The sequence below is a fragment of the Talpa europaea genome (assembly GCF_964194135.1).
Source record: "Talpa europaea genome assembly, chromosome: 12".
NCBI lineage: Eukaryota > Metazoa > Chordata > Mammalia > Eulipotyphla > Talpidae > Talpa > Talpa europaea.
This window is the reverse complement of record NC_140079.1, coordinates 8,571,826-8,641,343: the sequence shown is the minus strand read 5'-3', so window position 1 is coordinate 8,641,343 and position 69,518 is coordinate 8,571,826. Positions and strand designations below refer to the sequence as shown.

The following is a 69,518-nucleotide window of genomic DNA, read 5'->3' as shown; positions in this document are numbered from 1 at the left end:
AGTTGACTCCTGCGGAGGGTGAGGCTTGAAGGAGGCGTGGAGGCTTATGGGGGTGAAAGGTTTGCCGCGGTAAAGAAAAGGAGAGCCAGGCTACATTTCTCAAAGGTAGGGAAAGTTTATTGCGCCCCGGGCGGACCTCACAGACCCAAGGCGGGGGTCAGTGAAGCCGCGCACATTGTTAGGGGGAAGCAGGGTTTTATAGGGCGAGGAGAGGTCAGGTGGGAAGTTGGGCTCCTACGGTGGGAAAAGTTTGTAGGGCAGGTAGAGGTTCTTTGTCTGAGACGAGACTGGTAGGGGGAGGGGGGAGGCTTATTGTTTGAGTCCTCCAGGCAGGTATCCGCATTCCTGCCCCCCAGGTGGGCTTCCTGGTTGGCTCCTGCATTCGGGCCCCCTGCATGGACCTTTCAGGGGGCTGCACAGCACGCACTTAGTAGGTACTCAGGAAGTGAGTTCCTCACCTCTCCTGGGCCAATTTTTCTTCTCGGGATTTGGGGGCTCCTCCTGCCATGGCCTCGGCTGTGGGAAATGAGGTGGTCAAGGTGGGTCTCATGGAGACAGGGCACTGGGGTGCTTGGGGCCTCATAGTCCTCCCCAGGGTACGGGATACCCAGGATGGGAAGGGGGCCCCATTCCTCAGTGCCTGGGGCACCCACCTCTCCCTGCTCTGGGGGAGGGGGGAGGGGGGAGGGACAGGCAGTGGGAAGAGAACCCCAACCTCCACCATGTCCCCCCCCTTTCTACCCCCCACCCCCTGTGCCCAGAGGAAGGGGTGTTGGGGTGGCAGCTGGAGGCTGCGCTGGCCTTCCTCTTCCTCATCGTCATCCTCACTGTGGTCTGTGCCTGGTGCAGCAAATCCTGAGACAGGTGCCCCCCACTCAGCGGAGCCTCTCCCCGCAGGACCACCACCACCCTTGGAGCCCTGCCTTGCCCTCTCCTCTCCGAGCAGTCCTTCCCGACGGGCAGGACCCAGCGAGTGGGTAGTTCTTTGATTCAGAATCAACAGGGGCCTCCCATCACCGCACTGACTTCCCTGCGCGGACCCACTCGCAAAAGGAGAATGGCTTCCACGAGAGACACTCGTCCTTCTCACAGGGGATCTGTCAAGTCTGTCGCTCCACCTTGGGTGCCAACCTGTACCCGACCTCCCACCTCTCCCTCCCTTCATCTGCCATTCATCCATCCATCACCCATCACCCATCACCCATCACCCATGCATCCATCACCCATCACCCATCGCCCATGCATCCATCCATCATCCCTCCCTCCATCCATCCATCGTCCATCCACCATCCAGCCATCACCCATCCATCATCCCTTACATCCATCCTCCATCCACCCCTACCCCCCACCCACCTTTCCCCCATATATGCACGTGTCATCTGCTCATTTGCCCACTCGCCTTCTCAACCTGTCCACCACCAGTCAGTCCATCCCCTCATCTCCATCCAGTCACCTCGTGTGCATCCATTTGTCAATAGTTTTGAGACTCAGGAAGCCGGAGAGGCCAGAATGGGAAAGTGTAGTTTTGGCTCACGAGCTCAGCTTCCTTCCAGTTCAAACTGGGGCAACAGCCTAGCCTGGCTGAGCCCAGCCTTCCCATCCACACAACGGGGACAATAGCCATGCGTGACCCGGTTCCCAGAGGGTTGTGAGAGGCTTGGAACACTAAATCCTTATTAAATTGGGTTATCTGGGATCTTGTCTCCACAGCAATAGAGAAGAGGAGACTGTGAAAGAGAAGGGGAGGCAGCTGGGGGCTGGAGATAGAGGAGAAAGAACATGTAAAAGAACATAATGGGATATCCAGATCCTTCTCGTGAAGCCATCTTCTGCCTCCTCCAGGCAGCCTCCCAGAGAGGTCCCAGTACCTTCTCTGCACCCTACAAGTGAAGTCCTGGTCCTAGGGCCAGAGAAATGACTCCCTCTGGGGTTCAGAGCAAAGTGTCCCTGAATGAAGAGGGCCCAGGGCCTACCCGAAGCCTCGTGCAGAGGCTCTTTATACACTACTCGATTGTAAAACATCCCTCCCTAAGCTTGTTCTTCAAGCCTGGGGCTAATTCTTGAGCTTGGAAGCCCTCCAACCCCCAGGAGCACCTCACATCTCTAAAACAACCTCCCTCCCCATCTCAAATCTCTACCCAGTCTTTATCTCAGGCATCTTTTTTTTTTTTTAACCTGTTGCCTGATTTTCTACTTCGGATTTCGACTGCCCTCTGCATTTCATCAAAGAAACCAGCTCGCCCTGTGCCTCTCTGGATAGGAATCATTTGGTTTCCAGCCCCTTTCCTGGCCTTGGTTGCCTCCCTGCCGCGTGGGAGTGGAGAGAGGCGCCCGCACAGCCTGCGCAAGACCCCCTTCCACACGCAAGAGAGGCGTGGAGCAGCGCGCAGGAGGGCCTACCAGTCTTTCCAGATCCCAGGGCAGACCAGCCCTCACCCTGCTGTCTTGCTTTGCTGTTCCAGGGTGTGAACTTTGAGCGGGCTCACCTGCAGAGCCGTTTCCTGGGAGATGAGGGCTCCTCCCCCCACGCGCTGAGTTTCCACTGTCCTGGAAGCCCCAGTGGTCTGGGGGGAGGTGTATCATCATCGCCTCCCCTTTTCCTGTCCTGCGCTTCTGGTGGCTCCATGGAAATGGAGTTGGAGTCCTATTTTCTTGTGTGACCCTCAGGAAGTGACTTAACTTCTCCGGGCCTAAGCATCCCATCCTGTAGAAGCAGAGGGTGGAAACTAGATCTTCAGTTGTCATGAGGATCAGATGAAATAATGCCTGCAAAGATCCTGGGCACAGAACCCCGAACCCCAAAGGCAGCTGGCTGTTCTGTTGAAATGGTTCTGTTGAAATGGTCACCCTCAGACTAGGGGACCCTGGAGAGTGGAGGGGGTGTTTCTGGACTGTGGCACTGGGAATGCAGTTTTCTGCCTCCAGCTTCCTCAGCGCTGTCTGGGGGGGTCCCTGCGGTGCCTGCGTCCAGTGGGTGGTTGTGGGGATTACAGAAGAGGGGCTCATCTGACTCCTCCCCGTCTGCAGGGGTGGAACTTTTCCACTAGGGGGCGTCTGCAGATGCTGAGTGGGGGAGTTTTACTAGGTTGTCACAAGTCTGTCCCCCTTTCATGATATTCAGTGGGGTGGCACACAGCCTGCAGCTCTGGGTCAGCGCCGCAAAGCCAAAAATTGCTTCACTCCAGAGGCCAGTGGCTGGTAAACACTGAGCCTAGAGATCCCAAGCACCTTCCTGCCCATCTACTGCTCCAGCTGAGCTCCTGGCCCTGGACAGAGCCCCCCATTCCAGCTGAGTCCCCCAACCCCGTATGAGCCCCCACCTCCCACCGAAATCCCACTCTGGCTTAGCCTCACTCTCAGAGAACCTCTGCCCCCCACACTGATCCCCCCAACCTGGGGGAGCGGCGGTCCTGGCTGAGTCCTTCACCCCCACCCCTCCATAGAAGACCCGGTCCCAGGCCTGAAGCTCTCGCCTGACATTCTCCCCACCCCAGCTGAGGCCCCAATCCTGCATCCCCAACTTAGTCACACACCCCCCCCAAAGAAACTCCTGTTAGTGCGTCTTTCCCGCTGCAGGTAGGGGCCCGCCCGCTGAGCTGGGGGCTAGGTGGGGTGGGGGGCTGCCTGCTCTGCCGGGGACCTGGTTTTGGGGCCAGGACGTCGGTGGGCCCGCAGGAGGTGCCAGAATCTCCCCTGATGGCAGCAGCGCCCGTGCCTGTTGGGGGCGGGAAGGAGAAGAGAACGTGTCTGCAGCTGTCCCTGGGCTGCGGGAGGTCATGCGCATTCAGCAGCTGCACAGGGAGCTGGGTCCCTCTCTGTCTGGCCTCCTCTGTGCACCCCAACAGTTAAAAGGGTTACAACCGGGGCCTCCCCGGTGGCGCAGTGGTTGAGCGCTGGGTTGCGAAGCTGCCCGCAGCCTCTGCAGCGCCGGTTCGATCCCCGGCTGCTCCCCAGCCACCGGAAGAGGGTCCCACATGGCGTGCAGACCTCTCCTGCCGCCCGCTGCTCCCCTCAGCAGTGTACTTCGGTCCTTCTGCCTGCTCCGCTCCCCGCTCTGGCTCTGGTGGATTCTCTCACCCTCCCGCGCTTCTGACTGTACCCAGTGCTTATATAAATAAATAAATAAATAAATAAATAAATAAATAAATAAATCTTTAAAAAAAAAAAAAAAAAGGGTTACAACCCGTCCCTCTTCCACACGCTTGTTACAGGGTGGAAGGAGCCTGTGCAGCTGTGGGGTACCCATTTTGAGGGCTTCTGGGAGTCTCTGGGGAACTTGGAATTGGGGGCAAGATGGGAGGCAAGATCCCAGTCCCCCGAGAAAGGGACGTGACTGCCCAGCACACACAGGGTGCTCCCCTGCCCCACAGGCTCCATGCCCCTAGCCTTTGCTGTGCTCCCACGGCTGCCGGGGAAAGAGCGGGGCATGGGCACTGCCAGCTGAGTGGTCCAGACCAGCATGGGAGAGAGCGGGGCTGGGGGTGCGGACCTCGCCTGGAATCATTTGGCTCAGGGCGGGGCTGAGAGGGTGTTCTCACCAGGTCGTGTTCCAGCCCGCCTCTGCTCCCCACCCACCTCCAGGGCTGCCCCTGCAAGTGCTCCCCGCGGCCTGGCCCTGCACGGCCTGCCCCTTCCAGCCCTGTACTCTGCGAAGCCCTTTCTCCTGGGAGGCCGAGGTGCGAATGTCACAATGTGATGACACAAATGTAGGAGGCCTTTCTCGCCACTCACCTAGGCTGCGCGGTAAAGGCTGTTGGGAAACACCCCCCCCCCCCATATATGCAACCTGTTGTTGACCTAAATGTCCTTACGCAACACATGACGGTATTTTACTTATTTTTAATGTTCACCATTTGTCCCAACCTGGAGGCGGGTCATTGTGGGCATTTTGTTCTTCAGAAATCTTTGCCGGAGGAGTGGAGTTTGTGGTATGTTCTTTTGGCTTGTTGTGCACTTATGGAAGCACTGAGTGTGGCCGGCTCTGCCCCGGAGCCAGGAAGAGGTAAATCCCTGTGCCTGGCACAAATCAGGTGGCCTGTGGATCCCCCAGGGAATTAGCCGATCAAGGACCTGGGGAGTCCTGTGACTGGGCAGAGGAACCAGACTGGGGAAAGGCAGGAAGCCTTCCTGGAGGAAGATGATGTTGCTGCAGGATCTGATGGGGCTGCGCAGATGGAGGTGGCAGTGGTGGGCACGGGGGACAGGTGAGAAATGGCCCATCCTAGGCGGGAAGAGCAGGCTGGGGCACGAGGGGCATTGCCAGGAAGGGTCTGGACCCTGAGCTCACCCAAAACCGCCCTCTAAAGTGGGTCCCTCCCCCTGGGCACCGCAGACATTTGGGGCTGGATGATCCCCTGTGGTGGGGCTGATGCAAGAAGCACCCCTGGTGAGGATGACCACAGATGTCCCCAGACACTGCTCAGTGTCCTCTGGGGGACATTTGATCTACAGCTTCCAGATCGCCGGCCTGCTCCTCCAGCTTGGGGTCCCTGTCTCCTGCAGCCACTTGCTCCTCCATTCTCTTCCTTCTCTCTGACCCTGGACGTGGACCAGCTCAAGCGGAACACAGAAAGGAGGACCCAAAACAGCCGGAAAGAGTCAAAGCATAGCTTGTTTAATTTTTATACATTTTTTCTTTTTTTTGCCTTTTATTGAATTTTTATGGAACCCCCCCTTTTTCATTTTTTTTCTTTTTTTTTTTTTGCATAGGGAAAAAAACAAACAAAATAATAACAGCCAGAGTCACTTTCTGTAAATGGTACTTAGGTAGGCGCATCCGCGAAAACCAAAATGACTGCGTAATATACAAGGTTATGATCAGAGTATGGCGTGCGGGAGCGGCGGGCGCGCTGGGCGGGGGAGAGGCCGGGCCTGGGCGTGCCCACGAGTCCCCATGTCCCCCGTCCAGTCCCCCCCGTCGGGGGAAGGAGGAGGTGGGTGGCTGACCCAGCCAGACCTTCTCCTGACGTGGGTTTATGAGCATGTGTGTGTGTGTGTGCGTGTGTGCATGTGTGTGTGAGAGAGAGCGACCCGGTGTGCGCGGCAAGCAGAACGCGAGAAACAGAGTAAACTATCTTGGTAATATCAGTAAAATACAAAATGGAAAAAAAAAACTCAAAAAATATCTTGGAGGGAAGAAAATGAATAGCAACACCACCAAAAATTTTTGAGGGAAGAGGGAGGGAGGGAGGAGGGAAGGAGGGGGGGGTAGGAAGGAAATTCAGAAAAGAAAATGGGGCTCTCCCTCCTCCCTGCTGCCCCCCAGTGCCATGAGCCCTGTCCCTTGGACGCTCTGCTTGTCCTTTCCCCATGTGGGGCCCTGGGGTGTGGGAAGGCAGGAAGCTGGGGCGGATACCAGGACCCCTGGACTTGAAGGGGCTTTGGTTTTAGGGGACCTGGCTGGGACCCAAGATGGGCTGATGGGGTGTTGACATATTTGGGAGGGAGCTCTGGGGGTTCCCAACTGACGGGGGCGGGAGCAGCTCCTGCCCCTTTGCAGTGGGTTCCTTCTAGCCAGGAAGAGATGGAGGCTGTGGGGAGGGTGGCAGCGTGGGGGTGCATGACTCACCTCCCCCCGGAGCCCTTCATCCTGTTGGATCCAGCCTCCACTTTCTGGAGGCCGGGGGGGCCCCCACGGAGCCGGGGAGGAGAACCCCAAAGCCGCACCAGCAGACATGTGAGGCACTGCTTGGGAAAGTCTGTTTTGGTATCGCTGGCAACAAGTTCTGCTGGTATTTCTTTGGGTCTGTCTCCCCGCCTCGTCCTGGGTTGGGGGGCACCTCTGGGGCTAGTCTGGACCCCACACTCCTAAATGCTTAGGGCTAGATTGGGGGGATGGGCGGGAAATGTGTGTCAGCTTGGAAGTGGGACTCTCAGGACGCGCCCAACGGGGCGGGCACTGGGGAGGGGGTCAGGGTCCTGGGAAGCAGGTGGAGGATGCGTCTTGGACGTCTCCCCCAACCCCCTCCAAAAAGAAAGTAGAAATCAGGGTCCAAGAGAGAATTCAGTCCAAAGTAAAAAGTAGCCACTGTATTATGAGAAAAAAATGTCAAACTTAATATATTTATATGTATGAACAGTATAGGCCTGCGCGGGGGCGCAAGCACCCCAGGGCCGGCGCGGGGGAGGGGCCCGTGCTGCCCTGCCCTGCCCTCCTGGCCGCTGTCCAGCCAAGTCTGCCCGCCGCGGGAACTCTGCTTTCTCTGGGAACAGATAGAAGGTTCCAGAGCAGGGCGAGGATGCGTGGGGCTGAGGCTGGAATTGTCTGCTGCGTGGGGAGCTGCAGCGGCCCTCGGAGTCTCCTTTGGGGTTCTTTCGGGTCTGATTGTCTAGCTCAGGGCGGGGCTCTGGGCTCAGAACTCAGCCAGAACCTGGGCTCAGGGAGACGATCCCGCTCTCCCCAAAGAGGGCCGGGTCTCCCTGCCCACCACAACCCCCTTTGCACCTTGGCTGGTGTCAGGCGCCCTCATCCGAGAATGGGGCGCTCTGCATATATTTCGGGAGCCTCCCCCTTCTTTCCCCCAGCGTGGGCTGCCCCCGGGTCTGGCTGGGGAGCCCTGAACGGGCGCGGCTGGCAGGGCCCAGTCTCTCCAGGGCGTGGACTATGGGTGGGTGGGGGGCCGTGGGCTTGGGAGGGGATGGGGCTTGAGATGTCAGCTTCATCCATGTGAAAAAGAAAAAAAAACCAACACGCTGCTCCCCCTGGCCCCGCGGGGCGAGAGCGACCCCCTGCAGCGGCGGGCAAGGGTCCAGCTCTGGCACTTCCACTTTGCTCAGCCTGCTGGGAGGGGATTCTGCCCTATGGGGACCCTGTAGCTTTTCAAAGAAATGGGAACAAAAACCCAACCCCAGGGGAACACGCTGCTGGGGGGAACTGCCTGCTGTGTCCTGCGAAGGCGCTGGCGGAGTTGGGCGTGTGCGGCGGGGCGGGAAGGGTGACGCTGGGGTCCCCGGGCCCACGTGGGCCTTGGAGGGACCACAGGGTCCCAGCAGGGCCGCGAGACCCACCCCCTCTACCACCGGCTGCTCCTCACTCCGAGGGGCCAGGGGGAATGAAAACCAGAAATCAGTCACGTGGAAACACACGCCGGGCCCTCTCTGGCCAAGGGGCTGTTCTCAGGGCGGCCTCCTGGCGGCCGAGGCCTGCAGTCTAGGCTCCCTGCTGACGTCTTTTCGGTGTCTCCACTCTGCAAGGCCCCACCCTGCCCGAGGGGGGCACAGGCCAAAGAATAGGAACCTGCTTGCCCACAGGACTTGCCGGGGTGGGGGGTCCAGGTGGGTGGTAGGGGGCTGCGGAGGCCTGCCTAGTCCGGCACCCAGCTAATCACCTGCTATTGTCTCAGCTTTGGTAGAGTAAAAGGCAAAGTAAAAGAAAAAAAATGAAAAGAAAAGAAAAGAAGGAAGGAAGGAAGAGAGGGCGGGAGGGCCGGGGCAGGAGGGGACAGAAGGAAGAGAAATAAAATCCGGGAAAAGACAACAGCACGGCCAGCCATGGACGGAGGCTGTGACTCGGTGCCCCGGCTGCCCCGCAGGGCCTCCAGGGCTGAGTAAGACCCACAGGTACAGACAGACAGATAATTGCATATATCGGGTTTGGTTTCTGTTGTTTTGTTTCCTACCGAATACCCGCCACGGTCACCGCTGGAAGACGTGGAGCTGGGCGTGGGCATGGAGCGGGCGGGAGGGGACTGCCACCCAGGGCCGGTCTCCAGGGGCGGGGGGCGAGGGGGTCCTTTGGCAAGAAGGGGGGTGCACAGGGGAAGAGAGGGGGACAGCAAACTGATCCTGAGCCAGGGGACGCCAGCCTGCGTGAGCGGGTGGGACGGGCGGGTGTCTGGCTGTGAGCGGGGCGGCCGCCCGGGGCCAGCTGTGCGGGCGAGCATGGCGTCTGGGGCGCTGGCCTGTGCTCCAGGGACCAGAGAAGCCCTTGCCCGGGGCCAGGGCGTGCCCCTGAGGTCTGTCCTCTGCGGTGGGCAGGGGATTCAGAAATTCCTCTGGAGCCCCGGAAGGGGTGGGGCTGGGGTGGGCAGAGCACCAGGGAGCTCCCCCAATGCAGCGGGAGACTGAGGCAGGGCCGAGGGTGGGCGGGACTGGGGCAAACCATGGGGCGAATCTTTTGTGGCTTGCTCTTTTTTTAGCATGTGATTTTTTTCCTTCTTCTTTTTAATTTTAAATTATTATTTTTTTTACAAATAGAAATACATCCCTTTTTAATTTTTATTTTTTATTTCATGTCATTGTTTTGTCTTTTTTTTAACTACACGAGCAATGCATGCAGCTATCTGTGTGCGTTGATATTGTTTAAGGTAATACTTATTTTCTGAAGGCAAGGCACATCATGTGGTAGAAAATTTCGTGCAAATTAGGAAACATGGAATTTTTTTAAGTTTTTTTTGTATTTTTTTTTTTTTTTTTTTTAAAGAGGATGTAGTGGTGGGGGCGGGGGCTGGGCTATCGGGAAGGAGATAGAGCCAGGTATAATTTGCCATGCAGTATCAGCCGCCACGAGCTGACGTCAGCAGCCAGGTCACAGGAACCCTCGACTAAGCACCATGCAACGTTAGGTAGCTGGGGGCTGCCAGGTGCCCCTCCCCTCCCCCGCCTACCTGCACCCTAAGGTTCCCGGTTGAGAAGTTTCCGGGTGCCTCAAATGCACTACCCGCCCCTCCTGCCCTCCCAGAGAAAGGCCCAAGCTTTGGTTCCCGAAGGCCTGAGGGGCCCTGGGGACAGAAGAATGGACCCAGGGGGGGTTCTCCACCCTCTCCGGCAATGGGAGGGCTGGGAGGGGTTGGATCTTGGGTCTTTCTCTAAGATCGAGTGGGTTTACCAAGCCCCTGGGGCTGGTTTGGGAGGAGAGTCCGGTTTCTGGGGAAGTGGGAGGAGGCTAGTCGGGCCAAGGAACTGGGAGTGGGAGCGGGAGCGGAGGGCCAGGCTGGGAGCAGACAGGCTTGAGGCCCTGCCCAGGGCCATGGCTTTGGCCTGTGCCCCAGGGTGGGGGTCGTGGTTGGGGGAGATATTCCCTAGCGCCAGGCATGAAGGAGGCCGGTGGGGGCTCAGGTGGACGGGCCGGGAGGGGTTCGTGTGTTTCGGTTCATTGACCCTAGAACACTTAACACCCCCTCCCGGGCCGGGTCCACCCGGGATGACCACCTGGGGTGAGGGCAGGGATGGTGCCAGGGAGCCGGGGTGGTGGGGGCACCCGGCATCCCCAGCTTAGTGTTTTGGGAACGGCTCAACGGAAAACATTTAGCAGATGGGAGATCCCCTACATAGCCCCCCCAGATGCTGGCGCCAAACCCCCTCCCAGGACACCCCCCACCCCACTCCAGGCTCATGTGGACTGCACTTGGTCCGGCCGTCTCTCCTTCTGGGGGCCCAGCTTCGAGGCACCTCCCTGGCTGTGCCCCACTTCAGGGGGGAGATGAAAGTGCAAACCGTGGTCCCCCTTTGGGCTGGGGGGCACCAGGGAGGGGGGGTGTCGCTCCAGGATGTAAGGCACTGGCAGAGGAGGCGTGGGGGCCCACCAGCTTCCCCAGACCCCACCCCCGCGCCCCAGCATGGCAGGACGCTCGGAAGATGCCCAGCTCTGCCCCTCGGAACCCCTTGGGGGTCCCATCTCTCTAGCTCTGAGGGGGGCATAGCGATGAGGGGTTGGTGACTGGAGGTGGCCGGGTTGCTAGGGGAGGGGTGGAGGATGCCCTCGGCCACTCGAGTCCCAGCTGGACAGAGGGGTGGGGGTGGGCGGTGGGAATCAGGCACTTAAACCACTCGCTCTCACCTCCCACCTCCGTGGGCTGCGTGGGGGGTCCACTCCTCCCGACGTGGGTGGAGGCTGTGGACACTGCCCCTCTCTCCCGGAGCTCCGGGCCCCTCGTCCCCCCACCCCAGCCCCTTCCTCGGAAAGTGCATTTCTTACAGTGTGTGCAACATGGATCCCTCCCCTGGGGGTGTGGAGCCAGGCCAGGAAGGGGTGTGGTGGGGGGGGGTGGCCTCCTATGCTGAGGGGTGGGGCTGGGGGTCAATTGCATAGAGACATCTCCTCCCAAACTGGGCAGGGGAGGGGGCTGAAAGACCAAGTCCGAGTGAGTGAGCAGTCTCGCGGCGGGCGCGGGCAGGGTGGAGGTCCCGGGCCCAAGGCAGGACACTCCTGAGAAAGCCTCTGCCTCTGCGCCTCCCCTGGTGACGGCCTGGGTCTCCCCACAACCCCCTTCTACTCTTGTCACTTCCCTGCCCTCCGGTGGTGGCTGCTGCCCTTGCCGAGGGCGCCTGCCACCCGGTTTGGCAACGCCACGTGGGGTCCTGCCAAAGTCCCAACGGAGGCGGTGGGGGCGTGGGGAGAGGTGGCCTCGCTGGGCCCTGCCCCGCTGCCAGGCGCGGGCACCAGGCTGTGCTCACCTGGTCCTGGGCAGCGGCAGGGGCAGGCAGGTTCCTTCCAGAGCAGCAGCGGAGAGGAGATGAATAACTTAGGAGGGCGCACCCCGCGCCTTCTCGTCGCGGGAGGGGCGCCCCGCCCGGCCCTGGTCCGCAGAGGCGCCCGAGTCTTTACCTTTCGTCGACTTGGTTGGGTGGGTTTATTCTTTTTTCCCATTTGTCTTTTTTTCCTTTTTTCCTCCTGTGTTTATGTGTCTGTGTTTTGTCTTTCGGCCGGGCTGGGAGTCGGTGGGATTTTCTTGCTCGCTTTAACTTTCCACCAAAAACGTGGGCCGGGGGGCAGGCTGGGCAGTCCCCCGGGATTCCCGGGACGAAGGAGAGGGCGTGGGACAAAATCTTTCTTATCCTAGATACCAGGACTGGGGGGGGCCGATGGGGACACAGAGAGAGAGAAAGGGGGAGAGAGAGAGAGAGAGACATGGTGGTCAAGCTCTGCTGCCGACCTGACTCACCCCTGCCAACCCCCGGGCCCACCACCCGTGACCCTGGGCAGTGACTTGCCCGGCGCAAGGGCTGCCGGGTGGAAACCCAGGACGCGGCGCGAGTGGAACTCCTCTCAGCAGGAGTGTGTCCCGTGCAACTTTTGGGATATACTTAAATTAAACAGAATTTTAAGACATTTTTCATTTTCTAGAATTCCAATTTAGCTGAGCATCCTGAATTTTATTTGTTGACTCTACCAACCTGACTTCGGAACCTCGTTGTCCTGAGCGTAAACCGGGGGAGGGGGCGCGGGGCCCCCATGGCCCCCCGCCCCCCGGCACAGGGAGTCCCCACACTGTGGCCAGGGCTACTGGCTTCCTTTTTCTTTTAAAATAAACGTTTTCCTATTTAATGATCCCCCCAGAATCCCTTGTGAAGGATGGAGGGTGGCCCCCACCGCCTCTCCATTTCTCATGACAAAGACTGGGGCTCAGAAAAGTCAAGTAACTTGCCCAAGGCCACCAGCGTGGCCAGAAGTCAGTCCTCACTCTCTCCCCATCCCTGGGGTTGATGCTTTTAAAAGTCCACCTTCAGGGACTGCTCACCAGGGCCCCTGAGCGGGGGCTGTGACTCCCCTTACGGGAGGGCACAGCTCTGGGCTTGCTCGGTATCCACAGGGGAGACCCTGGACTGACCTTCGCTTCCCCTGGGAATATATGCAAGCTGGTCATTGTGGGGTGGGCCTGGGGACCCCCTTCCGGCCCCACTGAGGTCAAAGGCAGGGCTGTTCCCCCAACTCCTACCATAAATGGATTGTGCCCCCTCCAACCAGGCCATCCCATCAAACCGGCGCCACCGTGGTTCCCAGCCCCTCATCTCCAGTCAAGTTCAAGTTCATCTAGGCCATTACCTCATGTCTGGTTTCCGTTGGCAACCAGACAGCCTCCGGGCGTGACCTCCCCTGTAGTGACCTCCTCCCTCCCCTCCAAGGCCCTTTGCCCTTCAGGTCTGACCCTGTAATGGGGGCAGGGGCATCCTCAAAATCCAGTCCCTCCCTCAGCCCCACCCCACCCCGGGCTAGGGTGCAACTGAGGCAGCGCAGGACCAGGGGTGAAGTCCAGGCTCTGGCGTCCCTCTGGCCTGGCCAGAGCCACCATTGAGCAGCTTTGGGCATGCGGTTCAGGCTCTCTGGCCCTGACCCTCACTTCACTCATCTGCTGAGGGGGCGAGATGGACAGAAAGCTGGTGTCAACTGCGCGGCTGGGGGGTGGGGAGCGGTGTCCAGGGAGCCCCACGGGAGACAAAATGATGATGGCTGAGCACTGGGAGGGACTGACGGTGAAAGACTGGGGCGTGGGGGTGGAAAGGTGGGTAACTGACATGGGTGTGACCAGCTGGCATTAATGGGGGGCCCTGAGGAGGGGAGGGATATTGACGGGGAAGGGGCACTTACCGGGCAGGAGACAGAAAGGAGGGGAAGAGAAGCCTGCAGGCCGGCGGGCAGCCACGAGGCCGGCAGAGGAAAGCAAATCTGCAGAGTAATGACGCTGGAGGCAGAAGTGCTGACTTGGTCAGAAAGGACAGGCCTCTCGGCTCTGAGTGTGTGTGTGTCTGTGTGTGTGTGCGTGTGCATGTGCGCGCGTGTGTGTCCTACCAGAGAGGGAGGTAGGGTTTCAAAGCTTCCTGTAGGAGTGGGGCTGGCCCCACCTGGGGACTGGTGGCTCAGCCTGGGCAGCACTGACGGGTCCCTTCCACCTGACCGCCCCCCCTTCATCCCGATGAGGGCCCTTGCCTCTCCCATCACCCAGGCCCTCCTGGGAGTCTCTCTTCCTCCCTTGCTGCCCATCTGCCAACACCAGCCCAGCAAGTTCCTTCCAGCTCCCAGAGCTCGCCGAGCTCCTCCCACACTCTAACCCCTTCCATGGCTGCCAACGGCCCCAGGTCAAGCCCAGAACCTTTCAGTGTCTTTCACATTCAAGCTGTTTCTCCGTCACTTCCAGCCTTTGTCACTGAGCCCCCTGTCTGGCTGGCCTTCGCCACCTACCCTGGACGGCCCCCTTCTCCTGAGTTCTACCCGTCGAAGTCTCACTTCAGGGTCCCCATTGGGCCAGCTGGCCAAGGGAGCCAAAGAAATGTGTGGAACCCAGGCCTGCCTCAGTGTCCCTCCCCTCCCACCAGCACCTGGGCCCTAGGGAGCGGGTCAGGTCAGAAAGCACCCCACACCCACCCAACGCGGAGGCTGACAATGGGGTGGGACAGCAGAAGGGGAAGGGTTAAGTGGGTCGGGTCCTTCTTTTTTATTAGCCTTGGTTTCTGAAGCAACTAGTACCTTCCTGATCTGCAGGGACAGGAAAAGCGTGGCTCCCTGAGCACTGGGGGCAGGGAGAGAGCAGGGCTTGTCCAGGGTCTTAGAGGGGGTGGCCACAGAGACCCCAGAACCCAAAGCAGAGAATCCTGAGGCCACCCTGGCTCATTTGCTGGGTGAGCCTGACCATGTGACTCCTCTGTTGGGATACCCATTAGGCTCTGCTAGACGGGACACTTGATATTGGGGGTGTGAGCAGTTATGTGGGACAGTCCTGGCCTTTCAGAGTCCTGTCCGGGTGGAGCCACTACCCCAGTGCTCCAGGCCCTTCGAGGGCTCTCTAGGAGGTGACAGAAGAGACAGGTTCAGAGTGGGCAAGGCAGAGCCCTGGTCTCCTGACCCAGCACCCCCTGCAGAGGGCTGGGCAGGGAGTTGGGGCCCTGCAGGACCCTCCCCCCACACTCTGGTCCTCCTGAGTGCCAGTAGCAACTGGGGCAGCCTCAGACGCTTCCCCAGGGAGCCAGGCTGTGTTAGAAGGTTCCTTGGACCTGGTTCAGAAGCTGATTCTGGTCTCAGCCTGGGTTACCTCTCTACCTCCTCCTGGCCCCCTGCTCACGGACTCTGCTGCAGGCGCCCCCTGCCCCCCGCCACAGCAGCCAGATGGTCTGTACAGATCCCGGCTCTGGGGTTCTGGTGATCTGTAGAGCCCCGAGCTAGTCTCTCTGGGCATCCTGGCCTTGGCAGGCTCACAGAGGCCGCTGATGTCCTGGGCCGGGAACCTGCAACAAGCTCCACCCTGACACACCCAGGTGCAGCCCCCAGCGCAGACGCCACCCGCCAGCACACTCCTGGCCTGACACAGCAGACTTGGACCCCTGAGCCGAGGCTGGTGCTGGGGACACATGGATGGAGCGGTCCCTTGAGGAAGCCGGGAAGCCTGGAGTCTGTCTGGACCCTGGGGATCCGCCCGTCGCTTCTGTGCAGCCTCGGGCAACTGGACCCTCCTCTCTGAACCTCCTTGTCTGGTCCTCAGCCCTCCCTGCAGCCTTCAGCTTCAGTAATGCCAGTCCGGCCCCTGCCACCCTCCCACCTCACAGTTAGAGCCTGGGGTGCAGGCGCTATACCTGCAGGCCCCATGCCCTGCCACAGACTGCCTCAGTTTCCCCACCTGCCCCTGGCTAACATCCTGGAATCCTCTGCTACCTGTGCCCTCCTCCTCCACAGTTCCTCTGGCCAGCAGCACGGGAGGGGGTGAAGGCTGGGGGACTGAAAGTTCAGGTTGATGTGCTGTGTGATCCTGGGCAAGTCCCCTCATCTGTCTGGGCCTCAGTTTCCCCATCTGTACAGATGTGGAGGGGAAGCAATAACCTGAAGCAGCTCTAGGTGAGAAGTGGCCGGCAGGCTAGGGGCCATACCGTCATCCTGTCCTCTGCAGCTAGGGGACATGAGGCCATGACAAGCTCTTGCGCCTCAAGGGGAAGCAGGGCAGGGGCTCGAGGCCCTGAATGGGTGTTGGAGGGGGTCACTGTGCCGGGTTGCAGCTGGGGCTGCAGCAAGAAACCCAGCAGGCCGGCCTCTCCCTGCACACCCTCTGCAGGCCCCTCTGCCCTGCCCCTCCCACCCCCCCACCGGCTGGCCCGTGGGCCCCTACCTGTGCCTGATAAATGCCCGCTGGATCCCTTGGTCCTAATCCCACAAAGGAACGGTTTGCAGGGGACGTGCCGGGCGTAGAGTAGGCTGCGGGGAGGAGAGAGACCGAGAGCCCGTTAGCGAAGAGGGCCACGCGGGAGCACCCAGAGAGAGTGGCCGCTTGCCCAGGGTCACACAGCACCCGGTGCCTCCGAGCTCGCTGACCGCCCCTGGTCGTTGCGGGCACCCCCAAAAAAGCCCACGGTTGCGGGGGAGGGACCCGGGGTCATGCGGGTGGGCTGTCTGTTGGGGGGAAGGCAGAGGATGAAAGATTCATCATTCAGAAACCACCTGTGAATTATTCAGGGTGTTCCGCTGCCTGGTCCGCCTGCGCCTGCGCCGGCGCCCCTTGCGGGCGCGTGAATTATTGAGGGCATTTTACTTATTAATTTTCCTCCTGGAGAGGACATGGGGAAGACTGGCGTGTGTGTGTGTGTGTGTGTGTGTGTGTGTGTGTACACACACTTGTATATCTATATATACTCACACACTTGTATTTTAACTTCACGGATTACATTCGGCTGGTGAGTGAATATTTCACAACCTGGTGCTACGAGGCGGGCTTGGGGACCTCAGACAAGCTGGGACCAGGGAGGCAGGAGGGTCCCCTTGAGGTCTCAGCCTGGAGGCGAGGTGGGTAAGTTGGAGGCAGGGGTTTGGGGAGGGGGATGAGGGATCAGGCTGGACTTACAGCTGGTGCAGGAAAGGGAATCATGTTTACTCTGCATCTATTAAGCACCTATCATACGCCAGGCACTGGGCATGATCCTACTTAACCTTCAGCGGCCTCTCTGCAGCAAACACGATTGTCACCCCGTTTCTCGGACGAGCAAGTAAGTGGAGCAGATGGTGACCCACATACAGACGCTGCACTCCGTGTTCCCCCGACCTATGTTACCGACTGGCTCCCCACCACCCTGCCAGGGGACACTGCCCACCCCACTCTACGGCTGGGAGCGCTGAGGTTCAGAGAGGGAGGCCATTTGCCCAAGGTCGCACGGGGGGGGGGTGGGTGAGCCGCAGAGGCAGGATTTGAGTCCTGTATCCAACACCTGGCCCCTGTGCTGGAGGCACTGTCCTGGGTGTGCTGGGCATCGAGGGTGGGGAGAACAGGCGGGGGCCAGGTGAGGACTGCGTGTGGGGTACGGGGGCTGAGGGGGCCCTCTTGCACAGGTGAGGGGAAGGAGCAGTGGTGGCATGGGGTGAAGGGGAGACTGAGATAGTAGGGAGAGGTCTGGGGGCTCTGAGCTTTCTGTCCAGGGCCACCAACTCGGGCAGTTCGACTTTCAAGGGGCCGGGAGGCCCTGGGTGCCAGGCACCCAGTGAGAGGATGGTGGGGTTGGTGCCCAGAGGGAGGCAGCTTGGAGGCAGACAGATGGTCCACCGAGGCTGTACCGGGGCCCAGGGTGGCTGGGCACAGCACCACCGCTAATGGGATACATCCAAAATGGGGGTTCCTGGGAGCTACCTGGCTCGGATCAGCCCCGGACTGGGGGGTGCATGAGCAGGGGGGTGCAGTGAGCGGGAATCTAACTACATCCAGAGAGAAGGCCACCAACCCAGCGCCTTCTACCGGGCTGTGACCTGAAACCACATACAGAGAGCAGAAAGTTCTAGAAGGTGAAATAGCCAACAGAACGCCTTCTGGGTGTTAGGTACATCAGCAAGTAGGTGAGGACTGTCCCTTCTCCTGTGTAACCCAGCTGGGGTCACCGGTGGGAATAGGAGCCAGGTAGCTAGTTTTCCCAAGAACAAAGAACTCTGGAGTTTTCATGCGAAATGCTCTATTTGGAAACCACCACAGCTTCTCATTCACTACAAACGAAAGGCATCCGGGCGGGTGGAAGGGGCAGGTCTATCCCTCAGGCCACCAGCCCGACATCTTTGTCTAATGCCAGCTGCTCCCGGCACCAAGGCTTAGCGGCTCAGGGTGGGCACGCAGGGGAACCCAGACCAATGAGGGCGGACCCCAGACTTACCCCAGGCTTGCTGCTCTGGCCTGTCATCCCCTAAGGCTGCCTGGGCCCTGAGTGGACCTGATCTCATGGCCCCCCAGGCCAGTTCCCACAGGGCCAGGCCTGAGCCCTGGACCCCAGCACCGCTTCCGGAGTGCTTACAGGCTGAGCTCTGCGACGTGCTTCCTCCCTCGGAGGTGGGTTTGGTGGCAAAAGGGAGTGCCAGCCGCGGCAGCCCCGGGGGCGGGGGGGACAGCATCTGAGCGGAAAGGCAGTGACTGGCCATTTTGAGCTGACCACTTCCATTTAACTGGGGGGACAGAGAGACAGGTGGTTAAGGCGGCGGCTGCCCCTCTGCCTCGGGCTGCTGTTTGTGTGGCCGGGACGGGTCTGGCGGGCGCCGCTTGCTTGAGCCTGCGCGCCTCCAGCATCGCCTCCTCTTGAAGCCACTTGAAACCCACTGGCTTTCCTTCCAGATGATGTCGCCTCATCCTAAACCTCACTTGACCTGCACGCGTGTTTCCTCGTCCACAACCAGCACGTCCTCAGCTACCCCCGCGCCTGTGGTTCCGAAACCCTAAAATCCCTCAACACCAAAGGCTTCTTGCCGGCCAAAGCCGGCCTGAGCTGCAGCTATGGTGTCTGATTTCGGGAGCCTGGTAGAACTGGTGCCCAGTTCTAACAAGGGAAATAACTGTCCTCCCACCCGGTGCGGGTCCGAGCACTTGGGACGAGGGGCTCCGGCCCCGCCGCTCACAGAACCTTCCAAAGCAGAACTGCATCCTCCGACGGTGGCCGTGTGGGGTGCCAGGGCCCCAGGGAGGACGCCGGGGGCCACGGGTGTGCGCTGCAGGAGCCCTGAGGGGCGGGGGGAGACCCATGCCCTCCACTCACCGGTCCAGGCTGCTGGCTGGCGGGGTCGCAGGCCAGTGAGACGAGATCTTTGAGCGGGTCCTGGGGGTTGAGGTGAGGCGGGTAGCGGATGGCCGTGTGCGGGAAGTAGGTGGACGCGGTCTGAGGCAGGATGGAAGTCGTGGGGAAGTGTAGTGCCGAGGACGGGTGGGGACTCCGGGCAATCCCTGTGGAGGTGGACAAGGGGGTGGTCAGCGGGGGAGGCAGCCCTCCTGGGGCCCTTCCTCTGTGTCCGCCTGACGCTTGCGGGCGTGGGCCAGTCGGCATCTCGGCGTGAGAACAGTAATCATGACACGCCGGTACCCTCGTCAGCTCTACACTCTGCTCTGCTCACCCCACTGGGGTCTGGTGTCACCCTTTTGTTTTGTGAACCGAGGATGACACGGTGGCCCTCAGAAGCTGCGGGCTGCACAGCAAGCAGGTGGCAGACACAGGGTTTGTGCCCAGGTCACCTGGCCCCACGCCTTTCTTAACCCCTGGCTCCACCGGCTTTCTCTGTAGTGGGACTGGGCGGTCAGTATTTCCTTCCAGTTGATATATAATTTTCACACCATAGAATTCACCCTTTCAGTGGTTCTTTAGCGCACTCATGCAGTTGTGCCACCATCATCTTCACCTTTCAGAACGTTCCCATCACCCCCAAAAACCCCTTCCCATCAGCATCACCCCTACCCCCTGGGTCCATGAACCCCTCATGACCCTGGGGCTGAGCCTGTTATGGGCGCTTCTCATCAATGGACTCACACACCGCGTGGCCCCGCGTGTCTGGCGTCTTGCACTCAACACGGGCTGTGCGTCCCTCGAGTGTGACATAAAGGGACCAAGTTGAGGGGTGAGGTCCAGGCAGTGAAGCCAGAGAGCATAAAAGTGGAAACTGAGGCCACAGGAGACTGAGTCCTGCCTCTCACGGGGGCTGGGACCAGGCCTGGATGCTTTCCACCACCTCCAGACTTCCTGGCTGCAGCAGTGCAGCTGGTGGTCAGACTGCAGGTGGGACAGGTCGGGGCCCAACTGCCTCTACCACCCCAGCTCCGCACTCACCACTGTGCACGGCGATGACAGGCCGGTGGTGCTGGGTGAAGCCTGAGAGGCGTGGCGAGTCCTGGGGAGACGGGCTATTGAACGGCGACTTGTCCATCTCTGTTTTCTTCACTGGGGATGAGATGCCTGTGTGGGCAGCAGGGCCAGAGGGTCACAGGCCTGTGGGTGGGGAGGTACCACCCCAGGACTCCTGGACTTCTCCCCCGGCTCTGCCTTTCAACCTCCAGGGAACCTGTGGGCTGGGGGCTGAGCCCATTTCACAGAGGAGCAAACCAAGGCTCAGAGCAGAGAAGGGGGCTTCCCAGGGTCATGTGACCCCTGAGATGAGGAGCCAGTGCCAACAAGGGCCCGGGGTGTCACTGCCAGGCCCGCATCTTTTCCCCTCCCCTAGTCAGATCAGTTCAGGTTGCCCTGAGCAGCTGGAGGAGCCAGAGCTCCAGAGCGGGTGTCAGCGTGAACAGAGAGGAGTTCCCTGCCAAAGCCAGTCGGGCCAGAGGAGCTCCGCGCTCAGTCCCTTCATCGGTACCAGGGAAGAGAGCACCTTTCGTCCTGGAGGGTCAAGTGAGACACACTGGGCGGGGGTTGAGGGGAGGGGCCTAGTGCGGCCCACCGGCTGGGGTCACTGGCTCACTGTCATCCTCTGCTGGCTGCTCTGGGGGGCTGAGCCTCCCGCTCAGCCTCTCCCACCTGCCTCCGCGAGTGAATGAATGAATGAATGAATGAATGAACGGTATAAAACGGGTGAGCAGACTCCTCGGAGACCCCGGCAAGGAGTGAACACGGGTCAGGAGGCAGCCCTGTCATTGTGACGCTGACGGTGGACTGTCCCGCAGCAGGGGACAAGAAACATGAGTGCCCCCCTCTCCTGCCTGCACCCCCCTCTGCCATCCTCTGGAGCAGCTCTTCCTGGTGACGGCTAAGGTTGGTGGTGTGCCTGAGACACACAGGCCCCTGCGCCCCTGGAGCTAGAACTGTAGGGAGGTTAGAGCCCCTGGAACTAGAACTGTAGGGGGGTTAGCGTCCCTGGAGCTAGAACTGTAGGGGGGTTAGTGCCTCTGGAGCTAGCACTGCAGGGCTGGTGTGCAGATGGGCTTGTTTACAAATTACACTGGGAGGCGCTTCCTCCACCCTGCTCAGCACAAGGTCCCCTACTCCAGGGTCTGTGGCCCCTGCCCCAGCACTGCTGACCTCGGCAGGGACATCTCTGTGGAGGCCATCCTGGGCACTGAGGAGTGTGGCGCAGCGTCCCTGGCCCCACCCACTTGATTCCAGGAGCACCCCCAGTTGTGACAACACAGATGTCCTGGGAGTCATCCTGTGTTCCCCGGGGGCAGGATCACCCCGCTGCGCACTGTTGCACTCCTCTGGGGCACGCTGCACTGTGTCTGGGTTTCCGGTGCCGGTTCTGTAAGTGGGTATGCGTGTCCCCTCCAGCCCTGTGCACCCTCAGCGGCCGCCTTCCTGGGTTCTGTTTGCACTGGCAGGTCTCCGCCCTTTCTACCAGCACACCTGGGGGTGAACCAGATCTGGGAACCAGCCCCCTGCTGGCCACCAGGGCAGTCCGCTGCTTTTGCCCTTACAAGCCCTGCTGCCCTGGACTACCCTGAGCACGCAGCGTGCCGTGAGAGTGGGCGTGTGCCGCGGACGTGGTCAGGAGCTTCAGCAGCCTGCTGGGGCGTCATCGGGGCTCAGGAGCAGGGGCCTGGTCTCCCAGGGAACAGGAGCTGCTTGGTGGGAAGGAGGGCAGACGGGGAGGGGTGTCCCAGTGGCTATGCGTGTGCTCATGCCCACGCGGGAGGCGGGGGCTCCCCACTGGTGCCGTGACAGGAACAAGCAAGGGCTGTCAGCTGCTCACTTAGGAGCATTTCCTAGAACAGCCTGTCCTGGATGGAAACAGCCGGGAGTGGACTCCCCCACCCCCATCTCACAGGCTCTTCTAGAGCGTCCAGAGATGGGCCTGTGGCTGCAGACAGGGAGGGAGCGGGAGCCTGGCCTGGGCACTGCACAAAGGATAAACCTTGGTGCCCTTGGGCAGGCTCTGAGACCCCCGCCCAGGTGAAACCCAGGTGGCACATCTCAGTCTGCCCATGTCACCCTCACAACTGCCCAGGAGGCCACAGGCGCCACCTGCTTGTGCAATGTGGAGACTGAGGCCTGATGGGGGAGTCACTTGACAAGGTCACAGAGCCACAAAGTTCAAGGCCCAACCTATTCCCCACGCTGCACTCCACCACCTCCTCCTGCCCGGAGTTCAGAGAGGTGGGAGAGGGAAGCACTTGGGCAAGAGGAGAAAGGTGGGGTCGCCTACTTCACCCCATGCACTACCCGCCATGTGGGGGGCCCGGCCTGTGGGAAGGTCACAGAAGCAGCGGAGCACTGTGGCCTAAGGAGAGGTGCCTTCCCTGGCCCGCCTGGGTGGGTAGTCAGGGAAGGCCTTGCGAGGGGCAGGAGGAAAAGGGGCACTTCTGGCCAGGGCTGGGGCAGCCAGCAGCCGGAGGCTGGCCCCTGGGGCGGGGGAGCTGCCTTCTGTGGGGCTGGGATGCCCCAGGGAGGGTGGCTGATGGGGGCTGGGTTCAGGCAGCACTCCCTGCCCTGGCGGTGGCCACTGCGGAGGAAGGGGGCGGGCGGGCGCTCTAATCAGCTTAACACCCTTAATGAGCAGCTAATTGGGGGCTGTCTAGACAGGAAGCTGGAGGAAGCAAAGGAGAAGGAAAGGAAGGAGGAGGGCGAGGAAGACCGGGAGGAGGCAGAAGGGGGAGGTGGAGGTGGGGGGGGTGGGGGGGTGAGGGGGGCAGGAATGAGTAGCTGGGGGGGCCTCTGGAAGCTGGTCCCTGGGTTCTCCGCCCCTGTGTGACCACTTGCTAGTGCTCTGGAGTAAGCGATGTTGCTTCTCTGGACCTCACGGATCCCCTCTTTGCCCCCTGCAAGATGAGGCTGCTGCCAGTCCCTAGGGTCAGCATTATCTGGACTGGAAGAACTGGAAAGGGGGTACTGGTGGCAGGGGCTCCCCATTGCTGGGGCATGCTGAGCCCAGATCAGCCCTCACTTTGTTACTGGGGAGCCTCTGCCTGTGCCAGCGTTATCTGCAGTGAGTCTGCTTTCCAGGCACAGCAGGGAGCGTCCGGGACATCCGGTGGCTGTTACGCTGGGGGTGCTCCTGGCATCAAGGGGCTGGGGCCAGGGATGCTGCTCAACACATCCCCATAGTGCTCAGGATGGCATCCCTCCTTGCCCTCCCAGACAGGGACTCGGGCTGATGTCGGCCGTGGCAAGAGGAGAAATTGTGGCATATGCCTTTGCTGGTTATGCCCTTCCATCAAATTCCCTGTACCCAAATCCCCCCGGGAAGCCTTCTTCTCATGTCCTCCCCTTCCCTACTGCTCCTTAGCTGTGAATTAATAATAACCCTAGTTTTTATGACCAACTGCATACTTTGGGTCAAATCTTGGGCTAAGGGCATAAAATTCTATTTACCCCTGCTAATCTCTTCCTAGGAGGCAGGCGGTGCCACTGGTAACCTAATCCTCTAGGAGAGAAACTAAAAGCCCAGAGAGGTTAAGTGATCTGTTTAGGGTCATACAGCCAAAAAGGGGACAATAAACCAGTTAATATAAGACCCCAAAGTCCTCACTGCTCTGCCATCCGGACTCCCCTCCTGTAGGAAGCCCTCACTGTTCTCACCAGGATGCACTTGCGCCTGGTGGAGGGAGTTTGCCATTACTGGAGGTAACCAAGTGGCAGCTGAAGGGGGACACACCCGGGAACCCCCATCTATTCTGTGGTCCCCCGTTGCACAGCAGAAGCTGACACGGGTTCCTCCCTGTCCTCCCCCATCACGGCCACTCGCTCTCAGGCAGGAGGGCTGGAGCCCCCTGCGCCTCCGATGTTTCCATTCTTCTGAAATTTTCTTTTTCTTTTTTGAACTTTCTAAAGTGAAGCCAGCAGGTCCTAAAGGGTTTTTTATTTCCACTCGTTTTCTTGTCCTAACCAATAGACTTAAAGCTGTAATTTTTTCACGCAGGGCTGCTGTGGCTACACCATGGAGGCTCTTTCAGCACTTATATGCGGACAGCCTCTTCAATCACAGAGGTACAGAGAAGTGCTTCTGAGATCTCCAGCAGTTAATGACAGGGTAGAAGCTAACTGTCTCCCCTTGTTCTCTAGCAACAACTTCATTTCGAGTTGTGCACATAACTGCATCCCTTGTGCCAGAGTATGCTCACATGACTAACACCTGATATGAGACGCTGGAAAATGCAGTCTTATTTTTGGGCAATTAAATGCCCATCTCAAAATGCCCATCTGCTTATCTCTATAAGTAGAAAAGGTAGGTAGGGCAACTTCTGAGAATGAGTCTTGAAAGGAGAGCGTATGCTTAGATTTGATCCTTATTTCCAGCTGGCTGGAAAGTAGACATGATGGCTGGAGCTCTAGCAGTTATCTTGGAGCTTGAGGTGGGAATGAAAACCACAATTAGTGGGGCATAAGGCAGGAACCTAAATCCTTCACATCACACTTGCCAAGGGCTAAATATGGCTGGACATTTACTTGCAAGGGAAATGCTTTTGGGTAGTTTGTCTCACAATTAAACTGAAGCTTATTGGATAAAGGGTTTTTAAGGAGACAAACTTGATAGATGGGGGAAACCACAGATATACAACCATAGAGACACATGGATCCATAAATCAGAGCTTAGTAAATGGAGAGACAGGTTCTCCCAGTATTAGGTACCTGCTTTGGGAGACCACACTATGGAAAAGGGAGGACTCTTAGGATCTCAAATGTCACAACCAGATGCCTTAGACACTGATTCAAAGAGAAGAGAATGTTGTGAGAATATTGTGCATGTTGTTCCATAGCTCTGAAGGAAGAATTATTGTTCTCATCATTCCCACTTTGGAAAGGAGGTAACTGAGAAGCAGAGCAGTTAAGTCACTCGCCCAAGTTACAGTCATTGTCAGAGCTGGGGTTTTAACTCAGGTCTCTCTTATGCCTGAACCTGCCCTCTTAATTTTATTTATTTTTATTTTTTTTTAAAGATTTATTTATTTATTTATACAAGCATGGGGTACAGTCAGAAGCGCGGGAGGGTGAGAGAATTCACCAGAGCCAGAGCGGGGAGCAGAGCAGGCAGAAGGACCGAAGCACACTGCTGAGGGGAGCAGTGGGTGGCAGGAGAGGTCTGCGCACCATGTGGGACCCTCCTCCAGTGGCCGGGGAGCAGCCGGGGATCGAACCGGCGCCGCAGAGGCCGCGGGCAGCCTCACAACCCAGCGCTCAATCGCTGCGCCATCCGGGAGGCCCTGCCCTCTTAATTTTAATGTGATACTGCTTTTCAAGGATTCTGTAGGTATTATACTTTGTAAGGATCTTTATAAGAACGATTTTTATAACAAAGTGGACCCTAAGGAGCTAGATAGGAAGGGAGAAGAAAACAAGTCCTAAGTGTTGAGGGCTTATGTGCCAGGCCTGTTTTAGGGACATCACTTAATCCCCACAACAATTCTATAGGCTACCCCATGGGGTGAACCCTTCAGAAGGGCTGGACAGAGAGATGATTTTAAAATCTGTGGGCACAGACCTCACTGAGTATCCGAGGAATGCCAGGGCGCTCCCCCAGTGTAGCCTACAGGCCACTTTGCACACCACTTCCTGAGTATCACAGATGCCAACCAACTAGAGGGCTGAACTTAAGGTGAAAGGGACTCTAGATGAGAACTGTGGTGGCCATGAGGACCCCAAAGAAGAAAAATCTTAGGACAAAGCCCTTGAGGAGATGGTAGTAAACAAAGAACTTGGAGGAGCTGGTGTTTAATAGACAAAAGACCCTATGGAGCTGCTGACCCTACAGAATAGGAACCCCATGAGAAAGACACTGACCAGAACCCTACAAGGATGGAAGAGTAAAAGAACACAATCTCCCTGGGAAAGGATGCTATGAGAAAAGAGCAATCACACAGAGGAAGATCCCATGGACTCTAATAAAAAAGAAAAAAAAGGCCTCGCTGGTGGTGCAAGGGGTTAAGCACCGCACTATGAAGCTATCCTCAGCCACTGCAGCACGAGTTCGATCCCCGGCAGGGAGAAACCCACATGGCGTGGCAGACCTCTCCTGTCACACCCGCTGCTCCCCTCAGCAGTGTACGACAGTCAATCTGCCTGTTTCTGTTCCCTACTCTGTCTCTGAATCCTTTCACACACCCCCTCCCCCGCCCGCATCTCTGGCCTGTACCCTAGCTCTTGTATGCATAAATAAATCTTTAAAAAAAAAAAAAGGGAAGACCCCAGTAAGAAGTTTGCCTCATGGTCTATGGCAAACCAGGAAGAAGTACCCCCTCGATCAGTGCTGCTACTGAACCGATTCTGTAGATCTGGGACCCAAGGAAGGCTCTTAACCAGCAAAGGGTAGTTGCACAAGATGACTCTCTGCCCTCTCCAGCCTGAGCAGAACCAAAACGCTCTGGGGATAGAAATCAGACTTCCCCAGCCCGCGAGACTACAGTTCCCAGGAGGCCCCGCGGCTCAGGCCACTTCCCCGGCGCCCACGCAGTGCCTGCCGGGACACGTAGTTCCGGCCGCGATGACCCCGACCGGAAGACCGGCTGTGCCCCCGCCGACAGCCCCACCTCCTTCCATGTCCTCCGTCCAGTTGCGGCTGCTACTCGTGGGAGAGCTGGGCGAAGTGTAGTAATCGCCACCGGGGCTTGTGTCCACGTCTTCCTCCATCGAGCCCGATTTGTGCCGCTTGCTCCTACCGTGAGGTAAAGAGTAAGCAGGCCGGTTACCATGGAAACGGGGCGGGCGGGCTCGGCTGACTTCCGGCCTCGGGGGCGGGGCGAGGGAGGGCGCGGCCGCGAGGCCTCGCGGGAGCCGCGACGCCCCGTCAGCGTCAGGGTCAGCCGGCCCCGTGGCTCGGACGGGACTCCTGGGGTGCGGGGCCGGAGGCACTCGGCCTAGGCCCCACAGCAAGCCAGGGTGGAGGCTGAAGCCTCAAAGACCTGGTTAATCGTTTGGCCGACTGTACTCCTCTGGTCAGCCCGGAAGGGCCGTGATCCCATTTTACAGATGGGGAGACCGAGGCCGAGCTCAGGGTCACACAGTGTGTCAGCAAGAACCTGAGCCCGCATCCTCGCGGAATCTCAAGGGCTGGAGGCTCTGGAAGCCCAGAATGGGCTCAGGCCTGGGGAAAGAGGCGTTTAGGACTGGGTTTTAGAGGATGGGGATTCGTTGTCTAGGTGGGAGGGAAACAGGCATACCAGGGAGAGGACCGAACAAGCTGGGGTCAGCTGGAGTGGTTGGGGGTTGTGATCTGCCCAGAGGTGGGGACCCCAGCACGTACCCGCTGGAGGAAGTGCTGGGTAGCGTTCTTCTCATGCCGGTGCTAGCCGGATTCAGGTCGTAGGCCAGGTGCCCTTGCAGCTCCCCCAGGGAGAAGTTGGGTCCTGTTCCAGTCACCACGGGTGCTGCAGACGGTAACATAGAGGAGAGTAAGGGAAGAAGTAAGGTTCGGGGTCACAGTTGGACCTGGATGGGTGGAGAAAGCCTCTGGGGCAGGCAGTCAGAAGGAAAACAACTTCCCAAATTGGCCTGGTTCAATGGATCAGAAGACCAAGGCTGTCAAGAAAGACCAAGTCACACTGGGAGCCAGAGGCATAACCAGAACTGGAGGCCGAGCTTCCCAGTCCTCCCAGAGGCCAGGCTCTGCTGAAGTGGAAAGGGAGGATGAGTGATGGGCAAGCAAAGTGCCTACAAGTCCCTGGGAGTGTCTAGGAGAGAAGTGTGGGTCCCTAGTAAATCAAGGCAAAGCAGGTAGGAGGGGTAGGTCTCTTGGGGGTCCCCTCCTTGGACAGGGTAGGGGAGGCCTCAGGAAGAAGTGATGGATACTGGAGTGGGAGGTCATCATCCCTGTCCATAGCATTTGGAGTACATTTCCTGGGAGAAGCACGTCTCCTTGAGCTTGAACTCTGGCAAGGGCCAGATACTGCCCTGCCTGGGAACCTGGGACTGGTGGTGGGTTGGCTGGGGAGGATGAAGGGGAGCAGGGTAGAGCTGGGTCCTTCCTTCTCCCTGAGCCCCTTACCCCTCCAAGGTCCCAGGGCAGGGTGGGGGCACTTACTCCGTGACACTTGGATTAGCTCGGTGACACTGAACACACCGGAAGTGACGAAGCTCTCCTGGAAGTCGGTGGTGTCTGCAACGGGGAGAGCATGAGGTTCAGGGGGTGGCTGCATAAGCCAACTCTCCTTCCTTGATTACCCCCCTCCCCCATCCCCTGGGACTTCCCAGACTGTGGGGCTGGACACCTTTCCTGGGGGACACCCTGTGTGCCCCCTGCTGCACTACAGAGAAGGGGGTGGTGAGGCAAAGGTGGCCAGTTAAGCTCCTCCCAGTCGGACCAGGAGTCCCTCCACCCTAACAGCTGGACTGGACATTCTTTTCTGAGATTCCCTTTAATCGTTCAGGCTCAGCCACCCCCCACCCCATGGTGGGCACTTTATCCAGTCAGGGCCTTTGCGCACATCCCCAGCTGCATGGGGGCGGCCCTTTATGCTGTGTCAGGCTGTACACACCAGTGGAGGCCAGACCAAGTCTCCCACTCAGTGATCTTGAGTGTCAGGGCTGGGGAAAGAGGCACTTGGGACTGGGTTTTAAAGGACGAGTAGGAGTTTCCCAAGTGGAACTTAAAAATAGGCAAATACAACGTGACCAGCTCATGGTCACACAGCATATCTCAGCAGGAGCTGCTGTCAGCATTCTCGAGGCCTCTCAACAGCTGGAGGGTGTGGGAGCCCAGAGTGCGGTATCCAGGGAGAGGAACGAACCAGCTGGGGTTAAATGGAGATGGGTGTGTCCCCAGAGTGGGGACCACAACATGTACTCCCCGGGAGAAACTTGATGCTTCTAAATCTTCAAAACGGGGACTATATGCCTGGTCATCCAGGTCGTTGTGAGCTATGCGTCAGGCACCTAGCACAGCTGCCTGCTTTCTCTACGTCACTCATTGCCCTGTGCAGTCCTGCAGGTTTTTTCCTCTCTATAGACTAGGGGCTCCATGAGGATGAGGTGTCTGGCCAGTCCCTCCAGTGTCCTCAAAGCCTGGCAAAAAGCAGGGGCTCAGGACCATGGGGCGGGGTGGAGGGGCCATAGGCAGCAGTTAAAATTCCTGCAGTGTCCGCAGAAACACTCCTGAACCCTCTCCAGGCTGGGGTGGTTTGGATTCAATTCATGAATTTGGAAACTGAGGTTGGCTCCAAGAGAGCCTTAGATAACTTGGGGCAGGCCAAACCCGGAACCCCTGTGCGTCAGATCATTTTATTCAACAAGCATTTACTGGGCCGCTCCAGTGTCTGATGCCCAGCCAGGTGCTTGGGGACACGGGAGATGAAGACAGATTTCGGAAGTGGCTGCTCCCTGGGCCTCACAGTCACGTGTGGTTAAGGATGCCACATGAGCTCAGTATGTCAAGGAGCACGTGCCCAGATGTTCACACGGCGTGATTATGTAGCCTATGCTGGAGACACCCGAGACGTCCGTCAGTGGACACGTATAGAAACACATGTGCCCACCACACTAGAATATTATTCAGCCGTGAAAAGGAGGGAAGCTCTGATATGGGTTTCAAGGTCCAGGTGGGTGGGCCTTGGACACAAGATGCTTGGGGAGAGAAGCCAGAAACACGGAGCCACACAGAGCGAGTCCTGGTGTGAAATGTCCAGGACAGGCCCAGCCACGGAGTGGGTTTGTGGTGCCAGGGCCTGGGGGAGGGGGAGGAGGCAAACTGCTGGTGGGGATGGTTTCTTTCTCTTCCTTTCAAACCCCTGCCTTTTCTTTGCCTCCAGCGTTGCCCTTCCCCCCTGCTCGCCTCGCTCCCTCCCTCTCTCCCTTCAACATTCCCCCTTGTTTTCACTCTTGCACTTTCACGTATGCATGTTACTGTATTATAATAATACACCCAAGCTGTCCTTGGAAAGTCTGCCTCTGCCAAAAAAGTGTGAATTTCTCGAAATCAGGGATTCTGTATTCTCGGTGCCTGATGCGGCGACAGGCGCATAATACAGCTCAGACAGTGAAGTGTCGCTCCAGGCTGTTCCAATGTCTGCTCCTCTCTCCTTTCTCTTTCCCCCACCACCATCCCGCGTGTCCCCTTGTCCCCCCCACCCCAACCTTGACCTCAGGGATATTTACTGATGTCCACTGGTTTTGTAAGTGTTTGTTTTTACCATTCTGACAGACCTGGCTGCACATAATTCTCTCACATTCCCTCCCTGAAAATCCTTGCATTTCCTCCTTCCTTATAGCTGCACACAGCAGGGAGCCTGTGGGGGTTGTGCTGACGGTTCCACATCCTGCGGACAGATGCCCCCGGAGTGGGGTTGCTGGGTTGTACATTTCCCTTTTTATTTTTTTAAAGGGATATTCAGATTTCCTTAGTGGTTGCACCAATTCCCGTGGCCATCAGCTCTGTAATGGGGCTCCTTTTTCTGCGCGTCCCCTCCAGCACTTGTTGTTGGGGGTCTTTTTATGATGTGCTCTTCTCAGGGGTGTGAGGTGATATTTCTTCGTAGTTTTAAGCTGCCCCTTTCTTATTAGGAGTGACCATGAACATTTTTTCAAATATCTTTTGGCCTCCTGGATATCCTCTTTGGTGGACTGTCCTATTTATTGCCCATTTACTAATTAGCTTTTTTAAATTGTTGGATTGTGTGAGTTTTTATATACATCTTGTATATTCATCCCGTAGAAGATTTTTTTTTTAACTTGAGGGACTCCCAATTGTTTGTTTTTGTTTTTAATTCCTTTTCCATAGGGTTGAGTCCCTCAAAATATCTTTATTGTTGATAGCATAGAATATGTCACCAATTTTTTTCCCTATGTATTTTATTGTTGCAGTTCTGACATGTCTCTCTCTTTAATCCCCTTGAGTTTATTTTGGTGTATGGTGTTAGCAAGTAATCTACCTCTTTCTCTCCAGTCTTCCCAGCACCATTTATTAAAGAGACTGTCTTCCCCGCATTTTATGGTCATAGCTGTTTTATCATAGATTAGCTGCTGTATGTATGTGGATTTATTTCTGGGCTTTCGATTCTGTTCCATTGATCCGTGTATCTGTTTTTGTGCCAACACCATGCTGCTTTTATACTGTTGGAGGTGGGTTTCCTTGTCACCAGTGCTGGGAATGAAAAAGCTGGCAATGGTTGGGCAGCACCGTGACTACTAAATATCACTGAATTGTACATTTTAATATGGTTGAAACGATGCATTTTACGTTATGTGTATTTTGCTACAATTAAAAAAAAACTTTCAAAAGATGGTTAAGTCAAATGTGTGGTGTGTCAGAGGCAGCAAGGCAGGTGGGGTGGCGGGGAGCAGTTTTACACAAAGGGCTGAAAGTGGCGATTTGCCAAGTCCTCAGGGTAGGGACGGGTGAGTAGAACACATGCCTCAGAATCGGGGAAGTGCCAAGAGCAGCCCCTGGCACAGGGTAACTGACCTGTGAACGTTGGCTACTCTGATTAGGAGGTTCTTAAACATGTTGCTTTGCGACTTCCCTGAGGGCCACAGTGTTCCTGGCAGCAGGAACTGTCTCTTTATAAAGGCCCAGAGGCTTGGCAAGGTGGAGACTACCAAGGCAGGAACAGAAGGAGCCAGGGAGGTGGTCAGAGTGGTGGCGGGTCCAGCAGGTGGGGGGGGGGGGCTCTGCGCTTTGGGGGGTGGTGGTGGTGGTGGTGATGGGAACAGTTTTTCTCCAGGCCCCCAGGGGGCAGCATGAGCCACAGGGAGCTCACAGTGGTGCCCAGTTCCACGGCTGCCCAAGATTCAGGCCCTGGCCCGTTCAGGGCCCTGAGCCTCTTGTGGTATAGGGTCTGTACATACCATTCTTGGTGTGATTACTGTCTGCCCAGGCCCATGCTGGGAGACTCAGGCCGTATCATCCCAGGGAGGAGAGGACGCCCTCCCTCCCCACCCCCCCATGTCCAGGGGAAGTGGCTGTCACTGTTTCCTGCCGACCCAGCTGGACCCATGCCCCTCTGCCCTCCCCCACTGGGGTTTCCTGTTTGTGCAGCACTAACCCAGCTCCATCTCCAGGGGACTCCCTAGCAGGCGGGGAGGAAGTGATTTCCTCGGCCAGACTCAAACTCCCCAAGGGATCAGGCAAGGGCCGCTGCTGCCGCTGCCCCCGCCTGCCTTGAACATCTGGTTTGGAGGGAGGTGCCTGGGGATCATAGCAGGCCAAGGAGGACTCAGGGTCACAGACGGCCAGGGCCACTGCGGAGTGGCGGGGGAGGGTATGTGTGTGTGGGCGGGGCCGTGAGCCTTCTGGAACGGTTCAGTCTCCCTGTGCGTGCCTGTGCCATCCTTCCAAGCCGATGCCCTCACCCACTGGCTTTTCTTCTTCCCTCCTTTCTTCCTCTTTTTCGCTCCTCCTTCGTCCTGATGTACCACCCCTTTTAGTTTCTGTTTTTCTCTGCTTCTTCCCGCCCTCTCTCCTTTTTTTCTCTCTACAAACACTGGGCACCCACTATGTACAGGTCCTCTTCTAAGCACTGAGGACACAACAGTGATCAAAACGGATGAAAGCCCCTGTCCTTGAGGAAGTGATGTGCCAGCAGGAGAGAGAAGCATGCATAGGCTGTCGCTGAGCCACTAAACAAGTACATATGTAATTACTAACTTTTTCCGAAGGAAATAAAACAGAGGGCAGAGATTGAGAATGGCTGAAGCTGCTTGAACTGGGGGGCTCATGGGCTTTTGAGCCGAAAGAGCTGGAGAAAGAGAGAGCAACTAGCTGTCCAGGTGGAGGGCACAGCCTGGGAAAGGCCCTGGGGCAGGACCAGGACTGGCATGTTGGAGAAACAGTGAGGAGGTCCTTCTAGCTAGAGCAACGTGAGTGAAGAAGACAGAGTGAGGCAGAGAAGGCCAGAGGGGATGGGACAGGTGATCTGGCGGGGGACTTCAGCTTTGACCCTGAGGGAGGTGGGAACCCTGGACGGCTGCAGGCAGAGGAGGGTGAGACCTGACTCATGGTGCTCAGATGTGTGAGCTGTGGGAGAGGACAGACCATGCAGGGTGGGAGCCTGGACCACCCAGGAGCCTTCGCTGGTCCAGGTGGGCAACGAGAGGACCGGACCAGGGCAGGAGCAGGGACTTTGCAGCGTCCAAATCCTTCCACGGGGCTGCAGGACCCTCGGGAGCCCTCCTGTGGGGGGAGTACCATGGAGCCCAGAAGCTGGGAGTTCAGTCATGGGCTCCCATGCCAGCGGCTCTCCAAGCCGCAGTTTCCTCAGCTGCAAAAGGGGAGAGCAGCAACTCTCGCCCACAGCCAGGCTATGAGGAATGGATCCGTTAACATGTGTGATCCTAAATATGACTGCCAGCCTCAGACTTACCCAGTGTGATGGGCTTGCTGTCCTCCTGGTCAGAGCCCATCCCTGCCCGGGGACTGCCACTCTGCTCCGCATCTGCAAGAGAGGGAGAAGGATGGGTTGACACTGCAGGGACTCCCCCAACCAGGTGGCGATGAGGCATCGGTGCTGGTGAGGCAGGGCCACTGCCATGGAAATGGTGCTCCCCAAACGTGCCTGGCCTCTCTCTTGGCTGCTGCCCCTAAGAGTTGTGGATTTCTGGCCAGGCACCTGCAGATGCCAGCACAGGTGCCTGGACTGCCCCCGTAGCTCTGTGCCTCACTCACGGGGCTGACTCAGGGAGGGGTTAGAGTCTTTTGCTTTTGACCCTCAATTTTCTCATCTGTGAAATCAGGATCATTCATTTCATTCTGCCTCAACCTAATGAGGGAGGTGTCATCATGCCCATTTTATAGATGAGGAAACTGAGGACCAGAGAGATGTGTCCTTGAAGCCTCAGACCTCTGCCCCTTAGCCTTTGCCTTTGAAGTCCTGAGGCTCAGCTCTTGGTCTTGGGTTGCCACTCAGAGCCCCCAGAGAGGGGGCCAAAGGGTGTCCATCTGCAGCTGCAACGTCCTTACCAGCTGGCCTAGCTTGGGGCTCCCTCCCACTCAGGCGCCCGCCCCGCCATCTTATCTAAAAATAATCACACTCCTTGGCAGACAGGCGAAGCAGACAGACGCTGAGCTCAGCATTATCGGCTCTGGTGGCCTGAGCGGAGGGTGAGTCGCGCCAGCCCCTCTGCTGCCCCCACATCCTCCACCCTGGACTGAGGGCCAGGGAGTATGGCCAGGCCCTTCCAGACAGGACCCCCAGCCCTGTCCAGTGGCCTCTCAGGTCAACAACAAGTGGCAGGAATCCCCGTCAAATGACAAAGAAAGAAAATCAAGGCCATCCCATGTCCCACACCCCAAAGCTGGCAGGTAACTGCTGTGTGACCTCAGCAAGTAGCTCAACTGTTCTGAGCCTTCCTTTTCTCCTCTTTCAAATGGGCATGAACATCTGGGCCTGGACTGGATCGCCAGCCATCGCAAGGAGAGGATACACATGAGGCGCTCAGGGTACCTCGAGATCTCCACCCATGGCCATGTCCATCACGTTATCACTCCTGTTGCGTTTAAACCCCTAGATAACTGCAAATGGGGTGATTTTTCTCATTTAAGTGTTCCCTTAGATCCTTATGATAGCCACGAATCGGGCATTGCCAGTGTACCCATTTTACAGACCAGGAAAACAGCAGGTTGGAGCTAGGAACAAGTTCCCACCCCTCCCCACTTGGGGGCTGTTCTATTCTTGGTGTGCGCGACAGGGCTGAGAGTGTCCGTGAACCACGTGGCCTCTGGGGTCAGATTCCTGAGTTTGGATCCCAGCTCTGTGGGCCTCTGAAGCAGCGTGGTCCTGGGGAGGTCACTTCCTTCCTTTTAGCACCTGCTTTCCCCTCAGGGCTGCCGAGGGGGTGACAATGATGCTTCCTAAACAGCTCCTGAGCTTGGCACCGTGCTGGTGGCTGTGCATACATGGAAGGTTCAGCACTCATTGTCCCCCACAACAGGGATGCCCTCCACAGCCATGCCGTGCCTCAGTTTCCCAATCCATGACAGGAATGGGAGGGTGTGGCCCCTCCTTGATTCAGCTTTGCAGCCCCAGTCATGGCTGACTGGGCTGGGCAGCAGCTGAGGGGAGTGTGCCCGGCTCGGCCCCACGCCCTGTGGCCACTCCTGTGCTGGGCAGTCAGTGGCCCCTCAGAGCCCGCCAGACCCGCTTGGATGGCCATGAGCTGGGCCTGGGCAGCCACTCTTTTGGGAAGAGCCCAGCCTGGGCAGCCAGCCGCCTGGGCTCCAGGCCTTGGGCTCTTCTGGAATGGGCACCCACACGACTCAGCCGGCTGCAGTGCCTGGTTAGCACTCAAGAAGGGGAGGATGTTTTGAATACCTACTATGTGTTCATGCTTTGGAACCAGGTAGACAGGGCTGGGGGGGGGGGCTCAGACCCATTAACTCATCTCTCTGTGCACCCTACTGTCCTTATCTGTGAAATGGGCACAGTAATGAATGCAGTGAAGTGCCCCAAACAGCGGCGGGCACACAGTGAGTGCTTTACCAACTGGAGGGTGAGCTTTATTACTATGATTACTTTACGAACATTCCCTTTGTTGTTGCTGCCTTGAGTGCTGATACTTTCTAGCAAAGCAATGACCCTGATTTCCTGCTGCCTCTACCTTGGCACTCTTATCCTATTGCTCATTCGCCCTGTGACCTCAGGTAACCCACACCACCTCTCTTGAGCCTCAGTTTCCTCCTCTGTAAAATGGTGGAGAAAATACCCATCTCCCAGGGTGTGTTGGATCCACAAGTCAGTTAATATGATGTTTAAGAGCCTTCCTGGTGGCCTAGAGGTTAAGTCTCAGTGCTGTCACCACTATGGCCTGAGTTCAATCCACGTCCGCTGACCCACATGGCGCAGCAGACTTCTGTCTCCCCACTGCTCCCCTCACTGGCTCCACCTGTTCTGCTCCCAACTCTGTCTCTGATGAAACCTCTCACTCCTGACACCTCTGGCCTACACCCCAGTTCTTCGATGCATAAATAAATAAATAATTAAAAAAATATTTATAAAAGGATTGGCACCAAATTGACATCAATACATAATAGGTTTGGGGCATGATTCTAACTGATGTGTTTTTAATTTTGGTTTCTAATTGCTCCTCATAGCATTTAGAAATGCCATTTTGCCTGTTAAACTTGTACTCTACAACCTTGCTGAACTCACTTAGTTCTAAGAGATTTTTTTTTTTTTGGCATAAATTTCAAGGAATCTATTTTCTGTGCACACCATCATGTCAAATTTTACTTGTTCCTTTCTAATCTGTATGCCTCTGTTTTCCTTTCCTTGTGTTATTGCACTGGCCTGGAGTCTCAGTACAATACTGAACAAAAGTGGTGAAAATGGATACACTTGTCTTGCTGCTCATCTTTGGGGGAGTTTGTTCAGTCCCCCACTAAGTGGGACATTAGCTGTGGGGTTCTGCAGATCTAGTTACGGGGCTGAGAAAGTTATCTGTCCATAGTTCTGTGAGCTTTTAAAATTTAAGTCAGTGTAACTTCTAAGTACTATATACTATCTCCTTAAACTTTTCAAATTTCATTTAAAAATTGTTGTTAAAACACATAACATAAAATGTATCATCTTAGCCATTTTTGGGGCCTGGGGAAAACAGCTCAGTGGCATTCAACACATCCACGTTATTGTGCAACCATCTCCCCGCTATCTCCAGAACTTTCTCATCTTTCCAAATTGATGCGGTGTCCCCAGTAAAGGCTAACTCCCCTCCCCTCTCCCAATCCCTGGCGCCCACAGGGTGCCTGTGACCCCACAGACCTCCTGCGAGGGGATCACATGGGATTTGTGCTGTTGTGTTGGGCTTATTTCACTGAGCTTCATGTTCTCAAATCCATCCATGTTGTAGGTGTGTCAGGATTTCCTTTCTTTTCATTATTGCTATCTCATTTTTAATCATCTCTAAAGCTTGCAACTATTTCACCTCCACCTGCTCACCACTTCCTGTCCTTCGGCTTCTGAAAATGTCTCATCTTCCAGAGCTGTCAGAACAAGAGCCACTAGCACACGTGACTATATTTAAATTAGCTAAATTGAAATTTTTAATTTTTGAATTAAAATTTTAGAACTTCCCATCCCACCGGTCATATTTCAACTACTCAATAGCCACATGCGGCCTACGGCAACCGAACTGGATGGTGCTGGATGGTGCCATTATCAGACGGTTCTGTTGGGCTGAGCTGCTCTGGAAAAATCGAGGGGGTGGGGAGGGCACAGATAGTTCTTCTTCCCATCACTCCTTCGATTCAACAAATGTGCCCAGCGTGGCTAATGCCTAAAGAACAGCGAATGCCCAAGGATTGAGCAGCCCTGGCACCTGGTGGGTGGCTTTCGTTTATCAGTTTCTGTGTTAAGTGCCCCTAGGCACCACGCGATTAAATCTACCCAATGATAAGTTTGATAAACTGAGGTCCAGCTCAGAGAATCTCTTCCCTAAAATTGATGTCAAATTGAAAGATATTGTCGGCCTAGCTCAGAGGTTCTTAACTGCAGTGATTCTGTCCCCCAGGACTGTGTGGGGACATTGGTGGTTGTCACAACTAGGAGTGCTTCTGGCATCAAGTGCACGGTCCAGGAATGCGTCAGCACCCCCAGCGCCCAGGTCAGATCTCCACAGAGTGACTAGCCCACGTCAGCAGTGCCGGGGAAGGAACAGACGTGATCAAGATCATCTATTCTCAGGGGCAGTGATTGGTTCTTGGGGGATGAGGCAAAATAATTTTGCTTTTTAAAATGTATAAAACATACAGATAGATATTGATACAGCACAATGATATTGATATTAAAACTTGATGTGGGGGAGCTATTAGGAGGAAAGTGTCTAAAAAGACTCTCCGGGGGAAGGCAATGATAAAAAAAAACAAAAGATCATGTGTATTTTTAAAGGGCTGTGGAAAGAAAAAGAAGACTGTGTGACAGAAACCAAATGTGACCCACAGGTCTAAAATATTTGCTCTGTCCCTGTCCTGATGGTTTGCTGCCTCCAGGCTTGAGCAGCCTCAGACAAGTTCTTCAGCATCTCTTAGCCTCCATTTTCTCATCCATAAATTGGAGCTGAGTGGCACTACAGCTTACTTTTCTCCTTTGATCACCTAGCAAATGGGTGCCTGGGGACACAGCAGTGACCAAATGGGCAAAAACCCTTGTCCTCATGGCACTGATATCCTCAGGGGGATGGATGTGGGGACAGTGGGCAACGAACAGATAAGCAAATAAGCCAGCAGGATAATTTCAGGATGTGCCAAATGCAAGGGAGGGTCACAACCCAGAGATGGGAGTGGCAGGCTGATGTGGGGTTAAGACTAGAGCTCTTGGGACAACTGAACAAGGCCGCTCTGTGTGAGATGGTACATGCCAATGGTTAACACTTAGTGAGTCATTCCTTTGACTATGTTAAGCTGCAAGTTTCACCTCCATTGACTCATCATCTTCGAAAGTCCCCCAGGAAGGACATGCAATTACCCCCCCCCCCATTTTCCAGATAGGGAAACTGAGCACAAAACTGGGCAGCAACACATTTAAATCCACAGAGCACCAGCTGGGCGCCACAGGCTTGGAATTAGTGCCCGATACCCTGAGACCCCACATTTGGGTCTTTTTTTTTGTGAGATTTATTTATTTTTATATAAGAACCGGGGTACAGGCCAGATGCACAGGAGGGTGAGAAGATTCACCAGAGACAGAGCGGGGAACAGAACAGGCAAACTGATGAAATACACTGCTGAGGGGAGCAGCAGGCGAGACAGGTGAGGTCTGCTTCGCCATGTGGGATTCTTGCTGGCTGCCCGGGATAGAACCCACGCTGCAGAGGCTGCAGACAGCTTCACAGTGCGGCGCTCAACCGCCTGCGCCACCAGGGAGGCCCACATTTGGGCCTTTTCTGTGCTTTTGACTAGGTGGGGCTCAGGAACTTCCTTGGGGGGAGGGACTCAGTTCTTCTCCTCTCTAGGATTCTTTTCTTATCAGTAATTTGGGGTGATCCCTGGTGGTTGGACCCCATTTTTTTGACCCATCAAAGCCTGTTGCTGGGTGTCCCAAGCCTTCCCCATTGCCTGAGGTCCTTTCTGTCACACAAATGGTTCACTGTGGCACTGGGGATGGCTGGGGGCAGAATAAATCCTTCCCACCTCTCTGCTCTACCTGTTCCTACAAGTCCCCCAGGGGAACCGAGCCCCTACACCCTGTTACACACTCCAGAGCACCCCTACCTCAGCTCACTGAGGTGGAGGCAGTGTATGGAGACTATCCGGGCCAATAATAACAGCAGCCACTGCCACGCAGAAATGGCCTACCAGACTCACATGTCAGGTCATGCATTTGCCAGTCTTGTCTTGACGCACCCTGCAGCAGTCTTTGACGGAGGCTGGCAACTTCTGGGTTACCCAGAGAGGGTCAGTAAACTTGCCCAAAGTCACACAGCAGGCAAGGCTGATATGCCAACTGGTTTCATCAACTTCTTTCTTACAATCACAAAATGAGAATCTTATCGTATGTAATGCTCACCACAGGCTTTCAAACGTTTGCCTGTGTGTTCTCTCCTGCCATGCTCGCCCTCCTCCCACACCCACAGCCCCGCTTGCACTGGCCTTTCCCTGTGGTGCTTGTGTTGCTCACAACATATTCTCAGTCACTCGAGAAGCAGAAGTCACTGCGCTCCCCTGGGTAAGACCTGAGGCAGGTCGGAGAGAGTTTGTGAACCCAAGTCCACAGGCTCAACAGCCAGGCTGGGGATCTCCTAGGGGTGCTGTCAGGATACGCAGACTTAACCGGAGCATGGGATTCCGTGGCCCAAAAGCGTGGGCATTGCTGTGGGTGTCTCGGGGCACTTTACTGAGCCTTTAGGATACACGGGGGTCTTGAAGAAGTGGCAGGTCCCACACTTGTCTGACGGGGGGCATCTTAGAGCAGTGCCCTAAGAGCTGGGTTTCCAGCCCGGGCACAGCCCTGGGCTCGGTTGGGATAACCTTGGATTAGTCATGCCTTCCCTCTGGGCCGTGGTTTTCCCCATCTATGAAGTAGGCATTTTCAGCTGTTGCCTAACTTTTGGGTGTAAGCTGGAAACTGAAGGGGCTCAGGCAAGGACGGGCCAATCACAGATTAAGGGATAAATACTGTTTTGGTGACAGCGTTTTGCCAAACTCAGAGATTAATGAACTTTGCCCCCACGATTCCCAGCCTCCCTCAGGTCAAAGCTCAAGTCCTCCCTGTGCCCACAAGGTCCTGCATGACTGACCCCCTTCCCTCCCTGCCCTCACCTCCTCCTCCTCTCCCCTCATTCTCCCCGCTCTGGCACATGGGCCTCCTCGCTGTTCCTCCCACCTGCCAGGTGTGGTTCTGCCCCAGGGCCTTTACATCGCTGGGCCCTCTGCCTACAACCCTGTTCCCTTAGGTGTCTGTCTAAACGGCTCGCGTTTCCCCCTCCTTGGAAAGGTTTAAAGACCTTTGAACACCTCCTCTGAGAGACACACGAGGCTCTGTAGCACCATGCACAAAACATAACACACTCCTGCTAGCGTGCTGGCTCCCGGCAGTAGCTGTATTTTAAGTGACATGCCCCTCTGACCTGGGACCGGTTGTTTCGACTTCCTAAGTTCTCGAGGTGTTCATGTGCAGCCAGAATGTCACTCCCCACCCCCACCCCCAATAACCTTTTGCTCAAACAAACACATGACCATGGCGACAATAGAAATGTAAACTGGATCCCATTCACCAAGTGTACAAACTGTTCTTTCCTGTCCATGGCCGTGAGCCCAAATTTGGTCTGTCCCAGCCCATGACAAAGGCGCCGCCATGGCCTCCGGTCCCACCCTTCCCTCCCGGGAGCACCCAGTCCCTTTGCACCAGACAGCTCCCTTCATCCTGGTGGCCGAAACTTCCGCTATTCGTAAGTGGGGAGATCAGCGCCCCACCCGGCTTTCATCTAACAGATGTTAGACTGACCACCTACTCCTCCCCAGCGCTGGGGGGAGCTGGCAGAGAGCCAAGTGAGGAGACAGCCAGGAAATGAGCCAACGGAAGAAACTTGAGATAATCTCACATGGTTCTGAGTTCCACCGAGGCTGGAAAGTTGGGAGAGGGGTCAGAGGGTGACTTTGGGCAGAGAAGTTAGGCAGGACCGCACTGAGGACTAAAGTATGGGAAGCTGGCATGGGAAGAGCTGGGGCAGATGATGCAGCAAGTGCAAATGCCCTGGGGCAGGGAGAAACATGGACTGTTTGAGGAACAGAGAGAGACCTGGTAGAACCAGCCAGAACTTGGTAAGTAAAGTGGAGAGAAGCTGGACCACTCAGAGCCATGGGCGTCACCCTGAGACCCTTGAGTTTTATTCAAGTGCTATGAGAAGTGACTCTAGTTATTTTAAGATATCTCTGGCTCAGAGGATGTGGAGAAATTGGAAGCCTCACGCACTGTTGGTGGGAATGTGAAATGGCATAGCTACCACGGAAAACAGCTTGGTGGTTCCTCAGAAAGGTAAACATAGAATTACCGTATGACCCAGCAATTCCACTTCTGTGAGTCTACCCGAAAGAATTGAGCACGAGGACTCAGACAGATATCTGCACACCCATGTTCACCGCATGATTCACTGAGCCCCAGGGTGGAGGCCACCGGCCCAAGAGCCCGTGGGGCAATGAATGGACAAGCCCAATAGGGTCCATCTACACAGCGGGTATCACTGAGCCTTACAGAGAAGTTAATTCTGACACTCGCTGCGGCGTAGACGGCCCTGAGTGAAATCAGACACCAATACTGTGTGATCCACTCCCAGGAGGTCCTGGGAGTCACATCCACACACAGGAGGTAGAGGGTGGGTGGCAGGGCCTGGGGGAGGGGAGGGCAGTTAGTGTTTAATGGGGACAGGGCTCCAGTTTGGGAAGATGAGAAAGTTCTAGAGATGAGGGTGGGGACGGCTGCCCCACAGCGTGAACGTGCTGACGCCACTGAGCTGTGCGCTTAAATGTGGCTAAATTGGTGAATTTTAGGCTACATATATACGTTATCACTGCCACCACCCCCCACACACACACACACAGACACGCACACACAGACACACACACAGACACGCACAGCTTCCGGCTGTGAGTAATTCTGGACTCTCAGGCCTGGGAGACCAGGGAGGAGGTGTGGGCAGGCGGCCCGGCAGACACAACAGCCTGGCTCGCGGTGCCGGCCGGGGAACGGACAGAGGAGTCTTATTTATCTCTGGGATGAAGGAAGGACAGGACTTACTGAAACCAAAATTGCACTTTTTAGAAACCCCGCGGGATACGGGAGAGCCTGGGGTTCCCATCGGGCCCCTGCGGCACGTCTGCCGGGCCAGCATGGGCTGCTGCGGTGAGCTGGCCGGCTGCTTTCTCCACCTCAGCGGGCTTCCAAGTGTAGCTGGCTCTGCCGGCTGCCACGTCCGCCTCCCAACACCAGCCAGCGAGAGAGCGCCAAAGCCAGGCCCTGGAATTCCCAGCTCCTGGGCGTCACTGGCCATGTTTAAACACCAGCCGGATAAGAGTCAACTTTCTTTGTCGTGGAAGGCCACGCCGTACCTGCGACCCCGGCCTTTGTCTTCCACGATCCCGCCGTGTTCACCTTCCCTGTCCCTCTCCTTCTCAGGAAGACGCCAGCCATCTTTTACAATCAGCTCTAACAACTCCTCGGACACCCTCTCCTGGCCGTGTCTACCCTTTGTCCTAGCCCCATCACACTGCAGTGTGAGACTATAAATATATGAAAGTCCAGAGTCCTCTCTGCAGGCCCCCGGGCCTGTGCGCCCTGACCGCTCCCGCTCTCCCCTCACTCACTCTTCGCCAGCCACACAGAGGTCTCCCGGCTGTTCCTCCGACACGCTGGGCAGGGTTCTGCCCCAGGACCTTTGTATAGGCTGTTCCCTCTTTGCGAAACTCTCTTCCCTGCAAATGCCTACTGTTTGGCTCACTTTCTCAAGTTATTTAGGTTTCTGCTCAAATGAGGTTTATGTGTCCACAGCTACCAGCAGAGGATCTGGGCTTGAAGTTTGGAATCCGTGTCCCTCCCAAGAAGTGTGACAGTGGATCCCCGGGTATGTCTAGTTGTTACTACCTGCTGTGTGCTCCCTAGCCCTCCACCTGCATCCCACATCCCACACTGTGTCTGTGCAAACCTAAGCATAAGGGGGAACTGATTCTTTCATTCAACACATGTATCGAGTACCTACTGTGTGCCAGACCCTGTCCTAGGGCAGAGGACACAGCAATGAACCAAACAGACGTAGGGCCTGGACCCAGGAGGTTTGTACTCCTGGGTTTCCCCCCAGTGATCCTGAGGAGGGCTGGGCCGGGGTTTAGCCACAGCATGAATGCTTCAGGCTAAATTGAATGAACTTAGACTTCTCTGGTAATGTGGCAGGTAGGAGGGAACCAGAATTGCCCTGGGTGTCTAGGAATTCCAGGACAAACCCTGACTCTCCTTGAAGAAACCCCTCCTGCCTGAGTAGGATCGAGAGCACGGCCCCCAGGCTAGCACCCTGAGAACTGGCTATTGGTCTTGCCACTGCTGTGTGACCTCAGTGAAAGTACTTTCCTTCTCTGAGCCTCCACCACTTAGCACAGAGATTCTACAACCCTGCCCTCCCCACCTCCCCAGCCTGTCTCCAGGGGCTATTTTTGACAAACAAAAGGAAAAAAGCATGATGTTAGACATTCGTGGTGTTCATTGGGCCCTGGGGGAATGATCTGGGAAACTGACAAGGAGTGGGAGAGCAGAGAGGCAAAAGGGCCTCCCACGGGGTGACCTCCTGGTCACCAGTGTCTACCCGAGCCTCCCCTCCCTCCCCCTGCCTTGTCCTTCCTGACCAGCTCTGTTCCTCGAGTCTGGACCACACTTTCCATCTCCCTCTGCCCTGCCGCTGGCCGCCTGGGCCAGAGCCAACCTGCTTCGGAATCACTTTCAAAGAAAAGTTTCTTTTTTCTTCCCACCCGGTCCTGCTCTCGCCCCCGCCTACAACATGGCCTGGCTTTGGGCCTCGCCAGGCTCTCATGGACACCTTGGGCCAGTGGGTCAGGGTAGTGATCAACCACTGCCCCCCCACTGTCCCCAGCGCCAGGCCTGGGCTGTTCCAACTGGCAGCCTTGAGCTGGACTTGGGGCGTTGGGGGGGGGGTGCCCAAGGGGAGCTTTGGCATGGTTGTTTCAGGATGTCCGACCTGAGGAGTCGGTGGGGTGGCCCTCATAGGCCACAGGGCCTACTTTGAGGCCTACAGGCCCGGACGCGTCCCATCTCGGGATGCTTTTGGCGGCCACGCCACTTTATGACATCATTGTTCTGTCGGCCATTTTCTCATCTCCCTCCCCTGGGTTCCAGAGGCTTCTTCCAGCCTTGGCGGCCATTTTGTGTGCGCAGGAGGAGCGGGCTGGCACGGGCCTCGAGCGCCAGGCCCTCCCCCTCCTGGGTGGGGTGAATGGGGGGGACAGAGGCGGGAGGGAGGTGGGGGAGCACTGCTCAACCTTGTCCCGCCTCCCCTTTCCTCCGGCTTCCTCTGCAGCCTCTGAAGGGTTAAACATGAATGTGCCAACAGGGCGGTGGCCATGCCAGGCAGCCTAGCGGCGCATGCCCACTGCCAGCCGGGGACACCCTGCATGGGCTGCTACCACTGCACCCCCCAGGACTGCCACTCGGTGCAAACCAAACCCCAATGGGTGGCACAAAGGATGTGAACAACAAGGTTAAAAATACCCACACGCGCAACCTTGCCCCCCCTTCCTGGTCCCCTCCAATGTCAAATGTGTCAACGCCACCCAGGGAGGGGGGGGGGCAGACTTAAAATAACTTGCTGTTTACATTTGGAGCAAATTCTTGGCTTCTCCAGCAGCCAAGCCAAGGCCTCCTCCTGCCTGCCTGGCAGGCCTGTTTCAGCGGCAGCTGTGTGTGGGGGAGATGGGGCAAGCCAGGGGAGGAGCTCCAGGCGCCACATGTGCCCGCGGGCTGAACACACATGCGTGGGCCCACACGGAGGGGGACGGGCAAGCCCCGGAAGTCATTTGTGGCCACATGGTGGCAGGAGCCAGCGGAAGCACCATAAAACACCATGCCAACCATGGGCACAGGGTGAGGGCGGGGGGGCACCCCTCTTTGAGACTCCAGAGAAAGCTCCCTGGGCTTGGAGTGGGGTCAGCAGAATCGGTGCCATCTTAGTCTTGCTTGGGAAGGCAGGGAGCGGGGCACAGATATGTCTCTGTGCCTCAGTTTCCCTTTCTGTTGAAGTAGATGTTGCGCTGCAAACACCTCAGATTGTTGGGCTCTCTGTTTTACAGAGGAAAGCTGAGGGTCAGAGACAGGAAGGTCTTTCCCAGGTCTCATGGTTGGTAAGTGGGCAAGGGGTTTGGACCTAGTTATTCTGGTTCTATAAATGGCTGCCCTGAAGCAGAGGGAGGCTGGGAATTAGAGGACCTACGCCTCAAGGATGGGGAGTGGGCAGCCTTTCTCCAGCCTTCCTGTGGCCTCTCTTCCTGGAGTCTGGCATATAGTCGGTGCCCAATTAATGCTTGCACGTCGCTGGCACTTAGCAGATGCCTGCAGACAAGTGAGTGTGATTATTCCACACTGCAGGCACTGGACACAAGTTTGTTGCATGAATGATTTGAATTATCTCTGTAGTGCCTGGCATACAACAGGCGCAAAAGCAATGCTTGTCAGAGAAAGGAATCTGAGGGACCTTGGGAATATTGGGGATACAGATTCCAACCAATGTGACACAGGGCCAGGTAGGGAATGTCCCCCAACCATGGCCCATCTCAGTCCTCTTAACCCCCTTGAGGACTGGAAAAAAGCCTCCTTTGAGAAGTCCTCCCAGTTGTGCTAGGTCTTTCAGGGGGAGGAACTTGTGGCAGGAGGAGCCCAAGGAAGTTACAGGAACCTGGCTTGGGGGGCTGGGAGGGCTTCCCCAAGGAGGGGACATTAGAGCTGGGACTCTGATATGTGAGTGGGAGTTCACCAGGCATGGAGGGGCTTGTGGAGAGAGGACTGTGCATGAAAATCCTGTCACAACTTCCATCTATCGAGTGCCTGTGCACCAGGACTACACACAATGCCAGGAGTGACACAGATTTGCAGAGGGTCCTGGGGAGGTCAGGCCACTGGTCCCAGAGTGCACAGAGCCAGGACTGAAGCCATGAGGGAGACTTGGCCACGTGGCCCTGGAGCTGGCAGCGCCGAGGTGGGCTACAGCAGCTGTGCCCCGAGCATCCAGGGTGGGGCGGACAGCGCAGCTTGTTCGAGCTGCATCTACCGAGCAGATAAAGCGAGACCTGCTCCCTCCAGAGCTAGCCAGGACGTGTGATCCAGTGTTCCAGTGATTATGGGCAGTCAAGGAGGGAGGGAGCTCTCTGTGGTTCCCAGGCAGAGACCTTGGCTATGACTAGTTCTCCTTGACCAGAAGGGCCCCAGCTCACCTCCAGAAATCTGTTCTCTGCTCCTCTGCTAGCACCCAAGAGGAGATGGGGGGAATGGAATGCTTTAGTTTCCCCCCATGTCTCCCTAGAATCCTAGAAGAAGGTGTTTAGGTAGAACCTCAGGCTGCCAGATAAACCCCTGCAGCCTCTTTCTGGATGCCCACTGATCCCCTACCCAACAGCATGCCCAGGAATCTGGAGGTGGAGGCACAGTGAGTGACTTGGGGCCGGGCCATCTGGTCGCGGGGTGTCTTTTGTTCCTGAGGCATCGGAACCAGGTGGTGAGACCACTCCTGGCCTCCCTTTGTCCCCGATTGGCTGTATAACCCCTGGCCACTCCCTCGTCTCTCTGTGACTCAGTTTCCCCAGCTGTCACAGGACAGTATAAAGTCAACCTAGACATTTTGCTGTGCTGGAATCTGACCCATTGCCAGGGGTTCTGTGGCTGGGGTCCCATTTTATAGGAACAAAATGAGGCTCCGAGAGAGGAAGTCAATTAGTGGCCCAGTGGCCCATTTTGGTGAGTAATGGGGTTTCCAGTTGCGCATCTCCCGTGCAGGTAGGGGGCCTTCCTCCCTCCCTGACTGCCCATAATCACACAGCACTGGCTCATACCTCCTGTGCTCTACCTGCTCATCAGTGCCCAACAGTTACAAATTCTCACTTCTCTTTCACAGATGAGGAAACAGAGGCACAGGGTGGGGCAGGTGATGGCCTAAGCTCACCGGATGAGAATGGGAATAAGAATGGGGATAACGCTGTGTGCAGGTGGGAGAGCCAGCTTGGGGCTGGGCAGTTACCCGCCCCAGCCCGCCCAGAGCCCTGGGGGTCACCCGGGCACCGGAGCCATATCCCAGCTTGCCTGCTAACGTCCTGATCCCAGGAGTGTACCTGGGTGTGTCTGGGGTGCCCTGCCCTCGCCCCACCCCTCCCATCCTTGCATTGCCCGGGCTGGTGCTGCTGCAGGCAGGAGGCAAGGGGCAGGAGGGTAGATGCCAAATGCACACAGGGCTGTATGACCCAGGTGACCTGCACGCACCATCCCGTTCGGCTCAGGCTTACAATTGCCACTGAATTCTCACACCTCTGGAATCAACCTGGAATCTGTCTCTGCCTGACTGGTCCAAATTAGGCTTGCCTGCACGGGTGCCGTGGCCTAACCCCAGGGCTCTCGGTTCCCGCCCTCACCTCCCACAGTCTGATTTCCTGCAGCAGCCAGAGGGCGCCTGTGAGCACTGGAGTCAGGGCCCTCCCCTGCCCACAGCCCTCCGGAGCTCCCACCTCCCTTGAGTGAAATCCCCAATAGGTGCAGAGGTTCACAGGGCCCTGCACAACCTGTCCCCTGCCCTCACCTCCTCCCTCTCTCCCCCTTGCTTACTCTGCTGCAGTCACATGGACCTCCTCCAACATGCCAGGTGCAGTCCTGCCCCAGGGCCTTTGCACTAGCTGATCCTGCTGCCTGGAATGTCCTTCCCCCAGTTCCTCACACAACTGATTCCTCTTCACACCTCAGGTTTTAGCTCAAATGTCAAGTCTTTGGACAGACCTCCCGAAAAAAGATCACTTGAGTCCTTTGCCTGTCTACATTTTTCCTATAAACCTTATCACAGATTGACATTTATTTCTTGTTTTTTGTCTGTCTCCTCCATCAGCTTGAGCTTCATGAGGGTTGGGTTTTGGTCCGTCTTGTTCACTGTAGTAAATCTTTAATAAATACATACTGACTACAAAGCTGTCCTAGTGGCACGGAGGATGTGCGTGCTTGACACTGTCCTATACGCTTTATGTGTCTTAATGTGTTTCTCCCACAGCAAGCCCATGAGCCAGGCATATTTTGCAGGTGGGGAAACTGAGGGCCAGAGTAGGTGGCAGGGGCACCCTTAAGCCCCACTGCCTTCCTTGACCGACATTCCCTTTACCCAGGTGGGGAAACTGAGGCTTGAGGAGAGGCAGGACTGACTGTCAGAGCAGAGAGGCCCAGATGCAGCCCCTGCCACCGACCCACTGCCACTGGGGAAGGACAGACTGACGACGAACAACATCAACAACCGTAATAAGAAGATGAAGCGATAGCACTGGTGAACGCAGGATCTCAAGGGTTTGTGAGGATGCTCTGTGGGTTGGTGCCAGGGCCCTGGAGGGGAGACTGGGGGGACACTGTCCCCTTTAAGAGCCTCCCCCTCCCCAGCTGGGTACTGGCCCAGCCTCCCCTTATATAAGCAGGCCAGCTGCCCTTGCATAACCTGGTTACATAAGGAAGCAGGGAACAGGCTTGTCTGTCCGGCAGCAACCTGTCCCGGGCTGTCTGTGGGGCTGGCCCAGGGCACAGAGTGCCAAGGCTGCCCAGACTGGCCACTGGGTACAGTCTGGGTTGAGGGCCTTCTGGGTTGGCTCCTGCCTGGGGTACAGCCCAGAATTCCAGAGATAGCATCACCTGGGCAGGAAAGAGTGAAAGTCTTCCCATCTGCAAGTGGACAGGGGTGCCCATTTCTCAGAAGGTAAAACTGAGGCTCAGAGAGGGCAAGTGAGTGGCCTGAAGCTGCAGAGGCCCAAGTGAGCGGAGGGTGAAGGTGGCAGAGCTGAGGCCAGAAGCAGGATGTGTGGCCTCAGCGTGATCCTTAACCTCTCAACTCCTCTGTCAGTGGGATCTGCAAATGTCAATAGTGCCTTTCTCGGGAAGGCCTGGTACGCGTTTGGTGCTCACTAAATGCATCCTTAAACTTGGCACTGGGCCCTGCTCAAACGCCCTTTTAATTCTATGAACTGGTTTAATCCGAGCATAGCTCTCTTGTAAAGCAGGCCTCGCTATTGCCTTGTTCTGCATTTGAGGAAACTGAGGCATGCTGAAAGGTGAATTGTCCTGTCTACACAGCAGGCGAATGCCTCAAGGTGGCAGATGCTGTATGATTGCATAATGGGCACCAGAAGAATGCTGACTGTGTACCAAATCCTGGCCCAGGTAACATTACATCTGCCCAACAACGCCCAGGGGTGGGCAGATACAGGAGCTCCTGATAGAGATGAGGAAACTGAGTCACAGAGGGGGAAGGACTAAGTGCAAGGTCAAGCTCAAGTCTTACCGTGAATGTTCTAACTCCTCCAGAAGCAGGACTCCTCAAACCCCAGTCAAATCCTCTGACCACATGGGTTGGGGGTGTCTAGGTGTAGACCCCCCCATACACTCCACACCTATCAGTGTTCCCAGCTTTGGGAGGTATGTGGTTTGGGAATGGAGGAGACCCATCTCCCCCCCTCCTCTCTGGGCTCTGGCCCTTTAAAGCAGCAGGCTGCCAGGGCTTGTCCTGGGGTGACCCCAAGGGACGGGCGTGGTCGGGAACAAGAGGCCCTTTCAGCTGCTGCTGCCACCTCCGGGCAGTCCACTGGCTAGCCTGGGGTGTGGGGGGAGGAGACTGGCAAGAGCAGGGAGAGACTAGGGGTGGGCAGGGTGGAGACAAGGGCCTAGGAGAGAGACAGAGAAACCCAGAGACAGAGGCAGAAAAGAGACACCTGGCCTTGGCTCTACTTCCCACTTCTTTGATGCCCCCCAGGTACCCCCAGCTTGAGGATTTGTGGCAGCCCATCCCCCAGGTGGCTGCAACCTCCAAAACTGCTCCTTGATCGAGCTGAACCGGGTGTTTGCTCACCAGTGCCAACGTCCTCTAGGCCCAGAGGGGGATCCTAGGACATTCTGAGGAGGTCGCCGACACATCCCACTGCCCCTTCTCAGGGAACTGTTGTGGACCCTCAAATCTACCAGACCTGGATTTGAAGCCTCTGAGCTGAGACCTCGGGCCGGTGGCTTTTCCTCTCTGGGTCTCAGTTTCCCCATCTGTTAGGTGCAGTTCGGACAACTCCAACCTCGGTGGGATTAAGGTAAAATGAAATGGTGCCGATAGTTTCTTATATTGACTAAGGGTTTAAATTGGTTAGCCCTCATTTCATGGCAGTTGCCCTCCCACATGCACCCCAGCACCCCAAACACACACGCAGACCAGCGCCACCTTCCACCAGCGCTTACAATCACCAATTATAGTCACCAGTTATATTCAACTGAAGACCTACTAGGCGCTCTGCCAGCTGCGGACTTGGAGTGACCTTGGTGTCCCATGCTCCACAACAGTCTCTAGATGCACCGTGGGTTCCCTGTCACCATCTCCAGTAAACAACAGGCATTTGCTGGTTAGATTAAGTGAAGTCTCAACACTTAACTCCTGGGTCTACCTGGTTCCAAGTTCTCACAGCCACAACACCCCACCAACTGGTCCCAACAGCTCACCAGGCCCTGGGCCATCTGCCTCAGCCAAAGGGAACCTCAAAGAAAGGAAAATCTGCTTCCTTCCCTCTCTGCGGGCTTCTTTTCTAGAACATTCTCTTGCTCAGCTACCCAGTATCGGAGGACAGAATTATTTGACTCTGACAGCTCTTGCCCTTTACGACAGCTGCCTGCCTAAGATCTGTCTCGCCCGCTGCTGCCCTCAGCAGTGTATTTCAGTAGATCTGCCTGTTCTGCTCCCTACCCGGTCTCTGGTGAATCCTCTAACCCCCTCCCCACCTCTGGCCTGCACCCCAGTTCTTCTATGAAAAAAAAAAAAAGGACGTCAGACCCTGCCCCAGGATGTCCTAGAGCCCGACATGGAATTCTAGGGCTTGCCCCTTCCTAAGCAAAAACCCAACATAACAAATTCTGGGCCTTACTCCTGGACACCATCGCCAGCTCAGGAAACCACAGATGCTGCTCCTCAGCATCAGGGTGACGTGACGAGCAGGGGAGTAAGAGCCAGCAGGGGGGCAGCCAGAGCTCATCTCTTCAGGGTGAAATAACCTTACTTCAGAATCCTAGGCTTTTCCCTTTATACATTGGTTCTAAACCCGGGGTGCTCTGCTCCCCAAAGACACTGGGTGATATCTGAGGACTCTGTGGTTATCACAGTGGGATGTTCCTGGTGGCTGGTGTGTGAGGCCAGGGACATGGCTTCACCACTGCAGTGCCCAGGACGCCTCCCATCCTGCCCCCACCAGCCAAGAGGGACTCGGCCCTGATGTGCACGCGCCGAGGGGGAGACCTGCCGGTCTGTATCATTCTATATCCAAAAGCCCCCAAAGTGACCATCTAAATCCTCCCTTGGGGAGTTCTCTTGAACTCAGCTGCTCTAGAGCCTGACAGCAGCCAGCAACACTGTCCGAACACAGTGGCTGGAATGGAGATGTGGGTGTAAGACACTGAATTTCAAAGACTTATTATTAAAAAAAAGGAGTGTAAGACATCTCCGTAAGTTTTTCATACTGATTATGTGTCAAATGGCAGTATTTTGGATGTCCTGGGCTAAACAGAATAGGTTGCTAAAATTAATTTCCCTTGTACATTTATACTTTTAAGTGTAGATACCAGGAACATGTTAAAATTATCTGCGTGGCTCGTGTATTTCCCCTGGACATTCTGTTCTGGAGCCCACCTAGAATTCCAGAATCACCTGGATGGCCAAGACCCAGCTCAGGAAATTCTAGAACTTGGGTCTTGGGAATTCTAGTACTTGCCTTCTGGAGGGTCTAGAAGTTCCCTCGGCCCTAGCCTCAGAGTCCACTCCAAGCTCAAACTTTGAAGTCCCCTCTTGCAAGTCATTTACCCTGAGATATCAGGGTACTCTCGTCACCCAACCTAGCACCACTCACGTTGGTCTGAATCACTCAGGGCGAAAGCAGGGGTCCTCACTGGATAACTCCGGCAACATTCCACCTCTTTCTGGGCCTCAGTTTCCCTTTATGGACAAAACATCCAGTGTCCCCAGATGCCCCTACCCTCATCCTTCACCAACTCTGACCATCTGTGACTTCCTGCCCACACCCAGCTGGAGGGAGAGGGGCTGGCCGGGCAGCTGCTGGGTAGGGGGGGGTGCCTAGAGATGTCCCGAGCTGCCCTCTGCCTTTCCTTGGCTCCCCAGGCACAGGGCCAGGGCGGCAACTGCAGCCCCATGGCACGGGGTGGCCGCCACAGGCTGTCGTGCGAGCCTCGCACCCCTGCCTTGGCATGTGAAATGTGCTGCGCAGTCACACATCCAGGGGTGTCGGCGGGTGGGAGGACCTACTCACAAAGAGCTCCCCGTTTCTGAGCACAAACCATGTGCTCAGAGCGTCTTTCTACAGATGCTATCTTCACGTCGGTGCCGGACACTCCCTGTGCCGGCTTGGCAGAGGAGGAAACAGAGGCACAGAGAGGTGCGCTAACTTGCCCAAGGCGGCCCAGCTGGCCAGCGGCAGAGCTGTGACTAGGAGCACAAGAATGATGATGGTAATCACGGCAGCCACCAAAATAACTACCACCGCGATCACTACGTTTTTTCTATTATTTATTCCTCATTACATTCGAATCCAGAAGCAGCAGCAGTTGTGCTGTGCTACTGCTGTTACTAACAACACCTGAGTTTTCGCGTGCGGTAAACTCCCGGGAACGTAAGTTGCACCATCTTAACCGTGGTTGAGAGCTCAGCTCAGCGGCACGAAGCACGTTCCCACTGCGGTGCGGCTGTCCCCGCCCTTCCAATCCAGAACTTTCCATCTCCCCAAGCTGGAACTGCCCCCGTTAAACACTAGCCCCCGCTCCTCCCCCGGCCCTGGCACCACCACCCACGTCGTGGCTGCGGCTCCTCCGGGGCCTCTTGTGAGCGGATCACCCAGGATTTGTCCTTGTGCCTGGCTTATTCCCCTGAGCATCGTGTCCAGGCCCACGCACGTTGTGGCTGTGTCTGATGTCCTTCGTTTTTAAGGCCACAAGTCCCTCTGAGTGCTGACTGTGCACCCGGCTCTGTTCTGGCCCTCTTCATGCGTGAACTAACATAACCCTAACACAGCCCAGGAGTGCCTGTTGGACAGGGAAGGAAACTGAGGCTCAGAGCAGTGACTTCACTGGGAGGCGGTCACACAGCGCTGAGCTACGGAATCTGTGCCCAGGCATCTGCCCATGGACGGTGCCCCTGACTCTTCCGGACACCTTGGAGCTCTACTCATGGGTCCTGCTTGCTGCCTCACCTGTTAGTTCCCCGTGGCCACCCACCGTGAGCCTGGACCCTATAAATACACCCACGCAGGCATCTGGACCTCACGCTCATGCACGGACAGATGCTGGCACACCTGGCTGCCGACTGGGAGGTCCAGGCTGTCGGGAGCCCCTCCACTCGCCGCCACCCGGACACCTGGAGAAGCAACACACCTGGCTGCCAGTGGGGGCCCTTCCTGGGCCACAGTTGCCTCTGTTCCTTCTCTAGGGGGAAGGAAGAGATTCACAGGATCCCAGAGCAGTTGCCCCCATTTGCCTCCTGGGGCTGGGGAGAGGACTCTGGGAGGCGCCGAGCATTTACCGAGTACCGCCTGATGCTCTGCAGGAACCAGCAACTCATATCCTCAATGCTCTGGACACAGTTCTCATCCCCCCTTCACAGGTGGGAAAACTAAGGCTCAGAGAGAGCCACAGCCTGGAGCAAACACGGACACAAACTGTGCTGTTGCACAAAAATCCGGGAATCCTTACATGCCCTTAAGCCCACGCTGGCACTCCCAGCACAGCACCCAGGGCTGGGATGGAGATTAATGGGGGGTCCTCTCTGGGACCCAAAGACTCCCTGTCCCCCAGTCCCCAAGCCCAGAGCAGAGAGGACTTTGTGGTAAGTTGCACCGCACAGGCTGGGCTGTGGCTGTCCTGGCCTCCTCGGTCCAAACTGAGACCCTCTCCCCTGCCATCTGGTCCAGGCTGCACTTTATGAGGCCCTGACCCCAGCACAGTCGCCGTGGGTGCTTCAGTGCGCCGCCCCCTGCGTGGTAGTGTATTCCCGGCCTGCTCTCTTAATCGCTTGATACCCTCCAAGTGTGTTTTAGCTTTTTCTTGTAGGAGCTTCAAGGCCTCTGTGGGCTCTAATTCCACTCTGCCTCTTGGGAGCTGTGTGACCTCGGGCAAGCGCTTGACCCTACCTGGGCCTCCATAGTTTCCTTCTCTGAAACAAGATCGAAGGTACAAATCCCTTCTTTCAGGGTGGAGAGAATTAAACCAGTTAAGACGGAGGGTGGGTGCAGAGCCAGGCGCACAGCAGGCACTCAGTGTGTGTCCACTGTTACTCTCCCCACCACTGTGGCTGCTACTGCTTCCCAGTTCCATCCAGGAGGACTGGGGGCCTCTCTCCCCCACCTCACTCTCCCCAATTTCTCTGCACCCCCCTCCCTAGGGCACCAAGCGCCGTCCTCAGGCAGCTGTGAGTTTCTCAAGCCGGCCCCTGCTCCCAGCGCCATTCCCGGAGGTTGGCACTGTGCAAGGCGGGAACTCGAGACTGGCTCACGGCAGCGTCAGCAGACGGGCACCATCTGGGCTGGCAGCTTGGGGCGGGCTGGCAGCTGCTGGAGTGGGCAGGCCTGGCAGCCCCTCCCCCGCCTGCCCTGGCACAGTGCCTGCCCGCGCCTCAGGTTTCTCAGGCTGCCAGAGGGGGTGGGGAGGCCTGGCTGGGCTCAGGGCCGGGCAGGCAGCTTCCCCTTCTGGGCTCTGGTTCCTGCAGGCTCCTTCCCAAGTGCAAGGCGGGCTCCAGCCTCTCCGTCACCCTCGTCGTGCAGCCACACGGCGGGCCCCCACCTCCAACACTCCCTGCGGCCTCCACACTCTGCTTCCCATGCTCCAGCCACTGCAGCCTCAGGGCCTTTGCACTGACTGAGCTCCCTGCCTGGCACACACTCACCTCCCTCTGCAGCTGCCTCACCTCCTTCGGGCTACATCTCAAAATTCACCTCCTCAGAGAGGCCCTTCTCATACCCGGGCCCTCTTTACACCCCTCCCCTGCTTTGTTTCCCTGTCCTTGTATTTTTATTAGTTTAACTGAATTGTCAGTATCCTCAACCTCTACTTAGTTGTGCACATTCCCCCCCAAATCCATGCATTTATCAGGAAGCCCCCAGTGTCTCAAGATGGGGTTCATATCAGCCCTTTATCAAGGGACCCAGCTGTCCCCTAGGCCATGCAGGGGCACACACTGCATCCAGCTGCTGGAATCAGGTCCCCATGGTCACAATGGCACCAGGTGGGTGCCTGGGTGGCCAGATTCAGTCACTGGAGGTCCCCTGGGTTCTGACTTCCTAGAAGCCCTCACAGCTTGTCCCCATCTCTCTGTCCCCCCAAAATAATCCCAGGACGGAAGCCTTGGATTTTCCTTTGGGAAATGACCCCAGCCCCCCTACAGCCCCTGGGAGAGATGGGGGGCGGGGACTGAGGCTGGTGTCCAAGGCGGGGCAGGGCCGAGTGGAAGAGCACAGGCGTGTGCGTGGCCTCTGAGTCTCCGTCTGTGTCTGTATGTGTTTGTCTCTCGGCCAGCTCTGAGGCCCCACCTTTGTTGCATTAACTGTCTCACTTCTGGTGTTGAAGCTGTACCTCCTTTCAGCTGTTGGGGAATGCCCCCACTGCCAGCATCCACCCTGTACCTCCCAAGAGGCCGACTGAGGCCTGCTCCCCCGACCCTCTGCCTCAGTTTCACACCGTCCCAGCAGGGCTGATTAAAGCAGACACTGCTCTCTGGCCTCGGCTGAGTCCCCCTCCAGCCCCGGGAACCCCCAAAGTCAGTTCTCTCTGTTATCAGACCAACACCAGCTGGGCTGAACTCAGCTCCAGCCCAGAACAAGCATGGGGTGCTGGGGTAGGGTCCTGCTGTTAGGGCTCAAGAGGGGGCCCATGGCACCCTGGATGGGGCCTTGCTGGTGGGACCCTAGAACACAGACCCAACCGAAGGTGACGGTCACACTGGCTAGATGCTCACGTTGCCACAATATACCTCCCTCCTGTGTAGGCACCAAGGAGGGAGAGTTAAGGACAGTGTCCATGATAGAAGTTATCTGTGCCTAATTCCTACCTCTGCCCTCTCTTGACTGTGTGACCTTGCACAGGGCAGTTACTTTCTTTGGGTCTCTGTTTCCTCATCTGCAAAATGGGTACAATCACGATCTGTCAGGCTGCAGTGAGAATGGAAAGAATTGCTAAGCCTTAGGGAAAATGCCTTGCAGATAGAAGGTGGAGCTGGGAGTTAGAGTGTTGAAGCACAAGCAGAAGTTTCCATATGGGAAAGGCATTCCAGGCAGAGGGAACAGTATGGGCAAGACCAGGAGTGAAATCAAAAACCATAATGAAAGTGACAACGCTGGCAATGGTGACCACCCAGGGAGGCCTCGTCTTGTGCCTCATGCTGGTCTTCACGACCCCAAGAGGGTTGTTTGGTAGCACTTAACACGAGCACCTAATATTCCTTTCAGGTGGCTCTTTTGGCGTTTCCCATTTTACAAATGTAGAAATGAAGCTCAGAGAGGTTAAGCAACTCCCTCTGGATAGCCCAGCAGCAGCGGCCATGCTGGGGCTAGAATCCAGACCTGGCTCTGCAGGTCTGACTCACTCCTGGGGCTGGGTCAGCTGGGGCCAGTTTGAGCAGGGATTCCTCTGGGGGTGACCGAACCAGCAGGAAGCAGGGGAGGGTTCAGACTTGACACCCCCCATTTCTGCCCTCATGTGGGGAGGCTGACCAGGCAGGTGGGCAAAGGCTTGGCAGCCCACTTGACAGTGTCTGGGGAGGCCTGGAGGCCGGGTCTGCCTGCTGCACCAAGTGGGGGAGGGGGCTGGTTGGGGGAGGGGAGGTGCCTAGAGATTGTGCTGACACGGGCAGAAAACTCGCTTCAAAATTTTATCAGCTCAGCGCAGAGGAGGTGGAGGCGGGGCCGGGATGGATGTGCTGCATGGTAATGATCGCTGCAGTCCCCAAGGCCGCCCCTGCCCCTGCACCAGACAGTCACCTTGTCCAGTGCCTGCTTCCACGCCCCCAGCATCAATTCACTCTCGTCTCCAGTGGGTTTGTGGCCAATGGGTGGGGCAGGGGAGGGCAGATGCTAAGGTCAAGGTCAAGACCAGGAAACTAACCCAGCTCTGCCTCCCACATATACCCCTCCCAGCCCTGAATCCCCATAACCTCATCTAATCCTTAGATCACTTCTAGGAGTTGACTTGACTTGTCACCCCCAGTGTACAGAGGCGGAAATTAGGGCACAGAGCAGTGATGTGTCTAAAGTCACACAGTCTGCAAAGGGCAGGGCTGCTTCTGGAACCTGGGTGGTCTAACTCGTCACCCTGTTCTCAAGGCCTTCCTTCCATAGATCCTGTGTGCTTTGGGGGGACCCACCTGGGCTGGGGCTGGGTTTTTAACCCATGTGCACCCATCTAACAAGCTCAGGCAGCCCCCGGGCATGTGTGCACCAGACCCAGCCTGGAAGGGCCTGGGAGGGCCTGGGGCGTGCGCCCGTTAGGTTCCACGGATACTTCTGATTCTGCCCTCGTGAGGACAGTCATGACTGTCACACCTGCCATGTGGCAGGCGGGCATTCAACACTCTACAGGCTGATCTTTTTGAATCCCACCGCAGAATCAATCTAGGGACTCTGATAACCTCTACTTGACAGATGAGGAAACAGGTCAACTTGAACACACAGACAGGAAACAGAGGCAATGAATCTCACTGCCCTCCCAGTCAGGCCCTGCCCTTGGCCGCCAGGACCTGCTGATCTTAAGAGGCTGGACCCGCATTCTGCCCACGCAACTGACCCCTGGGATACTCCCACACCCATTACGGTCCAGGCTCAGCTCAGCTGCACCCCCTCTTCCAGGAAGCCGCCATGATTTCCTTACCCTGCACAAAGCCCACTGGTCTCAATGTTGGGCATCTGACCCTGGAGTCAGCAAACGCCCTGCTGGAAGGACTGAAAGGGGAACACTGAGAACCAGAGAAGGGGGTCACCTAACCAAAGTCATACAGTGGTCAATTGCCCACTCATGGCACAAACCCAACCAGGCCTCTGCTGGAGGCCAGCCAGTGTTCCCAGGAGCGCCCCAGCACCCTTTCCTTGCAGGGATACATTGTCTGTCCCTCTCTGTCACTCTCTGGTACGCCCTGTTCTTGACCTGGCCACACGTTGCCCCTCAGACCTTCTGGGGCAGGGTTTCACCTCCTGAGCCCTCAAGCGTCTGTCAGCTCCCTCAGAAACCAAGGTCAGAGGCAGGGCCTGCCTCCCCTTCAGACCCACAGGCACCTGCCTGCCTGTCAGACTCTCCGAGAACCACATGTCTTGCCCGTAGACGCTGGAGTAGCAGGTGGCTGCTCCCTCTGACCTCCACATAGGGCCCCTGCCTCAGGCCTTCCTCGCTCGGCGCCCGCCCCTGCGATGCAAGGGGGCACGGCTTCCCCGTGAACCCTGGCCCACACGCGCGCCCCACTCACCTCGCTCCCGCACAAAGTAGGCCAGGTACAGGTCAAGCTCCTTGACGGCGACCCCGATGTGGTGCGGCTGCACGCAGAGCACCGGGTGGCCACACTGCGCGGCCTTCACCAGGCGCTCGCCATCCGTGCTCTCCAGCGGGATGCCCTTGAAGAGGATGACCATGACCAGGTCCAGCCGCCACACCTTGTCGGCCTGGCGCAGGCAGTCGATGCGGCGCATCTTGCCCTTCTGGTCGGGGTTGGAGAGCACGCAGCCCGGCGCCTTCTTGCCGGTGATGGCCAGCACGAAGTCCTCCCGGCACTCGGGCCGGATGTCTTTGCGCAGCTTGGCCAGAAGCCGCGACGCCCACTTCTGCTTCACCTCGGCCTTCTCGCCCAGCAGCTCGTCCTTCACCGCGCGCTCCTCGTCCTTTGACATGCGCTTCTCGTGCTTCTTGAAGTACTTGCGCTTCCGCGCCTGCAGGTTGAACCAGGTGTAGGCGAAGGCGCGCACGTGAGGCAGCAGCGCCTCGATGAACGGGTGGAACTCATCCTGCGGGAGAGGCCAGAGGTCAGAGGTGCCGATGACCTCCACCCACGACCCACCCCCGAGATGGAGGCCCTGGCGGCCCCCCCCAGTCCCCCCACTCAGCGGGGGAGCGACAGGGGGCTACGGCAGACCTGTCTACCTCCTGGGGAAAACAGGCAGAAGGTGGGGGGGGGTGTACCCCGGCGGAAGTTCATGGGGACAGGTGAGAATTCACTGCCCAGATCTAGAAATTGAGGTTTGGATTATGTGGGAGGTGAAGGCTAATACAGAAGCTCATGGACCCTAATACATGGATAGGGCAAGCTGAGCGCTCCAGGGAGGGAGGCTAATGGGGGACTTGTGGTGATGGGGGAGACAGAGGCCAGAGGATGGAGATGTCACCTTCGTTCTCTGCCTACTAGAGCTGGGGCTAGCGAACTTACTCTAAGGAACCAGATAGTGAACATTTTAGTTGCGACTTCTCAATTCCGTAGTACTGTGTGCAAAGTGAGCCGCACAGGACATGGAGAGGATGGGCGTGGTGCGGTGCCAATAAAGCTTTATTGACAAAAACAGATGGTGGGCACCGGGCCCAGGTGCTGGAGTTTGCAAACCCTCGAACTAGAGTGTGAGCTCTAACATCTACAGCAGGGTGATTGCAGGAAAAGCCAGCCCCCGAGGACGGTGCTTGGGGCTCATCTCTTGGATCCACTGGTCAGCAGCGAAAGCTGGTATCAGATGGGAGACTCTGAGGGCCGCCTCTACTGGCCCTTGGCACCCATGAAACAAATGAGGACCAGGGGTCTAGAGCAGATAAAGAGGCCCGCAGGCTGAAGCTCACAGCTAAGACTAGGGCCACCTGGCGGTCAAGGGCGGATGGAAGGGTGGGAGGGGGCTCACTGCAGAAGTCGAGAAAGCTCAAGAGACCACAGTGCTCCAGAGGCCCAGGAGCTGCAGAGGGGCCAGTACACCGGCCCTCTCCGGCCACGGACCCATTCCACAGACGGAGAAACTAAGGTCTGTGGAGGCTTCGAGACCTGGCCAGGGCTGTGACCTCAGCGTTCCTTCCCCCGCCCCCACCCCCACATCAGCCTTGATCGGGGGGCTAGTGGCCCATCTTACAGATCACAAAAGGGGACCTAGTCCTGAAAGAACCTCTTTTTCAGAAGGAAAAACCTGCGTTTTCAGAAGGAAAACGGAGCGGCAGAACAGTTTCTCATTGGTCATTGGTTTCTTAGCCTCAAGGGGAGAAAATTTCAAGGAGAAAGAAAAAGAAAAGAAAGCCTTGGGTCCCATCTGCCTGCTCTTGCCTAGGCTGAGTGGGGCAGTCTCTCTTTTGGGGGGGTTAACCCCATTGTCTGCCCAGCTCTGGAAAGGCTGTATTGTATTGAGGTTGTTATTATTATTGACAGTTTTTTTTGCTTGTTTTTCTTTTTAAAATATTTATTTATACAAGAACCGGGGTACAGGCCAGAGGTATGGGGGAGGGGGAGTGAGGCGATTCACCAGAGACAGAGCCGGGAGCAGAACAGGCAGATTGACTGAAATACCCTGCTGAGGGAGCAGCGGGAGAGACGGGAGAGGTCTGCTGCGCCATGTGGGAATCTCCCCGGCTGGCCGGGATGGAACCCGCACTGCAGAGGCTGCGGACAGCTTCACAGCGCTGTGCTCCACTGCCTGCGCCACCAGACACTGTTACAATCACTTTATCTCTCAGGTGCAGGACTAGACCCCAAGCTCTGTGCACCACCCTCTTGGCTCAGAGAGGGGTGGAGACCTGGCCAGAGTCGCCCAGGGTCTCAGGCTGTATGATGACAGGCCCCCAGGGTCCCAACCCCTCCCAAGGCCAATGCCCCTTTCTCCGAAAAGCCTGGGCTCCAGAAGGCTGGGATCTTGGGGAGAGCGCTAACAGCTGCTCTTGGTCATGCATTTGCTTTCCAGATGGAGGCAGCTGGGGGCAGTCCCACCTCTCGGCCTGGACACTCACAGAACCCCCTGCCTGGTGCGCCCCTCCTGACCTGGGCTCTGTCTCCCCTTGGGGATGAGGTGCTGGGGGGAGAGGGACAACATCAGATTTCACCTATTACGGAGGCTCTGAAAATAGACTTCAACCCTGGGGGGTGGGGCAGGATGGGCTCAGCTTGTGCCAATCTTATCTCTCCACTCCAGCACCCCCCCAGCATGAGTCACCGTAACAGCTGTGGTGGGGACTGGACCTCAGGGCCCTTTTCTACTGCCCATCTCCCTGCCCCAGCTGACCTGCTGAGCGGAGGGAGGAAGGAGCCTCATGCCAGCCCCTGTTCAACCTCACAGCTGCTTTGCCTGCGTCTGTGCCACTTGACACGCTAGACCAGAGATGGTGAGAGACTGGCAGGTCACCCCGCAGTCAGCAGAGCAGGGACAAGAGCCCGGGTCAGAGAAGCCGGGGGTGGGAAATCAATAGACACACCGGTCGCTGCCCCCACCCCAGCCGACGCCAAGCGGGCAGGAGGCCAGGGAAATGGTGTCTGCAGTGGCTGCGACCCAAGGTGCCGACTGGGGCCGCCCTAAGCGGGAGCTGGCTCCGAAGGGGCAGCTGAAGCTTCGGCCAGCAGGGGTGTGCGACCTTCCTGAGCCGCCTTCTCTCCTGGAAACCCTTTCTCCTGAGTCCCTACCCACCCCCAAATTCCTTGTCTCATCCAGGTTCCTGCTTTCCACACCCCCCCCCTCCCCCTGCCCCGTCCTCCCTGGGAAAGTCATCAGGGATGTCGACAGGGGCAGGAGCCCACGTCACCCATGACCCCAGCCGAGCCTGGAGGAAGAAAGACAGTTCATAACTGGGTCATGGACCCACTTCCCCACCCTCCCTTGTCCTCCCTGGGAGGTCAGCCCAGGTTCTCAGGAGATAGACTGGTCACTCCCGGTGTCCCCCACACAGGCGACAACCAAGACCTCTCACCACAAGCACCTCCCAGTGCCCTCACGGGCTGACCGGGCAAAGGGACAACGGAGGTGAGTTAATGCTAAGAATCCTCCCAAACTCCTGCACAGCCCTCACAGCCTTGTCTCTAGTGCGCCTTCCTTCAGGTGGTCTTTCCTGTTCTCCTCAGGGTTTCTCAAGACCTAGCCTGGACCACACGCTGGGAATCTTGGCCCCCAGCTCTACTTCCCCTCCTCCCCCAACCCTGGGCTAGACACTCGTTACCAGGCAGGCCCTGAGACGAAATGGGTGACACTGGCCTCCATTTTGACCTCCTGTATGAGCCAAATCACTGCTGCAATGTGGGCCTCGATTTTCTTATTCCCTACAACAGGCAGAAGGGACCTCGCAGCCTGATAGGATTTGGGGAGGGTGGGGGACTTGCCCATTGCTCTGGTAAAGAGAGGTGCAACATGGTGGGTGGGGGAAGCAAGGCCAGGTCTTTCCCAGAAACCCCATTTGGTCTACTGGGACTTCCTGGCCAAAGAGGGAGCAGCGGCTGGGAGGAAACATCCAGCTCCAAGCCCTCGCTGGGCCCCACTACTGCATAACTGTGCACTAGGCTTGCACCTCCCTGGGCCCCTGCGGCCCTCCCACGCTGACAATCTATGGCAGCAAACCAGGACACGGACCTTCAATGCCTAACCAGACATTTTCTGGGAAGATTCTCTTCCCTTCATTTACTCAGTGATTTGACAAACATTATTGAGACTCTATCTCATCTACCTCTACTTTCTTCAAACTCCTACGTATCCTTCAGAACCCTGGTTCCAACGTCCCCTCCAGGTTAAATGACTTGCCTGTAGTTATGGCTGGCAGATGGCAGAGCTCATATTTGAACCAGGTTCATATGACCTCAGAGTTAGGGTTTCAGACCTTGAGTAACTACTTCTCCCCAAGCTCTCGGCAGCTTTGGGCAGGGATGATGTTAAGCTGATAGATAGGTAATAGAATGTCAGGTTGAACAAAGTGCTATCGACAATTTAAAGGAGCATAACTAGGGAATCCTACAGTTTTGTTTTTTTTTTTTTAAATCATGGGTGGGCAGGGAGGGTGAGTTGTAGAAATGGACACTTTAAAGAAGACCCAAAAGATGACAGTTCAGGGTAGGAACTTCTAGGTGGGTAAATGGCCCTTGGAAAGGTCCTGGGGCCGGAGATGCTTACTGTATTAGAAGAACAAAGAGGAGGCTAACACTGAGTGAACAAGAAGAGGGAAAGTAGAAGGGGTGAGGGCAGAGATGGTAACAGGTTCTGGTTGTGCAGGGCCTTGTGTGGGACAAGGAGGAATTTGGGTAAACTGAGTCCAGAGGTTGGAAACTCCCAGCCAAAGTGAGCAAAGTTTGTGCCCTGAAACTCCTGACTTTCCTCTCTATGTCCCGTTGTCTCCAGAGGATGAGGGGGTCTGAGCCACAGGACCATGGAGGGTATGGGAGAGAGAGAGCAATTTGGGGCAAGCTTGCAGAGGCTGAGCATGGAGTGAGCCAGCAACTCTAAGAAATGGGATCTATTGTTGCGCCCACTGTCTGGAGGGAGAAATGGAGCACTGAAGCCACTGGCCCAGTCAGGAGCCAGGGAGGAGCCAGTGGAGCGGGGGCTTAAACCCTCTGACCATGAACCCCCCGATTCCTCAGCCCCGTTGCCGGGTCCCTTGCACACACGGTGTGGCCCTGTGGTTAGGACTCCCAAGCGAAGCCTGTTCTGCACCCTGCCTTCTCTCTTAGATCCCACACGTTCCCTTCCTCCTGCGCCGTCACATGCCTCTTCTTCCGCCCCTTCCCCCCCTTTTCTCCTAGGGGAGGCTTGCTCTAGCCAACAAGGCAGCCCAGACCTGGGTCCTGCCCTGTCACCTCCTTTCCTGCCCATCGCCTAAGGGCACAGATTTGATCTGTTTTATTCATTGCTGGATTGCTGGACAAGTTAAGGAGCAAGCTCAAGCCTAAGTCGCCCGCATGCACCTCAACTGACAATGGATCCAGGTACTCACTTGGGTCTGGCAAAGCCCAGTGAGACCCTGGACAGGGCTGGGCAGGAGGGAAAAGCCAATAGAAAAGCCCTTGGAGTTCAGGGTCTGGGTGGTGCAGGATCATTGCACCTCAGTATTATCTACCTCCTCAGTACTTATCCCAAACTCCTATGCATCCTTCAAAGCCCAGGGTCTGGCTCATGCTGAGCAAATAGTGATACAATGGAAGGAGGATAAAGGAGGAAAATGCCCATGGGATGTTTAACCCAATTATTAGTTTAGCAACAACCATAATCACAGTAGCACTTATTTGGCACCTACTGTATACCAGGCACTGTGCCAAGGGCAAAGCATCTCAGGAAGGCACGCTTATGTTTTCCATTTTTTGTGGGAGAGATTGAAGCTCAGAGTGGCTCAAGTTCCTTCTTTCAATCTGTATTCATTCATTCATTCATTCATTCATTCAATCATTCATTCATTCTTACAACAAATATTGTTTCAGCACCTATTATATGCCACCCGTGGGCCGAGCACCTCAGAAACATCCTGCCTCCCTGAAATCTTCAGGCAGCTGAGGACTTGAGGATCACCAATGATTTCATTTCATGGGAGCAGGGGGACACAGAAAGGCTGGGTGACTTGACCAGAGCCACGCACATGGGAAGGAATAAAACTCACTCCCGAGTCCCCTGAACATATCTGAGGCCACCCTGGGTCTCTTCCTCTGCCCGTTAGGGCACACCTGGGGCAGGCAGGCTGTAGCCTCGCAGGTGTGGGGTCAGTGCGGTGAGTGTGCACGCCTGTGCACGTGTGCGTGGGTGGCTCAGGCCTGCAGCTCCTGCACCGCGCCCCCAATCAGCATGCACCAGGTGAGGGGTGATAACGCGTGTGCACACGTGGGAACTGAGCGGGCAGGAGGCCCAGGACATGGCAGCAGTGCCCACGTAGCGGGTGTGAGACTGGGAGGGATGGCAACTCGGGCAGAGAGAAAGACAGGAGAGAAAGGAGAGAGAGGTGGAAAGAGGCCAGATGAAGAGAGGAGAGACAAGGGGGGAGAGAGAGAAGCAGAGAGACAGAGATGAGAGACAGAAAGAGAGGAGGGGGGAGAGAGACAGAAAGAAGAGTAGAGTAGAGAGAGGGAAGGGGGAGGCAGCGAGGAGAGAGAGAGAGAGAGAGAGAGAGAGAGGGAGAGAGAGAGAGAGAGAGGGAGAGAGAGGGAGAGAGAGGGAGAGAGAGGGAGAACGCTGACTCGGCCAGAATCCCAGCTCGGTGATTTACAAGGCGCCTGGTCCTGGCGCGCAGAGGCACCTCCGCTGCAGAGAAGGGAGGGGGAGAGGCAGAGAGAGGGAAAGAGAGGGAGAGGTGGAGAGGTTGTGCCTGTCACAGAAGTGGATCTGGGGCCCTCAGACCATGACTGGGAAGGCACATGGGGAGCGCCCGCCAGCCCACGCCCGGCCAAACCGTCGGGTAGGAAGTGACCCCAACAGCCAGCCCTAAAGCCCCGCGTGTGGGTCTCGTCCCTCTCCCTGCCCTCAGGGGACCCCCAGAGTCTCCCCCCTCCCAACTGCTGAGCCCACACCAGGCCAAGATCTGGCTACCGTCTGCATCCCCCCAAATCTGGCCTGTAGGAGGCGCTTAATGAAGATCTATTAAGTCAAACACAAGTTGGGGCCCTCTCCCAGGCTATCTCCCCACAGGAGAACTGGCAGGAAAAAGAGGGGAGCCCGGAGACGTAATGGGGTGCAGGAATGAAGGAAAGAATGCATGGGGGAGGGGGGCCTGGCGGCTGGCGTGGCCATGGGCCTCAGCCCAGGCCCAGCCCTCGGCCCTGGCCCTAGGGAATCCTGGACACTGCAGCCAAGAGGGATTTGGCCCCAAACCCGGAATAACTAACGTGGCGGTGGCGGGCGGGGAGGAAGGCAGGGGGGGAGGCCCGGAGTGGGGCAAGCATGGGGAGGCCAGCTTCCCGCCGGCAGGATTTATGGAAGTAACGGCTGCTCCACACAGTTCCTCTTAAGAGTAAAAGTGAAAAAGCACTTGAGTCACCATTGAAACAGGGACGAGTTCCCAGAATCCTCCAGGGCTACCCCCCTCGGTGGGCAGGGCAGGAGGGGGCACAGGGCGGGCTGGCACCAGAGTCACCACCCCCCCCCCACACCCGGTCCAAGAAGGATCCGGGTCGGATCAGCTAAAAGTGAGCTATTTTAGGATGGGCTCAGGTTGTAAAATTAGTTGGGTAAAGCCAGGAGAGGGGGGCAGGGAGAGACAATCAGGGTAAGAAGAGACACACAGAGACAAAGAGAGGAGGGAGAGACGATGAGACACAGGAAAGAGGTGCAGAGACAGAGGGAGGACACCTGGGAAGGGAGAGATGGAGTGACAGGAAAGGGAAAGCAGAGCAAGACGGGAGACAGATGGAGACAGACGCAGAGGAAGCCAGAGAGGTAGGGGGAGTCAGAAATGGGTGGGGGCGAGGAGGACTCATCCGAGAGTGGAGGTCCTTCCTAAGAAGTCAGAGGCCTTCTGAGCCCCCCAGCTCACGGCCCCAGGCCAGACTGGGCCTGCAGGGGCTGCAGGGAGGCTCCTGAATCTGCAGGGGAGCCTGAAAGAGGAACCCCCAGGCTAAAACAGCACAGGGTGCCCCCATGTTGAGGCCACTCCAAACCTACAGCAGCCTCGGAGCTCTTTGGTCCTCTCTCTGCCCATCTCTGCCACCCTGTCTTTGCACACAGCAGCCGCAGAGAGTGCCAGCCCAAGTCTTCCATTTCCACGGACAGCCTGCCCGGCGGATCCTGGCCCTGCCTGGCTGAGCCGGGCACACAAGTTGTCGTAGATGCCAGAGCTCGGTTCTCACTGACACCCCCTCTGGGCAACGTGGATGGAGGCCTGTTTCCCTGAGGAGTCCTGACGGGGGAATTCCAGGGCGCAGTGACAAAAGGCGTCCTTCCAACCTCATCGCCTGGAACAGCCTCCCTTCTCAGCCCCCTGCGTGCTCAGCGAATGAGCCAGAGCGCGAGCAAGCGAGGGAAGGGCTGGGGGGGGGGGGAACCTCAGAGGCACGTAGGTCATCCTCTAAGTCCAGTGACTGGGACGCCCAAGGTCACAGGGTAACCCCAACTGGAACCCTAATTGCTCTTGGGTGCTTCAGGGGGCTGCATGGCAGAGGAGGGCCAGTAATGGAATCTCAGGGACACCCCATAAAGTTACTCAGAGGGGCAAACAGAGGCCTGGCGAGGAGCAGGGACCTGCCCAAGGTCACTGTTTACCCTGGCGACCCTGGGCAGGACAAGCCTGAGCCCCCCTGAGCATCCCCCCCACGCTCCTGTGGGGCACCTGGGGGGGACCAACAAGAAAACCCTAACATGAGTAAAGGCACCTACTCACAACGGAGGGGGCTGGCGGGATTAGCAGCCCCGAGGCCCAGCCGGGCATCCATAATTGAGTGGACACACGGTGTTCTGCAGGGCGCCCGGGCTCCCCCCACTGCCCTGCTTTGGGACCACACTGCCAGCCTCCGGCTCCGCCTGGCCCCTCACTTGTCACCTCAGGAGGCGCGGAGATGGGAACCCCGCGGACCCGGAGACTCTCAAGCCTCGCCGGGAAGCAGAAGCGGCAGCCCCGGCCCGAGGGCGCGGGCGCGGGAAGGAGCCCCCGGGCGCGGCCTGGGCGCGGGCCGCCCTCTCCCCACACGCCCCCTCGGCCCCTGCACGGGGCGCAGCCGGAGCCGCCCGGGAGCGCGGCCAGGGGCGAGCGGCCCTGGGGGGGGCCGGGGCAGGTGCCGGGGCCGGGGAGCCGCAGAGCCCCCGCCAGGCCCCGCCAGGCTCCTCCCGGGGGCGGCTGCGGCTCAATAATCCGGAATCAAGCGGGGAAACATCGGCGCAGCGCGGAGGGGCGGGGGAGGGAGACGCACCGGCCCGGCGAGCACCCCCCGCCCCCACTCCGGCGCCTCCAGCTTGGAGCGCTCCCTCCCCCGCCACGCACACGTGGGCCAGAGTGGGGGGAGAGGCGGCCCGGGCTGGGGCGGCGGGGCGCACCCCTGGCGCGAGGGCCGGCCCGCAGCCCCCCGGCGGGGTCCTCATCCCGAGGGGGCCGGGAGCCCGGGGTCCGCCCAGGGCCCCTCGATCCCACTTACGGCCGGACCCGGGTCCGAGCCGGGGATTTCCCAGCGCCCTGCCCCGGCCTTTCGGGAAGGGGCCCCCAGATATTCCCGGGCGCGGGAGGGAGCGTCCGGCGCGGGGCGGGGGGCGCCCGCGGTCTGGGCCCCGAGCCCCGCGGGGGGCGCGGAGCGGGCGGGGGGCGCGGGGGGCGGGGGTCCGGCCGCGGGTCGGGGTGGGGGTCCGAGACCCGCGGGGCCGGGGGCGGCATCCCGGCCGGGGAGGCGGGAAGGAGCCGCGCGCCCTCTGCGTCCAGACTCCTCTGGTTCCAAACTTTGGGGTGCCGAGCGGCGGGGCTGGGGTGCGGGCACGCGGGCGGGGGCCGGGCGGGGGACATACCTGGGTCAGGCAGAGCGGGGACGAATACATCCCGGGCGCGGCGGGAGGCGCAGGGCGGCCGGAGCGGGCGCGCTCAACTTACTGAGTCATTTTTCCAAACCGCCCCCCCCGCCCCCCCGCCCCGCGGCCGCGGCCGGCGCGCGCCCCGCCGCCTCCTCGCGCGCTCTCCCTCGCGCTCCCCCTCTCCCTCCCTGCCCCCCCTCCGGCTCCCCCATCTATCTCCCTCTCTCCTCCTCCATCTCTGTCTCTCCCGTGTCTCTGTCTCTCCTCCCTCTGGCAAGCTCCCCCCGACGTCTCCCCTCCCACTGCTCAGGATCCAACTTTCAAAGAAACGAGGGAAAAAAGAGCGCGAGCGGAGAGGGAGAGCCGCCCCCCCAGCCCCGCGCCCGCGAACCCCCATCGCTGCTATTATTACAAATTTCCAGGCGCCTTGGCCCCAGGCACCCGACACCCCCAAACCGAAACTGAGGCCCGCGGGAAAGCCCACCCGACCAAGCGGGGAGGGGGCCCTGGCTGACGCTGGACATTTAGGGCCCAGAGGTGGATTTTTGAGACCCCCCCACCCCAGCCCGCCCCAGCTGGCCGGGAAGCTGGAGGCAGGAGCCAGGGGGTGGGGGAGGGAGAGAACGGAGAAGTGACGTGCGCAGAGGCCGGCGGCCACGCTCCCCTTAAAGATGTACGACCTGGGTTGGGGGGTGGGGGTGGGGGGTACACCGCACCCTGTGGGCTGGCTCCTCCCAGGGCCACACAGGGGGTGCAAGGCTGGAGTAGAGGCCCTTGGCTCCCACTGCTGCTCCTTGGTCAGAGCCCCCGGCTCACCCAGGAGCCGCCCGAAGCTGCTCTCTCCTCCTCTGCCGGCGACCAAGGGGAAATGAGCCAGGTGCTCTGGCCACCCCCAAAGGTCTCTCAGCACCCCAGAAAGAAGGTATCCAGGCAGAACCTAGTTTGGCCAGATAAATCCTTGCAGCCTCTTCCAGGGAGCCCAGTAATTCCCACTGGCCCCAGCAGAGCACCCCATTTTATGGATCCAGAAACTGAGGCACAGTGAGTGGTTTGGAGCCAGGCCATCTGGCCCCAGAGTCCACATTCTTAAAGCTCCCTCCTTCTCTCTAGAACAACACAC

General features: G+C 57.4%; 1 protein-coding gene across 3 annotated transcripts; it reads right to left on the bottom strand.

Annotated features, from left to right (window-relative positions):
* Positions 1–11,223: 11,223 nt before the first annotated feature.
* NFIC (nuclear factor I C) lies at positions 11,224–68,425 on the bottom strand (the record flags this gene model as incomplete). Of its 3 annotated transcripts, XM_084249395.1 has the most annotated exons (11): positions 11,636–11,789; positions 15,810–15,895; positions 17,965–18,112; positions 18,697–18,881; positions 19,756–19,881; positions 26,382–26,506; positions 27,095–27,218; positions 27,872–27,946; positions 33,144–33,215; positions 58,471–59,002; positions 68,396–68,425. In XM_084249395.1, the coding sequence occupies 11 exons, from the start codon at positions 68,423–68,425 to the stop codon at positions 11,772–11,774; spliced, it is 1,521 nt and encodes a 506-aa protein (XP_084105521.1). In that variant the 3' UTR covers positions 11,636–11,771. The 3 variants fall into 3 exon arrangements, with proteins under 3 accessions (XP_084105520.1, XP_084105521.1, XP_084105522.1); XM_084249394.1 differs by lacking the exon at positions 15,810–15,895 and having other exon boundaries at positions 11,224–11,789; XM_084249396.1 differs by lacking the exons at positions 15,810–15,895; positions 17,965–18,112.
* Positions 68,426–69,518: the final 1,093 nt, after the last annotated feature.